The sequence below is a fragment of the Phyllostomus discolor genome, chromosome 12, assembly GCF_004126475.2.
Source record: "Phyllostomus discolor isolate MPI-MPIP mPhyDis1 chromosome 12, mPhyDis1.pri.v3, whole genome shotgun sequence".
Lineage (NCBI taxonomy): Eukaryota > Metazoa > Chordata > Mammalia > Chiroptera > Phyllostomidae > Phyllostomus > Phyllostomus discolor.
Window position 1 is genome coordinate 37,910,988 of NC_040914.2, and position 72,089 is coordinate 37,983,076.

Below are 72,089 nucleotides of genomic sequence, written 5' to 3' on the forward strand. Positions count from 1 at the left end.
CACAGTGCTTTGGAAAACTGACCTCATAAATCTTCAAAACACCCTGGAGAGGCAGAAGGCAGCAGTCTCAGCCCCATTGCGCAGGTGAGGAAACCGAGGTCTGCTGAGTGAGCTTTCGATACTGGAGCTCGGTAGAAGCTAACTTGACCATTTCTAATGCCAGTCTTTCTCATTAATGTGTCACACATGGGCCAATGCCCACAGGCTTAAAAATCTCATTTGGAAAGTTCCAGAAAATGTCTTCACTTTTTTTTTAAGTATATTATACTAACTACAGCTAAATGATTTAAAGAGTGGGCCAACAGATACATGGATATCAGTGTGTACACATGCATGCTGGCTCCACACGTGTCATGAACATTTTGAATGGGGGGGTGGAACCTTTGAAAACCATTTTCAATATGTTTTCACAGACAAGAACCTACTGACATCCATGGGCCTCAGGCCTGGGTGGAGCCTCTCCCCCTCACCGTGCGGTACAGCAGTCTGCAGGTGTGAGCCTGTTCACAGCCCCTAGTGACGGGACTGAGACTGAAGTGACCGATCCGTGGCTGTCTGCCCTAGGACTTGTCACCGTTTCCTTTCGCTCCAGCCCCCGCCACACTCAAACACCCACTGCAGAGAGGTGCAGGAATCATGGGCAAGCCAGTGCTCCCACAAGGAATGTCATGCGTTCCCTGACGTTAACCTCTCGTCTCGTGAAGGGTCGGCCTTTTCCGAGAGAGAGAACTTCACACACGGACGGGGGCTTCTCGTGGCCGGGCCCGAGGCACGGAAATTGTCTTGGACATTAATATAAACGATTAACTTATGACACTCCGTGATGCAATCTGTTCAGGGTCTTAAGGCAACAGAATGAATGACACGCTTCTTGCTGCTGGTGGCTTACTTGTCAGGAGACAGGTAGCTTAGGACGCCTTAGGTTAGTGACACCAGTGGCCATTAGGGAGAAGTTGAAGGACACTGGATAATAGAGGTGAACCCAGCCGGCGGAGATTCTGCAGGTGTGTGAGCGCTAAAGGCCGACCCTCTCTGTCGCGCCCAGCACTAGACCACTGCAAAGATACCAACCCACAGCAAATACTGCTTATCCCTTCAGGCATTCCTTTTTGTCTTTTCACCAGTTGGATACTAAAGAATCAATATTAACTTGGCCTTAACACAGTTCTTTAGGAGTAAAAGTCTCTGTCCTGTACAAGGAAGGAAGCTGGTCTGCCCCCTCCCCTCTAGGTCAGGGGGTTCCTGACCTTGGGGGAACCCTTAGCTTAGGAGCTGACTGCTTCATAAGGAGACCCAGCCCACTTCCACTGCGGATATTATTTCTTATCCGAGGGCTCAGATCTCCTTCCCTATCATTTCTACTCATGTATCAGTTGAATTTCCTGGATCAATACAAGCCTCTTCTCTCTTTCAAGAATTTAAAAGCAGCAGTGATTCCACCCGCCCCCCCCCAACCCCAATCACGTTTCAAATATTTCAACTGCCACCCTTTTATTACTTTTTCCTGAGTCAATTCTATGGTATGTTAAGCATTAATATAAGGAAAATAAAGGGCAGCCCTTTTTAATTAAATATAGACTTAACTCATCAGCTTGGACTCACACACTATCCTCAGGAAGATCACAGAGCAATACCATGGCTGCTGGAACAGGGCGCCTGAGCTCCGCAGCTGGGGGAGATGAAAGGGAGGTCTCCAGCAGGGTGGGGGCTGGCGGCGGCGCGGGCTCGGAAGCACGTGGGGCAACTGAGATGGAATTTAAACACGACTGAAGAATAAAACAATTCTTCTTCAAAAAAAGATAATCATGTCTTATAACAATTACCCTGGCTATGAAGCACAATTAGCCTAGTCCTTTCTCATTTAAACGCGTTGAAAGTGGCCGAGCGGACAGCAGAAAATGGCAAGGTTTACGGCGCAGGCTTTGGGTACAGTGGTGGCAATTGGATTAGTGTGGCTTTTCTTTGCTGCTGACAGCAACGATGATAAAGTTGCATATACATGTTAACCATGCCGCCCCGCAGGAGGTCTCAGTTTGGTGGCAAGCACAGAGTCATTCCACACTTCGGGTGGGTTTCATGTATCTTGTTTGTCCTTGTTTCCATTGTGATTAGTTATAACTTATCACTTACAGGTTCAATCCCTCTCTAGTGCCTGCCTTCCTTCCTTTCTTTCTTCCCTCTTCCTTTATTTCCTTCTTTTCACCCCTGAATCCAAGGAAAATGAGGAGGTCTTAGAGGTGGACTTTCTTACAGGAAGTTTTCAAATTTACCCACTTTCTCGTAGTAGGGATCTTATTCCAACCTCTCAGTTTCCAGTTCATTTCCACGCACAGGCTCGCCGAGCTGCACAGCCGTCTTTAGTTCCCTCTGTAGCACAGTTCCCTTCACTGCTGCGTCTGTTACACCGGCCTGTTTAATTACTTGGCACTTTCTCCTGTTTCTTCATGTGTCAGTTACTGAACTATCTCCACTTTCATGCCGGGGAACTCATTGGGACCACTGTTTTGCACAGCACCCACGTCCATCATCTGACCCCAAAAATACAGCATACCTTTATTTAGTAAACCTTACTTCATTATTTGAGAAGAATGACCGTTTCCAGTGTAGGTGAGGTCACCTGATCGGCTCACATTACCAAACACACATTGATGAAGAGTTAATGGTTAGGTGGGCTGTGGAGGCAACTTCATTAATAAAGATTTAACCCAGGGTTTCCTGACCTCAGTGCTGTTAACATTTGATCCAGATATTTCTTTGGCGTAGGGCTCTGTATATGCACAGTAAGACACTAGCAGCATGCCGGCCTCTGCCCACTGGATGCCAGTGTGAGTAACCCCCCGCCCCCAACTGTGACAACCTAATGTCTCCAGCAGTTGGCAGATGTGCTGGGGCGGGGGGGGGGTGCGCAAAATCACCCCTGATGGAGAACCACCGCTTTAACCCAATCAATAAAGGTCTCCAATTGTAGGGAAAAGAAATAACATTAGTCTTAATAGGATTAGCTTGACTGCTACATATGTCCAATTATTGGCAATAGGAATTTATAACCGTCTGAATCAATTAGAAAAGTTGTGTGGAGCTGCTAGTAATAGACACGGGAAACAGCACTACTGTAAATAAGACAGAAGGTTACTTTTCCGTTACACTGAAGAAGTCTGGGAGGAAGCCCTTCACCGCTGCTGGTCAGGGGGTGTCTATGACACTCGCAGGGCCTGGGTTCTGTATCTGTCTGTTTGCTTTATCATCCCTCAAGTCTGGCTTCCATAACACGACTCCCAGATGTTGGTGTAGTGCCAGCGGCGACTACCTGGAAGCTGGAAGAAAAGCTAAGACATGTATTTTTCAGCTGAACTGCTGCCTAGTGTTTTGATGGTAAGAAAAAAAAATAAAAGGAGAGTGTGTGTGGTGTTCGCAACTAGCCGAGTCTCCTATTATTCTTTTTTATATTAGGACCAACACTTCTTCAAAACTTACTATGTGCCGGGCACGGCTAGGCACTGGGGATAATAAGTAAAGAATGAACCTCTTGCCCTGGCTGGCGTAGCTCAGTGGATTGAGTGTGGGCTGCGAACCAGGCATCGCAAGTTCAATTCCCAGTCAGGGCACATGCCTAGGTTGCAGGCCATGGTCCCCAGCAACCACACATTTCTCTCTCTCTCTCTTTCTTTCTCTCTCTCTCTCTCTCTCTCTCTCTCTCTCCCCCTTCCCTCTCTAAAAATAAATAAGTAAAATCTTAAAAAAAGAATGAACCCCTCTATCTAGAAGCATATACTCTATAGGGATAGAAAAGCATTAATTGATTGTTTAAGTAATCAATGCATGAACCACAACTGTTATACATGCTGCAAAAACACGGAAGACGCTCTGAGCCTCTTAGAGGGAGAGTGGCTCTTTCTGTCTCCTCAGTAACGGTGTGTGGTTTGGTACATAGACTGAGCTCAGGAAGTGTTGGGGACAGACGTGATGTCTGATGTAGCACTCATCAGGCAGATATCAAACATTTACATACATTGTCCTCACATGAATTCCTGAAATCAAAATAATAGCATAGCTACACAAGTCAAAGCCAGTCCATTTCCATCCTATTTCAGTTTCACAGATCGCTACTCAAAGCCCTGGTTGCAAAACGTACTATCTTCAGTCCTGGAGAAATTCTATCCCCGTATTATGTGAATGCACCTCCACTGATGTTTACCCCAGAAAGGCCAACGGCTCCAATATTTTATTTATTACATTATTTCGGCAGTGAATTAATAGGAATTTTGCTCAACGACTTTAGCACTTGGGGGGCTCAGAAAATGGAGCTGAACTCAATTGCTCTTCCAGAACAGTATTTGTATAATCCTCTCATGCATTTATATCCTGCTTCCTATGTAAATACGCGCGGTGGCGGGTGTGCGATTTAAAGCTGTTTTAGAGGAACCTAGACATCCATGCATTGGGGGAGTAAATAAACTCACTTCAGCCGCGTTAACCTTAAATATGACTCCGGCTCGTGTGGCGCGGAGGCCTCCCCGCGCTCGCGTGCAGACCCATCTGGAGACACATAAATAAGGGACTGTCAGAAGTCCCCCCATTATTATCCAGTATCATCCAGTCAGTTCAGAAAACAATAACAATTGAAATATGTCTGCACTAGCAGATACCTTCTTTTTATTGCCTTAAAAGATATTTCTCTGTGGCTTTATTTCGCTACCCAGGAGCAGCGGGCAAACTCAGACAGTTCCTGGTTTTTTTTGTTTTTGTTTTTTTGTGTGTGTGTGTGTGAAACTAAACCAGCCAGCTCTCTTACAGGGGTTGTATGAGGAAAGCCCTACTTTGAGATTTTGTGTTTATACTGCCACTCCAATTTCATTAGGAAAAAAAGTCCTAAAGACTATAAGTTTTCTGACGTCATAGTCATTATATGTTTCCATTTTTAGATGTTGAATTAGCAACAGTGCTGCTTTCTCCCCGCAAACCCCAAACGGCCAACGACCTGGGCGTAGGTAGGAAATCCTATGTGCAGTGCATCAAAATGCATCCTTAGTCATTAAGCAAATGCAGCAACTGAAAGCTCATTATTAATGAAATGAGAACTAACTGGTCGAAGCTTGGAATGAAAGTCATGTATAACCCTGAATGGGTAAAAAAGCATTGGTATAAATCTTCACATCAACGGAGTCGAATATGTTTCTCCTGGCACTACTTGGATAATCGAGGCGAAGTCTGGAGGAATGTTTTATTTTTATGTTGTTTGCATTATCGGAGTGCTCTCCTGGAGTTACACAGTCTGTACTAGGAGTGCCAGGCCGGGGTAGGGCAAGCAGCCAGCACCGAACAGGCAAGGGTTCTATTCACATGAACGGTTTCTGCATGTCACAGGCCTGCCTTTCACACTGGAGTCCCATGGCGGCCACACTTAAGGCCCAGACCCAGAGTGGAAGTGAGAAGAGAATGTTAGTTCATGGGAGCACGGTGAGAATGGATCATGGGAGCTCGGATGGTCATTTTTTAAAGAAACGTAATCTGGCATTTGAGTGAGTTTGTCTAAGAGGAGATTTAAGAGTTCTGAGTTGATTTTTAAAAAAACTTTGTCATATTTCTTCTTTAAATTCTCATGTAAGCTCTTTAACCCTCCATTTTTCTTTCAAAAATATTAATAACCCATTTTACCCAGTACAATTTGAATATTTAGGTATTCTGAAAATAGTAAAAAAAAATTTAGATGTTTGACATGCCAAGTTATTTTTCAATATAGTAACTTAAGTGTTTGCTTAATACACTTTTTATCATAGGACAGCCTTCAATTTACAGGCTTATTATGAGGGCAATACAAAGAGTTCTCACGTATCCCACACTGAGTCTTACCGACCTGTTAGCAACCTCTTCCATCAGTATGGTGTGTTTGTTGCAATTAGTGAATAATGTTAAATACATTAATATTAATAGAAGTCTATTCTCTATTCAGATGCCCTCATTTCCCCCCAATGTCCTTGTTCCGTCTAGAACCCCACCCAGGACACCACAGCACATTTCCGAGTGTGGCGTCTACAGCCTCCCGTGGGTTGTGGCGGCTTCTCCGACCTTCCTTCCTTTTCACGGCCCGAAAGGTCTCGGGAGGCCCTAGTGAAGTGTGTGGCAGCACTTTGCCCTGTTGGGATTTGCTGGGGGCTTTCATGGGTACACTGGGATCATGCACTTTTGGTGGAAGGACACAGAAGTGCCCCTCCCATCACACCCTACCAGGGGTGCACACCATCCCTGTGGCTCACCACGGTCATTAGCCTCGAGTCACCTGGCCGAGGGAGTGTCTGTCAGCCTTCCCCACTGGAGAGGTGCTCATTTCCCCCTCTTCCCACGATGCGCTGCTGCGAGGGCGTCTCTGTGTACAGTCCACACTTAAGGATGAGGAGTTAGGGTTCCCCCCTTGAGGGCAAAGTGTCTATGTGCATTGCTTGAAGTATTTTCCCTGGGAGGTTTGCCTATTGTCTCCCATTTATTTATTCGTTCAATAAATTGTATCACTGTGGGCATGGAGATAATCATTTTATACTTTAAGTTCTAATCCAATATTACTCTGTTTTTTTTTGGCCAGATTGTTCCAGCTTTGGCCACTGGACGTTCTTCTGGCATATGCCTGTGACCTGCTGACATACCTGTGTTGATATGAGACTGCTTGGTGGGTACCTTCTAGCTCTACGGACTCACCTTGTATCTTCCCTAGTACTCGGACCACCCACTTCTCCAAGGAACCCTGGTCCCTTGATGAATGGTATTAAAAACCAAGACCTGGGTGCTAGCTCCCAGCGTTTTGAAATATTGCCTTGCACACTACTATAGAATCAATGCTCAACACAGCTGAATTACAGCAGACACTCTTAAAAGGAATTATTATTCATAACTGCCTTTTGCATCTTATCCTCACATTAGCTTAAAGCAACTAAATTATGTGAACTTGCCGTAGATTTTCCAGATAAGAGACCCCATGTGGCCTGCCCTTTCTGCTTTACTGTTAAAAAATAATTCTACTTTCATAAAAACAGTCAGGAGATGTTGGGGCAGGGGTGACGAAAACACCACAGTGCGGAAGCAGCCTCACAGAAACAGGCAGGGTTTCCTCACAAGGTCCTTACTCAGCTTCTATAGCAAATTCTTCAGAAGATGAGTGTTCGAGTGTCTCACACTGATTGCTTCTGAAGTGGGAAAATGACTACATTTTAAGAAGCATACAGACGTGACACCACATACTTCTCCTAAGAATACACACATATTCATTCGCATGTGAATATGCACTAATATATTCGGCCAATGACGATGTGCTTCCTACAGACAACGTGCCGACTGTGCGTGCCTGTGTGTGCACCGTGCTCGAGCACACCCAAGCACTCACATACGCACAGTCTGCAGAAGCGCCGGCCTCTGACCTGTGTGTTTCTCACCATCCGCTCGGTCACTGATTTTTATACCCGCGCTCATTTACGACGTTGCGGCGGAGGAATAAAAGCTGTGCATGAGAACAGATTATCTTTTCGAGCGCTCCAGGGCGAGCTTCATTTTCCCCTCTTCTTTTTAGGAAGCAAATGATAGGAAACATAAACCGGAGCCCTTAAAGCAGAAAACGCATGAAGGGATGCAAGGAAGCTTTCAGAAATCTTCAAAACACGACAGGCGGACCTCCAGCTTAGCGGGAGGGCCTGGCTAAAATATGCAACATGCGCACACGTGCCCAGGATATATCTTCAGCACTTAGAAAAAGATAAAAGTGGTCTTGAAAGTGAATGAAGTTGACTCTCAAAAAGTGGGTTTTAGATGTTGAATGCTTAATTCGCTGATAAAAGGGACCTGATTTCCTCCACACGGCGGCCATAAATAAAATAAAAAATAAAAAAAAGCACATCTTAAAAGAGAAGCAATGAGCAGAAACTGACCTTTCTGTGAGCAAGCAGATGAGAGAAGGTATTTGGCTAATCCCAGCTGTCTCTGATTGGCCAGGCGGCCCCGTGTTGAAAATGTCTCCATCTGCGCTAATCTGCTCTCAGTTGGATGAGCCGAGGCCTTCAGAGTTAACCTGACATTTAACAATAATTACCCTTTCGGATGACCCCGGCCCGATCGCCTGCTCTAGGAGAAATCTCTATTTTTGTGCATGCTCCCAAACCCCTCGACTTTTGTGTTAGAGATAGGGAGGGAAAAAAAAAAGATGAGATGATAAGGCATGTGTGTGTAAACACACAGAAGTGTGTGGTTGTGTGTGTTTATACATGTATACATTATACATAAATACTTATACAGACAGGGCTGGGCACAAATAACGCCCCTGATTTTATTTTTATTACAAACTCTTTTATTACAAAGTCATAAGCATGGAATTCTGTAACATAACCATATCACACTCAAGCACACCATGTGACATTTTAGGTGAAATGTTCAAATTAACACTGTAAGTGATTACACCTATGTGATTACCCTGCCCACCACACTCAAGCATGACTTCTGCCAGGCCCTGTGTATTATCATGCATGGTGACTGGGGGTCTCTAACAGGTAATGGGTCTTGTTTTAACGTCTCTCTTATATTGTCCTGAGCCTGTTTTTTATCAATACTGGGGGAGTATGGAATGTTATCACCAACTAAGGTGGGACAGAATTTGTTTACTGGCTGTTTTATCAAAGTCGAAATTCCAAGCTGGCCTTGCTCAAGCACGGGGGTGCCCCTTATCAGACACCAGGAGAGACGGTGCATGAATGAGGTTCAGAGAGAAAAGCCAAGTTCAGGGGTCATGGAGGCTAACCATTGATGAAATGTGGCCACTTCTATTCACCTGAGGCTGGCCTCATCTCTTCTCAGAAAGGTCATTGCAATAAAACAAACAAACAAACAAACAATACATCTTGGAAAGAAAACCCCATTCCAGGGTTTTATTTGCTTAAAAAGAATAAAATAAAAAGGCTTTCCCAGTTCAGACCTGCATTTGTCCAGAGCTTCCCTGTCCGGGGCCATGGTGAGGCATGGCCGTTTCTAACACTGATGTTTGGGAAGGAGCTTCCGTAGGGCTGAAGGTTGGAACTGCAGAGCCACCCAGAAGGTCAAGTGCTTGTCCTAACCTTGTCCACATTAGCAGGCCTGGCTAGCTTGGCAGAACTGGTCTGGAACTTCCGCGAGCACAATTCCTTTTTAAATGTGTCATTTTTGCATTGTGGTCAACTTTGAACACCAAGAGAATATAACGTTTTGGCACTATTTCCTCCTACCTGCTTTATTATAAACACAGGAAAAGCAGATATGGAAAGACACAGGGTTGACACACCCACGGGAGAAGCGCTGTCAGTGGCCCTGCCCCCACAGTGTGCTTAGATTGGAACTGGCCCTTCAGGCCCACGTGACAAGGCTGGGGGCAGCAAGCACAGCCTGGCCCAATGCACAGTTGCCAGCTCCATAGAGCCACCTTTTGTGGGTCTCAGCCCACTTGCTTGTCAGTTGGGGAATTCTTCCCTTGAAATAATCCCCAGACCCAACCATCACTCCGCCTACCTACTTCCCAGGGTTTGAACCAACTTGCTGGGTTTTTTCCCTTCATAACCCGGGCCCTAACCATGGTCCCTGCTGGCCAGCCTCAGAGGCTGTTGCCATGGCTTCAGCCTCATTAGGAACACCTCAAACTGGGCAAACGGGGGCTTCTGTCAGGACAGGCCACCCTAGGATGCACGGTTTGGGTGTTTATTATTTTGAACTGTAGGTACCTGAAAAACAGCAAATGCAGGGAGAGGCCTTCTCTGAACTCACCCTCTCTGACAAGATAAATCATCCAAAGCGAACTCGATCGTTACCAATCCCAGGGAGGTTTCCGCAGTTAGGGAGGAGTGACAGCTACCGCGGGGCAGGGGGCCAGACGTCCCCACCACGCCCAGCGGACTTTGTCACCAACCATCCGACCACCTGCTTGTCCTTCTGAGGGCCCAGTCATCTTTCCTGAAACTCATCTCCTCTCCCCCAAGAGGCTTGTGTCCATCCCTCCTCCCCCACAAGATGGTATTTAACCTGAATTCTAAAGCCTCTTCTTTGATTTACTCAATTTTCCTGAAACACACATGGACTATTTTATTACACGGGTCTTGGCTAAGGGTAGAGGGAAAATGAGTTTTTTCCCCCTACAATTCCATTCTTAACAGTAATTAGATTCTCTAGCACCAGGATCAAGAGGATGGCCAGGCTTTTCCTGTGTATCCCTTCCCTTGTCTGCCTTCAACAATAACAATAATAACTGCTACTTTGCTTTTATTCCACAGTCAACCCGTGAGAATATGCAAGCCCTGAATAAAGTAGATATTACCTTTTTTGGAAGCTTACCATTACTATTACCATTTTATTCCATTTTATTCCTATTACCATTACCACTACTATCGATTACTGATACTAGTACTATTATTACCATTGCTATTGCCATTACTATTCTTGTAGCAGGAACCCGATTGCATAAAGCGGTGCCTAGAACGGTCTCTGCCACGCTCAGAACCTTCATCACCCAGAGTGTACCTTGAAGATAAATCATTTCTCTGAGTGTGATACGCTGGCAGACTTCAGTGGCTCTGGTGTGACAGTTGGACGGCTTCCAAAATGAAAAAGATATTTGCAAAGCTGGCCTTGCCCTACAAGTCCTCAAATGTCCCGCGTCCTTAATAATAGTAAAAATTCGCATCGGGTCATTATGTTTACCAAAACAAGTCTTTTCCCTTTTAGGAAAAAGATTGAAAATATGTTGTCTGTTTTAAAATTAGCCATGCCTATTGGAGAAAGTTTGGGAAAACTCAAAAAGTTGAAGGATAAAGGTCATTTATTGGCTACCACTCCTTTTCCTGTCCCTAAGAACGGTAATCAATAGCAATAGATCTATCATATTAACCTTTGGAGGGAATTGACTAAGAGCCAGGCCAAATTTTCTAGATAAATCATTTCATTTAATTCCCAAAACAATCGTTGTTAGCAGGTACTGTTTCCCTGTTTAGATGTGAACCACAAGAAAAGACATCTGGAGAAGTTCTGGAATTCGTGTATGGCTGTTCCTCCACCTCAGGCCCGCTGGCGGGTTGAGACGCCTCACTCTTCGCTGGGGCCGCTGCCCCGCGCATTGCAGGGTGTTTTGCACTACCTGGGGTCTACCAGGTGCCGGGAGCATCCATCTACCATGTCTCCAGGCATTGCCGAATGTCCCCCGTGCAGCGAAACCACCCCCAGCTGAGAACCACTGACTCAAGGTCACCCTCCCAGTCCGTGACAGGAGCAGAAATAAAAACCAGTTCCATCTCTCTGCACAGGTGTGATCTTACTCCAAATACCGTTCACATTGTGTTTCCCCTATTTAACACGTGTCGGAATTGGCTTGCCCGTTTCTCTTTTATTCGCCACCCCCTTTTTTGGATAATATACATGATGCCTTAATGACTATCTTTCTACATCAGCTTGCTTTCTTCTCTATTTATGAGTTCCCTTATGCTGTGTTTCCCCAGCTGAAATTTCTGAGTCATGCTGTGTGTGTTTGGTAAGATGGTGTGTGTATATATTCACTGAGCCAACGTACAATCTAAGCAGCCTCCTGTGAGTCTCTCTGCTCTGCACCTGCCCTACCACGTGTAGGGAGGTTTGTTACTGGTGATCTTAAAATTGTGTGGCCCTTAAGCATCCAAGATGGTTTACAATTCCCCTTCAGAAATAAAGGTATGGGAGTCGCCATTAATGCCATCATGTAGTAAGTTTTCGGTAGAACACAGCAATTACTCCCAACTTTATTTAACTTACTAATACATATTGGAGTTCCCTGACTCTCTGAGTCTGACTGGCCACTCACAATTTCCCAGAGAAAGCCCAGCCCATGGAACAAGTTTATAAACATTTCCAAAATAGTCTCAATCTTCTTTATTGGAATCCACTAATATCAGTTTTTTCCAATAAACCCCGTCTCCTCCCCAAGAGCCCACCACCTGCAGTTCAACCAGAGAACAGATAACAAAGGAAGCTTATCTCATCATGATTTCATGGATTCAGGGTACTCTGCTTTATATATGCTATCTCATTCAATCTTCATGAGAACTATTATTATTTGCATTTTGTGGGAGAAGACATTGAAATTTAGCTAGTTATTTACCCGAGGTCACAAGCTAGGAAGTGGTAACACCGATACCTTAAACCAAACCCTACTGTTTGGACCCCAACCAGATTCACAAACCTCCAAGACCTTTACCCCGCCAAAAGCCTTAATGCTTAGCGACACCTCAAAGATACTTCCACATCCAGCACCATGGGTCCCGCCTTAGAATTTATTAGAAAGCAAATCTGAATCTCAGAGAGTGGGTTCCAGGAATCCCTGGAAGAAGCCCCCCAAGTAAATGTGATTCATGCTCAACTTTGAGAGCCCCTGCCTTCCCCGTCTCTGCAAGCCCCTCCCATCAGTCAGCACCAGCTGTACCTGAATATGTCTCTGGTAAGGACGGTTACATTTGCCATTGTGTGTGTATGTGTATCACACAAAAAGTATCAATGGTAAGAAAGATTTTCTGCTTTTACCTGAACTTAGAAAATATCTATATATTTTTTTATTTTTTTCAGTTTTCCCCTTTGCTTTTCTGTTCACCCTATTTAAAGCATATCTTCTGACTTCTTATACCTCTTTCTGTATTTCCCCCTGAGGGTAAGCCTGATTTCTACAAGACTTTCATCTGGCAGAAGCTGAAGAGAATGACGAAGTCCAGCCAATGATTCCAACACTACTACTTTAATTGATGCATTCATTCCTTGCATTGACATGATGGCCGTCAATCACGGTGACCAGCTGTTTCCTTTGCAAGGCTTTCTATAATGCTTCAGAACCACCACATGGTCTGACAGTGCCACTGGATTTGTTTCACTGGAGCTGACTACCTCTCCCAAGCTGCACTGCAGGTCCTTAAAGGAAATCTCTTCACACCACTGCATTCCCCACATTCCCAGTCAATCAGCAGAGTCTGCCGAGTCTGCACAGGGCGGGAGAATGGGAGCCCCGCCCTTGAGAAAGCGCCCTGGTCAGATCCAGCCACAGAAGCAAACGTCATCAGAGGGACTAAGATAACAGGCATTCTCAGTTCGGCCAAAGCACATGCGCCCTGATGTGAAAACTGCTCAGACATCCATAGCTTTACTGTGGACACTGGCAACCGGGTGAATGATAATGAAATAAACAGTAGAAGCCAGAAATATGTGAGATGAGGGCATTGATTCAGCATAGGTCATGACGTCAGCATGCCTAAGCCAGCTTGTTCCACCCTTGTCTCACAGTTCAGATGAGGTCTCCTAATCATTCATCACTAGTTGTCCATGAGGTTCATTGGCAGGTCAGAAGTGTAGCCTTTCTTTCACAGTGTTTTAGGGTCTTAACCAACTCCTGCTAGCTACTTAGAGAACCCCAATAGGCCAATAAGCAATTCTTTCTGCACAACACCCAGCCACAATCGATACAGCAAAAACATATGAGCGTCCGTGACTTACCTTGGTCCTGCAATTTTCTCTGTGGCATAATCAAAGGAGTTAATTAGATCACACTGGAATGCCTTTCAGGAAACCGCGGAGGTCGAAATGGCCCCCTTTAAAGCCACGGAGCATAGAGAAAGCTCCCGGTGAAATCCTTCTGAAATAAACATGTCCCCTATTCAGAAGAAACTTACCTGCATTCCTGCCTTTTATCTGCACAGCCCTACCCCTGCTTTATTTTTTAAGTCACCCAGACCTTGTCTTTCCGATAATGTCATAATCAGCAGGCGGAAAGCAAGGTGGCTGATAATTGTTCTTTATGTTGCTCTTTGTTTAGCAGCTGATTCAATACATCTAGGTGGGTCCCATTTCGTCACCTTCGTAGTCACAGAGGTGAGAAAAATCAATGGCAATCAGATTACCTTGTTAACAGAAAGGCTAAAGGGCCAGTGTGTTAAGTTCACAGGGCATCCCCTTTCATTTAAAACATTTCACTTTTTTTTTATTATTTATCTTTATTATTATTTATAGCAGCGAGCCCAGAGCGTTTCCTAACGCAGAGTGTGGCCTTGCATCTGTCTTCTGCAGAGCCAAGCACTCCTGCCACAGCACAGACCAGGTTGGGGACCCCTCATGCTGCCAAGTCTCACAAAGCGCTCGGACCAGTCCTGGAGGACTCCAGAGACAAGGCTGATTCTGTGATCCGCGTTGTCACACAATGTGGTGTGTCTACTGCCTTGTTTGTTCGTTACTGTTGGTCCTTATTAAGATCACTGGTACTGCTCACAGCAGCAACGAGCCCTGAGCTACGGGGTGTGATGATAATGTGCCCAGAGAACAAAGCTCTCAATGTGGAACTTCTTGATGAAAGACATGATACGGGGCAGCATAGGCCAAAACGATGGGGACGGATGGGTGGCAGCCCACACAGGGTGCTGCATGATTACCATGGAGGAAGAACGGGTGGGTGGGTATGAGGAGGTCTGTGAAAGTGGAGAAGGATGTTTTGTTCTTGCAAACATGTGTGTGTTGGGGCATAATGGATAATTCAACAACATTTTTTGAAAAGCCAAAGGCACTCTTCAGCTTACAGCTCACAGGTGAACTGAGAAATGTAAAAGGTGTGTCGGCCAGGGGACAGTTTCACTCCAACTGGTTTCAAGACCAAGCGTTACGGCGAGTGACCACTGCTCACCTTTCGTTATAAAGCCGGTGGCCAGGTGCCAGCTGCCTGAGCTCAGTGAGGAGACTTGCAAGTATCTCCATGGGTCTCTTGATCTTGAATTTTTGTGTCTGCGTTCTTGGGGGATTCAGGGGGCATCCATGGGGATGTGAACTTGGTCAGAGTTTCAGGAGGTGGGGCCCAGAATGAGCTCAGGTCAGGTGGCCCCAGAGGTCAGGACGGGTGCGCAGCTGCCTCTACCTTTGTCTGCACTGTTCATCTCCGGAAAACTGAGCCCCGCTCAGACCGTAACCTGAGCTCACGGTACCTGCTTGGGTTTCACCCTAGATCAACAACCAACGCCTCTCAGGCCTCACTGTAGCAACGGACATCACAAATATTTGCTGAGGACTCAGAGGCTTTGGCAGAGAGTATTTTTGAAGGTCTAGTCTAAGGAGAGAGTCGTGAATGCGGATCAAGTCCACACACACAATGCAACGGTACACGTTTCAAAAGCGAAAGTCACAAAAGTGATAAAAGCCAAAACAGAAGCCTATAGTTCTAAACCAACAAAACGGGATGAGTAAAGTGAGCATCAGGCAACATGGAAATATGCAATTAGGAGACGATTCAGCCTTCTGAAAAAGTACTTACCCTGCAATTAAAGGTCAAAAAGCTCAACGTGAAGTTGTATGTACACCATGATTATAATTATAAAATGCATCAGCTTATAATAAAATATTTCAGATAATAAACACAAAGGAATAATAATTGTGTTGGTGGACTCACGGCACAGAAAAAAAATTTCTTCGTTTCTCAAAGTTTCTGTAATGCTGTCACATTATTTTTATAATTAAAAAAATTACTTAAACCATTCAAAATGACCCCGATATCAAAACAGTTCAAATACACTGATGATCTCTTTAGTATCTGCTCATCGCCTCATTTTGTATAATCTGTGGCTATTATCTGAATTAAAAGATAAGAGCACTCTGAGCTCTTCCGGGAGCACTTTGCTGCTTTGCTTTGCGCTTTGGCTCTGCACCACCAGCTCCCTTCCACAGCCTCCTTTCCGCCCCACGCCCCACCCCCGAACCGCAACTCCTGCACCGCCCTGGGACTCCGCTTGTCCAGCACAACTGTTACGGAAACGCAAGTGCCACTATCGGCTTCAGCTTCTGTTCGTTCACTCAGTCCAGCTGCACACTGTTACGGAACACAGTCAGACTTCTCATCGACGCTTGTTAAACACACACAGACAGAGATGGATACTTGGGTAGATTTAAAACCCATTAGGACAATCCATCTTTGTATTCATGTCATCTTTCTAGGCAACTGAATCTCTGTCTCAAATCAAGATCTCGAGAATTATATAAATCCAGTCAGTCGGTGTGTGTATTTTGATGTAGGTCTCACATACCTTTGCTTCTGCTCCTCAGATACGGGATGTCAATGAGACGATGGCCACTCAGTCTTGCAACTCTGTAGCTGATGCTGTCCAATCCAATCTCTCCAGTCATACCTGCAGATGTGATAGGAAGATGCTAAGTTTCTGGCGGGAAGATTTGAGCTGGGAGCTGGTGGCATGTGCATGTATAAAGTTGGGTGGCCTTGATCACACCCCAAGTTCTCCAGTTCTTTATATAAAAAAGAGCAGAGGGTTGTGAAGCCCGTTTTGTGTACGCCTTTGAGGTCATAGTGAGAAAATCAAACTAAAATGAATGAGAGACAGATGTTAGAGTCACTTTTCTTACTGATCAAGAAGAATGTAATTGTGTCTTAACTTTTTTCACTGTTTTTTTCCTTATTGCTTTTTCTCCATTTTTCTCTTCTGTTATTTTTAGAACTACACCACTCTTTTAGGGTTTAAGGGTGTGGAAACGGGGATCCACAGGAATTCTATGACCTCAGCTTGCCCTCTAGATCCAGCAATATACTAACAATCAGTGGAGAACAGTTTCATGTTTATGAGTTTACAACCTATGATATCTCCTACGTGCTTGGAGTCCTATCCGCCTTTGTATCTGATATATGTACTTCCTAGGACCGCTTTCATTGATCCAGCAAAATGACCACAGCAGAGATTTTATTCGTGCTACCGCTGCCAAAATCTCATTTATTTGTCCCTTTTCTGCATTATGGCAGCAGGCCGCACACACCCCACCCACAGAACTCAGGACCCTGTGCTGCAACAGTCCACTGTTTGACTGCACTGCCCCTTTAAGTTCCTTGAAGGCAGGGACCTTTCTTTTTTTTTTCTTTTCCAAGTGTACAATTTCAGGATCCAGCTGTTTCCAGCTGAATTTAAGCAAGTGAGGAATATACATGCAAAGTCTTATGAGAATACAGTTGACCCAATTGATTGGAATAAGAACTGTCGGAAGCCCTGGCCAGGCAGCTCAGTTGGTTAGAGCATAATCTGGATATGTCAAGGTTGCAAGTTCGATTCCCAGTCAGGGCACATACAAGAATCCAGCAATGAGTGCATCAATTAAGTGGAACAATAAATCCATCAATAAGTGGAACAATAAATCAATGTTTCTCTCTCCTTTCCCCTCTCTCTAAAAAAACCTGTTGGATATGAATTAAAGATTGAGAAAGAAGAAAGAGGCCTGAAATAGATGGTAAAATTCTTCAGACTTTATCCCAAAGCCATACATATTTATTGAGGGTTGTATGAGGAGGGATTTAGGAAGATTAACCAGATGGAAGGCAGGACAAGCCCCGCATGAGGAGTGAAGTCAGGAGATACTGTGCGAATCAATGAGGGCCTCAACAGTGGTTGTGGATGTGGGAATGAAAATTCCCAAATAAATATCCAAGTGCCACCATGGGTCCATCTTTCCATGCCAGTCACATCCACTGGGCCTGGTCTGAGTTCTGGAGGTCTCGATGAACTAGGTGTAAATATGTGGTAAATGGATTTATTCTTTAGTAGATAGACGTTTTCTATAAGAATTTTGTATCAGTGATGTGGAAGCCCCTCTCTACAGGCATTTATCAGACTAGCTTGATGTTGATTCAAATGTCACCACTTTGATAAAATGAATTGCATGCTCACTTTTGTATTTCTTAACTAAAACAATATCATCTTATAACAAAGACTGAACAACATTTGGGACTTATAAAATGTCTACTAACCAGACCTGGCTGGTGTAGCTCAGTGGATTGAGCGTGGGCCTGTGAACTGAAGGGTCACTGGTTCGATTCCCAGTCAGGGCAAATGCCTGGGTTGCGGGCCACGTCCCCAGTAGGGGGCACATGAGAGGCAACCACACACTGATGCTTCTCGCCCTCTCTTTCTCCTTCCCTTCTCCTCTCTCTAAAAATAAATAAATAAAATCTTTTTAAAAAGTATACAAGAAAACCTACTTTATAAAAATGTCTACTAACCAAATGTATTTTGAATGTTCATTGGGCAATCAACCAATCAGTCAATCCCTTTGTAAAGTCCCAAAGGAAAACAAAGTGTAGGAGAGGAGAAAAAGAGGCAGACGATTGATTAAATTCAACAGAGTCTTCATTTTTCATCTATCTGTGTGTGTTTAAGTATCCTTCAGCTCTAACTGAGTTTCAGGTTGAATCACATGTAACGACTGGGAACCTCTTCACCACAGAATCCCACCACTGGAGCCGTTTCCATTAATTAAGAGTCGCAGAGGTTAGCAACACTTTTAGGCAGCAGAATGATATTATTTCATGAAGCGGCAAGTTCCTCACGTGTTTCTCACTTCCTCGGGATTATGGCAGGCAGAAATTGAATTGTGTCAATAGACGTTTTTAAAGAGCCTTATCCCTGGGATGACTTCAAACACAAATTCAGGGACTTGTGTAAAAATAAATAAGTACATACATACATAAACAAACATGTAGAATCAAAAGGAATTCACTCCTAGCTGAGAAGTTCTTGCAATGTGCAAAGCATGGCGAAGTTAAAAATGAAGAATTGTTGTAACTGTTTCCATCTTTCTTAAGCGTATAAAATATCGAGGAACGTCAGTTAAAATAAGAAAAAAGACTTCCAGATAATCAATAACTGCGTATTGAACTTGTGTTTGAAGCTCAGCAATACATGCATTGAAGCCAAGAATGGAAGGAAACCATGGCCTTGAATGCAGTTTCTAATCGTGCTCCTTCTCCAGGATGGGGCCCAGCCCAGGGTGTGGCCTCCTCTGGCCTCCGGGCCTTATGGGATGGAGCAGGCTCAAACACGTGTGAACATACATGAAGGCCTGGGGTAACATAAAGACTTGTTTGGGGGGTTATCTGTTAGACCGAATTAGAAAAGGAGTTTTTGAGGAGACTGTGTATTGTGTCAGTTAAACTGAGTACCTGGGACCCTACTAAAGACATGAACATTTTGAATGCCTTTTCCAAGAGCTCAGCATGATGCATTTTGAAAAGTGACATGTGTGTCTTGGTGACTGCCAGTAACGCCTCCGACGCTGAAGAGAGGGAGGAGTGTCCCGTCTCGGGCCTAGCACCCTGGAATTGCACAAATACATTTGTATCCATAAGGCATGTGTATCCACGGGCTGGTTAGCACTCAGCTGGAAAAAGAAATGAGCTATTGATACATGCAACAACATGGGTAGACCTCAAATCAATTGTGCTGATGAAATAATCCAGAGCAAAGGAGATGCAGAGTCGATGATTTTGTTAGCAAAAATCCTTGGAAAATGTAGATTAACCTATAGTGACAAAAGGCAAACCAGTCCTTGCCTGATGATGGGAGACGGGCGGGAAGGGACTGAAGTTCAAAGGGCACAAGTCAACCTTTGGGGGTGACAGGCAGATTTACTACCATGACCGTGGTGATAATTTCACAGGTGTCCACGTCTGTCAAAATGTATCAACTATGCATGTTAATTATGGGCACTTTGTACCTCCCTACAGTGATATTAAAAATGACAATTTTCAAGAGCTACATGAAGCAATAATTATCTTGGTGGTGGGATAAATCTAAAGCTTGACGATCACCCAAACAAACAAAGAGTGGAGAGACTATTGATTAAATGTTTTAGAAGTCAGAAATGTGCTGCTTTTGATAATAGATAGATAGATAGATAGATAGAGATGATAGACAGACAAGAGACTCTGGAGCTAAAACGAATGAACCATCCTCCCTCCAGCTCTCTAGCTATCACAGCCAACGCCGAAGCACGAAGGGTCTTCATTTTCACGGCAGGGCAGCGTGAAGGTGGAAAGGGTCAACGGTCCTGCCTGAGGCTGTGAGGCTGCAGGGAACCCCGCACCTGAGGCCCTTCCCATTCCTCCTCTGTCTGCAATCAAACTGGAAAGGGCCGGAAAGAGCGGAGAGCGAAGCCCTCCTCTCCCATCCCCTTCTGCCCAGAGCTCTGTCACTCTCAGAAGATACTTAGCAGCAGAGCCATATGTCTCATTTAACCCCTGGGCGGACTTGGCCATGGCTACCCAAGATCCTAACGTGAATTTGTGGGAAGTTCAGAATGTTCTCGGCATAGGAGGCACCAACTCTGCAGGGAGGTTTTAGTTCATGTTGTGGCACTTCTGCTGCTCTAGCAAGATATACAATAACACGGAACTACTCATCGGGTGACTTCCAGGAACAAAGCACTTTGCAGATCTATTAGGAAGCCACGGGGTCAATGCCTAATGCTTCTGTACGCCAGGGTTTGGGCCTCGCAGTCTCCCGCGCTGGCCGGGCTCCGAGGGAACGAATAAGGCTTTTAGTTTGGAAAAGAAGTGGGAAGCTGCAGTTATAAAATTTTATAATGAAAAATAGTGTTCCTTTTATCTTATTAAACTCCCCAAACTTTTATCGCTGCACATCACTCTTGAGTTTGAAAAGCGGGGCTAAAATAATTATCTGATGCTTCTTTTTAAAGTCAAAGATTAAATAAAAGAAAAAGTGTTGTCCAGCAGAGAAAAAGCCTTTGAAAATTTAAACTGTCAATACTACTAAATAGCAAACACTAAAATCTCCCTAGCAAACCTATGTGTTAACTGTGATTAATCATATTATTTTAGTGCATTTGAACAGAATAATTAATTGTAAGAAAGACCATTTGGAAGCTCAGGAAATATTTTTGGTTGAATCTCAATCTCTCTCTCTCTCTTTCTCTCTCTCTCTCCCTTCTTCCTTCCCCCAGCTTTTGTTCAGCTAAAATAATGACTCTTAGAGGTAATCTAGTGAAAAAAAAATGGTAGCCTAATATAAAATCCTAGAGGTGTTAGATGCAGGACAATAGAGAATTTGGATTATCTTTGATTTTTTAAAAGATTTTATTTATTTATTTTTTAGAGAGAGGGGAAGGGAAGGAGAAAGAAAGGGAGAGGAACATCAATGTGTGGTTGGCTTTTGCACACCCCCTACTGGGGACCTGACCCACAACCCAGGCATGTGCCCTGACTGGGAATTGAACCAATGACCCTTTGGTTTACAGGCCTGTGCTCAATCCATGGAGCCACACCAGCCAGGGCAGGTTAGCTTTGATATTTAATAAGCAGGATGTCACGCTATCAATAAATTTCACCCAGACACTCCTAGCACCGTCACATTGTCAAGCTAAAAGTCAGAGACGAATATTTCTGTCCATTTAAAATAAGGAGAGAGTTCTGGAGATACGTAAGAGTCTCAGTATGAAGGGTGGGAGGCAGCAAGAAGGCATTTTTCCCACATAAAGAAATTATATATTCATCCAATTCCAATTTTGATGAGTGAATCTTTCTGTGAGTATCAAAGACAGGTCTTCTGGACAGGATCAACGGGTCTTGAAATGCATGGTTCATCTTGGGCTGCAGCGACACAAAGTGTTCCCCCAGGGACTCTAGTGACTTTCATGATTTTATTATTAAAATCTAGAAAACACATTTTATATATGTATATATATGTATATCCTTGTCTCTATTCTAGTAAAACAATGGGGAGCCACCATTATCTATGATTTTATTTAAATCCCCTTGAATATTTATATATTCATTATCTTGGACCATTAGTATAGTCCCTAGAGTTCAAAAACTGTACTTGCTTATAAATGATTAAACTAATGTAAGCTCTTTAATTTAGGATCTCATTTAATTCTCACAATAACTCTGTGTGGTAAGTACTCTTACTGTTCTCTTTCTGTAGATAAAGCGGAGGTGCCGCCAGGATGGGTAAAATTTCCCAGGGTTACAGAGAGGTAGCGTGGATGCTAGAATTATGTCATGAATTCAGGTATCGTGATTTTAATAGTCTGAATGCTTCACTACTACCTTGTTTCAGAGATAATCTCTCAGTACTGGTTTCTGAGATTTGAAGAAAAGTTATATAATGATTATATATATATATACACACACACACACTATATATATATATATATATTATCATGATTTTATGGGAAAAAGATCTTCACTATAAATAATAAAAATACTTAAGGAATTGGTTTTACTAATAACTCTATTAATTTTTATACTTGAGTTTATCATGATTTGAAAAAATCCTATTCGTTTTTTTTTCTATTTTCACCCTCCATAAACATAATAATAAATGATCAGCAACAGTGGCAGCAGCAGCAGCATCACCATTATGGTTTTGTTTAGAATCTTTTTTATTTATTTATAACAGACACTGTGGAAGGAGTTCTAGCTGTGTACCTTTGACCTGTGTCAGGGTTCACATTTAAATAGAAGTTTAAGCAGAACAAATTTAAATATAACTGCTGATAAAATTAGAGTTGACTTCAAAGAAACAGTTGGAAGGTGTTATTGGCCAGAGTAACTTTGTTGATAACGATGATGCCATTATATGAATAAAAAAGACTTCCCTTTGTCCTTAGGTCTTATCTGTTCCTTGCTGCACAATGATATCTGGTGGAATGTCGAAAATCAGCAATGCTATGTGTGTGGTTTAACAGCTCCTAAAACTATTGACTTAAAGGGACAATACTTTCCACCGTGCATTGTAAATGAAGAACTGAAATGAATGTAGTACCACTGCATTTAATTGGAAGATTTAGTGAGGCGGGCAAGAAAATCCCCTAACCAGAAATAGCGACATGTGGGCTGGTGTTCTAGCCACTAGTAATTGCTTAATGGTACTCCGAATCCCAGCGAAAAGCCCGCGAGATAGTCTTTCTATTAGTGTAAACCAAATTCAAAGCTTTGGTTTGCTTGCTTGAGTATTATGTGCACTTATGAGATTAGATTAATAATAGCCCAAACGGGTTCTGTTATGGCAAGCACAATCTTAATGTTTCATGGCTTTAACCATATTATTTCAGCAATTGTCAGGTCTTAAACGAACCTCATTATTACAATCTGAGTGACTTTGAATGAATTCAATCCTGTCACGAAAAATGTCTAAGTCTCTCCTTCCATCCCCCCCTTTTTTGGTGACTTTCCTATAACCCTGCAGCCACCTTGAGAACCCTGAGTTACCCGGTATTCCCCTCTCCCGGTAAAGACCTAGGCACCTTCGGCCTCAGCATTCCTGCAGCTCCTTTGTGGCAACTCTTTTCTGCCTGTACCCACGGCTATGACCTTGCTGGGAGCCCAGTCGTCTCGCTCAGGGTGGGGGCTAGAAGCCTACAGCTAGACCTCTGATATTGCCAACCCTGAGCCCACTGGGGTCTCTTTGATCCCAATGGTCCTATTTGTTTTCCTTGGAGACTTAAAAATCTCACAGACTCAGTTGCCTCTTAATCAAATCGTGACTCATCAGCTTCTCGGAATAAGCCATTAACTTCCTGCTTGTCATTTCGCCCTTTGTTAAGTCCATTCCCCTTTCCTGTTTACCCGTCTCTGTCAAGATCATGTTATAAAGTTACCAGATCTGACATGCAGGGGTCCCCTTTGAACTTCACCTTCATATGCCATCCTTGAAGACCTAGCTAGCCAACCACTGAGCTCCACGTGGTGTTCCTTCACACCTATCGCTGCCTTCCCGTGCCCACAGCGTTCACACCACCTCAAGCCTGTACCACCAGACACCTGCAGTCCTTTCTGAAACGGTCGTTCACAATCAAGTCTCTTTCTAATTTCATACTGTTGCCAGTCCAAACTTCCTCAACAAACAAACACCACGAAGGTTTTAGAGGATTCAGGATCAGTGGCATTTACATTATTTTATAATGCAGGTATTCCCACCTGCGATGCAGATGTGAAACTCTGAGTAACACGGGGGAGCAGGTGTGTCTGGGACACCGTGGTACAGCGTGCGGACCGGCACCTGGGGCCTGCCGGCTCGGACTCTTCTGGGTCTACCGCATGGCCACCACTGTCTCCTTAGTCCCCTTCTCGGCCACATTAAGAAGGTACCCTGTGAGTCAGGTTTCTGTGAAGATCGTGTGTGAACCATAGCTAAGAAATGTCTCATGCATAGGAAAAGATCAAGCCCGAATAACTGTTCAGCAGCTGCAAGCCGTTCGGATGAGTTCGGCTGCATCACTAAATCACCTGCATCGTGCTGTCAGAGATGATCTGCTGCTTCAAGGAAATGTGCATGATGTCATGTGTTAAGAGTGATATTAACAGTCGTGTTCACATTGGCAGGGACCCTCGCTGAACGCTCAGCCCCTCCCCTCTAGGCCTTCCTTGAATGTTCACTGAAAAGCAAGATACGAAACTGGTTAAAACTGGACAGTGTTTGACTCGTGCATTTTTCTAAATTTTGTAAGCGGGCACTTTACTGGTTTATTAGTAAAAAAAAAGTATTATTTCCAAAAGTTAAATATTAATTCAGTGTAAACATGACTAGGCGTCTCATTTATACCTTGTCAGAGCAATCTTTCAGGTGTCCTTAAGGGAATGTGAATCACGCCCTGTTATTATCGCTTATACAGTTTACTGGAATGTATGCCCCTCCCTAAAATGTAAGTTCCTGGAGGGAAGAGGTGTGCTGGTGTTTAAAGCAGTGCGGGGCACAAGAAGCGTTCAAAGAACATCCACAGGAATGAATTATCTGGCCGTGTGACATTAGGGAGGCCTGTGTTTTCTGAATTTTTTTCCTGTGCAGATAACCCCATTGGTAGCAAGAACAAACGCTATCGCTTTAAAAACTCAATTTTGATTGTTTCTATTAAGAAACCTAAAAAAGAAAACACTCGAATAAGCCAAATGCCCCCATGGCTTATTATACTCATTAATACGTCGATATCAATTTATAATACCAAATACACATAAATGGTTTAAAAACGGAAAACAACCAAAGGGTGAAGTGAGAACCTCACAAAAACCCCACCAAACCCTACATGCAACAGTGCACATCCCGTCTCACGATTCCTTCTGGAAGACACGAGGGTCTTAGTTTCTGCCCTATGTGCACGTGCTGTCCTGAGACCTGCAGTCGGAGGGCTGGGTTTTCCGTAGCCCGAGGACTGGGGACGGGGCAGCTACGTAACCCTGGTTGTCAGACCACCAGGTGTCTGCCCTCTCCTCTTGTTACGTCAGCATCAAAGGGGGCCTCTCAGTGACAGGGACATGTCTCACTCCAGTGGAAGATGCCCAGTGTGGGACCCTGGTAACTTATTTGCATCAAAGACATCATGGACCGTCCATTTTCCTCTTCATCAGTATTCCTCATAAGTTCAACTTATGAAGACTGTGGCTCCTCACGTCGCAGTGAGCCACACTGGAGTGATCAGCCCCAGAGACTCCTGAAATGACTGCATGAAGCTCCGTGGGCCTCCTAGACTGGGGGACACAAAACAGCCTGGGAAACTTTGGAGCTTCCTGCAGGGTCCCCTGCCACCTGGGCTGAGGGATGGACATAGAGGGTTGGGAGCTTTGGCCACGAGCTTTTCCACAGTTCGAGTGCTGCCAACTCCGTTTTGTCCCTGAGTGTTTGTTTTCGTGATTCTCATGCGGTGACGCTGGAGGGTGGGAGTGGGAAGCTGGTTTGACTCCTCTATCTTAAATAACAGGAAGTTCAAACTATTGTAATCATTTTTAAATCATCCATGGCCATGGGAAAATGGCTAAAACAAATAGCCCATAGCCATTGCTTCTGTAAATAAATTGTGTCTCTTGAGAAGAGCTACTAGAATCCAAGGAAAAGTTCAAAAGCAAATTCCAATCAATATTATTAATTGATTCATACTAATATAAGAGAACCATTTCTTACTCACATCTTCTTTGGAAGGAACAAGTTATATCATATTCTTCTAAAGGGCCTTAAGCTTGAAAGAATATAACATTAATCCCGTTTGCTCCTGCTTCTTATAACCACAGAATATGGCAGAAACAACCCCCAAAATTATGAACCAAGAATGCTAAAATCACAATGGAATCCATGGATTTTTTCCCCCAACAGCTGTTCTGTGAGGACCAACACCTTTATCATGGAAAAAACACAGGGAATTATTCATTCTGAGCACACTTTTGATCGCTGCTTTACTTACGAGTTTTCAGTCTGAAATCAGATTTTAAATGCATGTGAACAGGCTTTTAATGAATGTCACAAAATCATATTATTCCAGGAATGATTGGACAACAGTGAGTAGGCAAGCCTTAAAAATTTTATAACACAATCACATTCACATAATCATCATTGAAATCCTATGCTTTCCCCACTTTTAAAAATCCTTCATTTTTCTTCACATTCAGAACAGTCGCATTTTCACAAAGCCGATGCGATCTGGTTCTTTTTTTGAAAAAAAAAAAAATAGACACATGAATCTGAGTCCAATGCTCGGGCTATGACTCACGTAAGCGCCATGTTTCACTCACGCAGGACCAATGAAAGATGCCCCCAGGACGAATTTCCTCCTGCACCTCCAAAGATGAAAGACTCCTACTAAAGCCATGAAATTTGCCTCCAGCTTTCAAAATGGGATCTCCAAGTTCATTACTTGTGTGCCATTCCCGTCAACTGGAGTTAAATCCAGCGAGCAGAATCACCACCCGCGACCCTGTCTGCCATTTAGAAAATGACTTTCCAACCACAGAGGGTTAATTCGGAGCACACCTCGCCATAGGAGGGTTTGTTTTTATCTCTGAAGAGTCACAGCTACGGCCATAACCAGGGCAATATCTGTCCGACACTGATATTTCTGCTGTCAGAAAAACTGTTTTGTTTTTTTTCCCCCCCCTAAACCTCCCATATAAGGTCCAAACTACAGCCCTGGGCCTGTGGCTTCCTCAGAAGCTACCAGATTGTGCCGCTATCACAGAATGTCATATTCGCGCCCTGCTACAGTCGCATCCAATAAGTAATCTGGCATGAAGAAAAGTTAACTGAATTAGTGGCCAATTGGGACGCTGGGTGACCTACTCTTTGGGAACTGAGTCCTCTGAACTTTTCCATTCCGCTTTGCCTTCATCCTTTAATAGGGACCGAATCCCCATTAACAATTGAGCGGCGACAATAAGTGCCATCAGGAAAAGGAAATTCAATTTTCGTGGGGGATGACAGCCTTACCTTTTCGCGCTTAATTGGCCGTATTGTCTCCAAAAGTTAATTGGTTACTTAGTCCAGGTAGTTAGTAAAATGTTTAGCTGCGTCAAAAAGCTCAGGCTCCCACTGTTAATGGGGCATGAAATGGAATGTTTGATACTGCAAATAAAATCAGTGATATTCAAGGATGTTATGGTAGGTAATGCGTTGAAACTGCCATTTAATGGGTCCTGGAAGATTAGGGTAGTGTCAGCCGGAACCGCCCGGTCTCTTCTCTGACATTGTTAGTTGCCTCTTCATTTACTTAACGGCTGTCTGCACTGATTACATAGGCATAAAACTCCCCACAAAAAAACAACAGAGACACGCTCTATTAGCAGTCCAATTAGAACTATTTGCATATTACAGTTCATTTCTGCTTAAGTGAATCCCTAATACAACTTTAGGAAAAAAAAATTCTATTGTGTCATTTGAAAGAAAGAGGAAAGAAAAAGACTTAAAGGTGATCTCTCTCCTCCTTTCTTTTTCTCACTTCATTCTCTCTCTCTCTCTACCCCCCCTCCCTCCCCCTCCATTTCTACCATTCCCCATCCACCTCAAATATTAGGGTAGAAAAGGAGAAACGACAAGCTCTAAGCCAGAGACAAGTGTGTGGACACGTGTGAAGACCAGGGCACCCTCGTGAGAGTTAGGTCCAGCACAGGGCAGCGTGGGGTCGCGTCACGGTGGTGCTTTTTATTTAGTGAGGGTGAATGTTTTTGAGATGCTTCCCATTTGCTCTAGATCAACTATTGCTTTGAACTTTAGAGCCAAGTGGCTAACATCTATAAGCGCCTCCCTGGTGAGTCCCAGCCCCTGATGGGATGCCTGTGCCACTTTCTGTCAGCGTCCCAACCAGAGGGAGCAGAGCAGGGTTCCAGCGTCTGCCTCTGTGCCTCTGAAGGCTCCAGCCATATACATCTGGTGACGTTCAGCTGTACACAGTGTTCACACGTGACACCGTTCTTTGCACACAGGCGAGGGGCGTGACGAGTGCGGTTAGACCGAGATGAGAGACCTCACTTTGTCAGCCCTCTCCCTCTTTCCAAAACTTAGTCCTTAGACATAATGTCTTGAGGCCTGTTGATTGGGTCACTGGAAATATTTTATTTACATTGTTATTGCTGTTAATAAGGGTGATAAGATAGAAATCAGAAGGCCTTTTGTTGAAGCGGGGAAGGGGGGGTCCACTGGCAGAGGCCCTGATAGACACCAATGAATGAAAAGCAGCTTTCTGAAGCTGAGGCTCTAAGAACGGACACAGGGTGTGAAGCTAGCGGGTGCAGTTTGCAGGGAAGGTTGCTAAGATGCTCGGCGGATGTCCCACCCACTCTGAGTCCTGGGAGCCCACAGGAGCCCCAGAGGCTGCAGGGAGAACTCTCAGGCAGCCCAGGAGGCCATCTGCGGGGAAGGGGGAGTGGGCCTCCTGCCCCGCGTATCTGATGAGTCCTGCTGCTGGGAGCAGGAGGACAGTGACTGGGGGAGGGTGTGGCAGACAGGACAACGCTTGTGTGGCCACCTGAATGGCAAGAAGAGGAAGTGTTAGGGAGTGTCAAAGCCTCACGAGTGTTCCATAGTCCCTACTGCTCACCCCCACTGGTGGCTTTTCTGCCTCAGGCTGCACATCTGATTTGGGACAGATACATCATTCCTTCCAGCAGATACAAGCAGGGAGCACAAGCAGGAAACTGTCCCCGAAGCCTCTGGACTCAACAGCAGCACAGTGAGGAGTGGGAGAGGACGGGGAGCTTTCGTTCGGGGATTACTGTGGCAGTGAACCCCATGGAGCTCTCGTGCCTACCCTTAGACCAAACCCTGGGTCCCCAGCCCTGGATTAAACCCGTGCCCTTGAGTTTCCCCAGGCCCGAGACCAAGGAAGGCCCCCACACCTCGCAAGTGACTGGTCCTCTCACGCTGACCAGATTCCAGCGTGACGTGTATGAATGCAGATGAACCGCAGCTTTGGTTGGGACAGGACGTCACTAGTTAGAAAAGCCCAGGGACATTCTTGATGTCACGAGTCCACGTAAATATCATCAGAGTGTTTCCCACGCTCGCCACTGCTTCCCTTTGTACCTACAGCCCTGACGTCACAGGTCAGCCTCCCACCCCCACAATGATCTGGACTGGCCAGGCCACGGGGCAGTTCTGGAGTTGTCCACAACCAACGGGGACCAGAAGGGAAATAGCGAAGGCTATGACACGCTCTTTGAGAAACACCAGCAATTCCTAAATGGCCCTCTTTCTTTGCTGTAACTAATCTGTCACTTTAAGGGTCACAGGCACACAACTGTAAGAAAACGCAGGGAGGGGAGATGCCACCGTCACCAATGGCCACGCAACCCCAGAGCAGTGGGGACAAACCAAAGGGGAAACCCTATCGGAGGGCAGAGTCGGATCCCCAATCTGTCACTTTCCATTCTTTTCACCACAGGCACGGACACGCGGCGTGACACGTGTGGGCTCTGCCTGACACAGGTTTTGTTCCGATGCCCCGCCAGGTCCTTTGTGCCCTCCCTCCGCTTTTCCCTGGCTCTCGTTACCGCCACCAGCAGCTGAGTGCCGTCAGGGGCAGAGGCTGACACGCCGGCCCGCTGCCTGGGTGCGGTGGCCCTGCCAGGGGCGGCGAGACAGTGCCAGGGACGGTAAGCAAACAGCACGGAGGCACACACTTTTGCCCCTGGAAGCAGGCTTTGCACCCTGCCAGGAAAACAGCTCTCTGGAACAGCACTGCCTGCTAGTAAAATGGACTAAATCAGTAAACAGTGATTAAGGCTCTGGCTCTGCTGACTGTTGTCACTGCCTCAGACACATGGCTTCTACACACACACACACACACACACACACACACACAGAAACCAAAGGGGGGATGGGGAACTCGGTATAGCCAAAGTGAAGACCTAGAGGAAGTGGGGTGAGAAGTCAGGGAGAGAGAAGGATGCACATTCCTTCACAGGGAGACACTCAGTTCTCCTAAAAAGTAAAATGAATATTTCAGCATATTCATTCACCTTGCATTTTTGGGGGCTTGTGATGAGAATTGCCTTCCTAAATAAAACATCAAGTGATGAATGCAAGCAGCAGTTGGCTCAGTTCAACACCGGCTCCTTACTTGTCTGGTTCCATAATAGGAATAACATAATCCCAATTTCTCCAATAGGCGGGGCAGACCGGAAGCAGCACGGCAAGCTGGAATGTGTACTGTGTGGGAGAAACACGTCGCTGCATCGAATTGCTTTCTGGAGTCAGAAGAATAAATTCCACGTGGACACGCATACATTCACATCAATGGATCTATTTATAGATCTATATGTACAGATATATCTGTATATGTGTATATATCCTGATTATACATTTATAAATATGTATATGTGTGTGAATGTATATGTGTGTATCCTTATTTTTAATCTTCTTGTAACGCTATAACCACACCAGTGGGAATTCTGTGTGGCTATCACTCTGAAGATGCCTTTACGCCACACTCATTGTACCCGTGCTTTGAGGCAGGCAGCCTTTCGGCTCCACCGTACCGTCTGCAGAGGTGCCCAATGCAAGTACGAGCAAGATGCTCGCTGTTGTAAACATGGCTTCAACAAGTCTCCTCCCAGTGCTTTCTGCTCTGATTCCCTTCCATATAGACATTTGGCCTGTATGTTACCACTGTGCTTTAACCCCATCAACAACTTCTAATGCTAAGAGTTGAAGTTGCTAATACAGATTCGAAAGGATACTAGGCCCCTTACTCAGCCTCCTTAATAACTCCACCCCCCCCCAATATCAGGCATTAATCAAAAGAACCAACTGTGATGATCCCTTTCCTAAACTACCCTTGAGCCTAAAAGTGGATCTTGCAGTTTAGCCAAGGGGATGGCCATTTCATATCAGCCTCTCTTCCCCCCACACAAATTAACTTAATCTGAGCTCTGCACTGCATTTAGGAGCCACCTGCAAAGGTTACCTGGTGGCTGCCAGCATAGTGAGGGAGACAGCACATCATAGGGGAAAGCACGTGAACACTGTGGTGATTCAAATGCCGATTCTCCCCCCTCTTAGCTGAGAGAATGTAGAGAAGTAGCTTGATTTCCCTGGGCCTCTGATTCTGTACCCGACTATAGAAGTGACAGCAAGAAACGAGATAACTTATGGCCATGCCTTGCAAATTACAGACTCACATGCACGTCTGATTACTACTTACAGACATGTGTAACATAAAAAGAAACAGTGCTAAGGTATTTCCTGGGATCAGAAATCCAAGGAAAGGGAGAAGAAGGCTGGGATATCGTGATCAGTTGAAGAGGTGACTTGGAGAAAGAAGAAGGCAGAGACACGCAGAGCGTCCCCCTTTAAGTTCTGGACAAGGAAGGTATAACCCGAGGGTGCCTTGATCTTGTAGAAGACAGAAGGTAAATAGAAATGGCAATGGGGAAAAAATGGCTTCCTCCCCAACTTGGCTAGTGCCAACCCCGTTCAACACACCTACCATACTTCACTAGACAGATTATCAAATGGGGCCCATGGCCCCCAGACGGGCAAAGTTCGTGCTGTTTGTACACAAAATGAATCATCTCCCCATTAGGGGACAGTGATCAGAAATGATTTCCTTTCCCGGGTGCGCCTCTGTTAATAAGAAGCTGTAATTCCTTGGAGAAAGCAATGGTGAGAGAAAATTCCACCCGTGTGGCCGTGGCCCTTAATCAGAACAGCGTTTGGAACCCGAGGCGTGTAGAGCGAAATGCAAATCCCATGCATGAATATACCCACCTAGATTCACAGGCTGCTTTCATCATTGATTAGCCAGCCACATGACCTTTTCAGGAGGAGAAATAATTGGCAGTTTTAAAAAACGAAGAATTGATCCCATTACTCAGATAGAATTTTCCACCTTTTTTCGAAAGAGATGCTTATTAAAGAGGTCAGTCCCTCTTTTCTTTTCTTTTTTTTTTTTAGGGTCATACATATGTAAGTAAGCATGGCCATTATGCGCCATCTAGGAGAGTGGACAGTGAGCCATAAACACCGGCGTTCAGACACAGTCGGGTCTCCGGCGTTCCTGTTCGCCAATTACAGTAATGCTGATGACATATCTAGTTTAATGCACGTGGCATTAAAGCAGTCCCCCCTTTTCCAGGGAAATCTAATTACACCAAACCCAAGCACTCAATCAAACCTGTTATTCTGTGGCTAAACAGCCTGGCGTTAATGCAATTTGAGGGGATCCAGGCCGTGACTGGAAACGTCATGTATTAACAATATCTAATGGGGGCTCCCGTAGGTAAATGAATATGCTAACAAGCGAGATCACTGCTAAATCTAATATCTTTAAGCTGTTTAATTCCAAACAGTCCCTTAATAAATCAATTGACCGGGAGAGCTGATGCCCCTATCAATTATTCAAGAGGGCAAATAAATATTTCAGATGATTTGATAGGAAGGCTAGTGCTGGTCTTATAGAAAGCTTTGCATTTCATTAGCCTCTTGCTAAAAGTTTTATAATGAGCAGAGCACAGGTGGCATCCCCGCTGCAGAGATGGGAAGGGGAGAAATGAGAGCCTGCAGATCAAGGGAGCCTCGTCCCGGCGTCATTCCATTACCCGTACTTTCCTTTTGTAACGTGAAAATTGGAGTCAAGTCCCCCAAAGAATTATCATCCTTTGCAATCACAAAGGAAATTAAAATGATCAAAAGTATGTCATATTGCAAGGGTCCTAATTGTAATTCCTATTGGAAATGCAATTATCAGATACTAATATCACAGATATAATTTATGCAGTTCCACATCCAAATAGCCCTTCACCAAATATTTAATATTATCAATTCCATTTTCCAGAAGAAAAAACTGAGTTTCTCTAGTCATTTATAAAGTGCTCACTAGGTCACCTGTATTTGAAAGCAAGGGGCTTCCCCCCACCCCACAGCTTTTGAGACGATTTTTCCTATTAAAACCATACTTTCCTGTTTAACGTGATATCTGTCTTAGGAATAATCTTCATTCAGGCTGCTGATCCTTTGTACCAGGAGGGGAAAAAAAAAGAATGAAAAGAAAAAGGCTTTAGAGGGATTGACATCATTTTCCTTAATGTGCATGGAAAGTTCTGTGCCTTTAAAATGATCTCGGCAAAGAAATATTAGGGAAAAAATGAATGAATCCCAGTTACCCTGGGACACGGGGCCCCTTGTTTCATTGTGTGGTGCTGGGGCGCCCCATGCTGCTGGAGACCCTTGAAAATGCTGGCGTCTCAAATAAGTATGTCCACATTCTCTGTGAAAGTAAAGACTTCGTCTACCTTTTCTTTGGAACTGCTCAAGCACCAACTTTATCAGATTTTACAGTTTCAGGCCATGAAGCTAAAATGGGGAGTCATCTCTTCACAGCATTTTACAGTTTACAAATGCAAAAATCCCCATCAAATTACTGGAAGCATTACTGGTATGCTAAGGCCTGCAAAGGAGAAAAAAGAATTCAGATGCTCTGAAAAATACAGCTTAATTGTCAGAAGGTTTGAATATGAAAACAGTTGAGGACTATTTTTCTAAATGGAGAGACCCACATAAAAATCACTGAATGAGGATTTTCTGTGCAGGCAGTTACACTCTACGAAATACTCAATGAGCTATGAAAGAGACATCTCAGCTACAGAAAATCATAATTTAAATGTTAGGTTTGTTCATTTTCAGCTTCATGAATTAATATAGTGAATTCTTTCTATTATCCTGTAAGTAAAATCTGATCATGTTTAGAATCAGATTTTGGTGCTGCCTCTTCTCACAAATATCTTTTGGGGGAACCATTTAATTATTTATTTGAATAATATTCCAAACCGCACAGAATGATAAAAGATTGGAACAAGATGGCGGACCTGAGATGTGAGCCCGTACCCCGATCCTGCCCTGCTCCGAATACCTAGGAATTACAGAAAATACATATTTTTTAAACAATTGCCTCCACTTGGAAAAAGAGGGGAAAATCATAATGCATCAGAAATTAAAAGGAAATCTCAAGATGAAGAACATGTGAAATTAGACAGAAGAAGGTGATGAGAACCAGAAATCTAACAGGAAAGAACTACTGTAAAAGGCGGAATTATCTCCAAAGAGAGCCGGCAGAAGGGGCACCCCGTGGAGTGACACTTGGGTTACCACATCCTGAGGATTTGAGGGACCGAGCCCACTTCAACTCCCAGCCTTTCTGCAGGCATCAAAGAATAGCACGGTGACACCGAGGCTGAAGTGTGGTGCTCGCCAGGGAGTGCGCACCGTCTGAGGACACCTCCGCTGGAGGGAGGCCTCCGTTAGGTACGTAAACGCATGCACACATCGAGCAACACACGCAGATGTGTAAATACAACCACAACATCGACCTCCACAAAGTGCGCTCTGGGGAAAAAGGAGACCTCATGGAGGAAACAGATCAACATTTTAAGACAAGCAGAGTTGAAATCCTAAAAGAGATGGAAGGAGCTGTATAATCCAACTAAAGAGCGATTCAAGATTTTGGAAATGAAAATTCTGATCATGAAAATACTATTATTTTTATTACTACAACTGCTAGTAGTAATATAAGTTTGATGCAATGAGCAAAGAGCTGACTAAGCACAACTGAGGAACACACTAGGTCATCTGGAAGACTGTCTTACCTAGGCCCCTGTCGGAACATTCAACCAGAAATTGATCTTCCACCAACTCCTGCCAGAGACCAGCTTGAGACATGTGCTGGTTCAGTGTCTTGGTTGGAGCACAAAGAAGCCACCCCTCACCTCTTCTAGGACCCCCAAGTTTGAGTCTCAGAGTAAAGGAGGCCGCCGGGCCATAATTACCAGGGCAAATGCCCCTGAGCTCCCCGGGACAATGCCTTTTCTGAGATCAGCAGTGTATGCTCCAGAGGACATTTCCTCTGCTGGCCTTCTGCTTCCTCAGCCCTCCCCTCAGCCCGCTGTGGATGGCCTGTTTTATCCACGGGTGTGAGGAGCTACATAACATTCTCACAGCCATATTCTAGAATGGATATTTGAAAAGAACCTGGTAAAACTTGGCTTATTAATAGGAAGAAAAGCCTGGAGCGAGACGCTAAAGAAACTTGGAAGTCAAAAGATCTATATCCACCTTCAACCCCCACAAGGAGAAAAATGATCGGAATCCAAGATGACTTTTCATAAAAGTGGGGAAAAAAGCATGTTACAAAACACCTTTTTTTGATGCATTTGAAACGGCAGCATTTCTAAAACCGTATATTTACACAATAGTATGGCATAGTACTAAAAGATACATTTTTTAGAGTTTACTTTTTGAAGCATTGTGTAAGTTGGTTTATGGACGGTCAACTTTCAAGCTTAACAAAAAGCTTGAAAACTGCCAATGTCTGCATATTGCTAACAGGGAGGCTCAATCCCAGGGAGGGTCACGAATTTCCCCGAGGTCACTGGGTCCTCCCTCTTTTTTAACTCAACAGAATTTTCCACCAGCCGCAAATTATCCCTGATCGTTCGGAAGGCTGCATCTGATGACACTTTCTAAAACCAACAATGGAAGCTGCGTGTACTTCAAAGAATCACTTTTTTGGGGTGGGGGGGAGTGTTGTCATCATATTTTGGAAGTTAGAAAAAAATCAAAGCAGTTTGATAGAATAGTCTAAAATCAAAGCACAGACAATATCCTAATCTAATTAAAAGTATCTATTACCCCAAGTTCAGTTTTCCACCTTTTACCGAGAAGTCTTTGACGGTGGGTGACGAGTGCCGTGGATCCTGCGAACACCGTAGGAAGTACGAAGCTGTTCTGGTGCGTGCATGACAGGCACGCTGTGCCCCACTGAATTGACTCAGAATAGTGTGATAGGCACCAAAGAGATATTATTTTATTAATATTTAGTACTCTATTTTAGAAATGATTTCCAAATCGCATGTGAAGGGGCCCAGGAAGGAGCTGCGTGGAAATTCATGCACTTGAACTGCTGTCTTATTTCAAACACGGGCTGAGCCTCCTAGGGGATGAGTCGGTTGTTTATGTCCCCATGCCTTTCCCCTGTTTTCATTAATTTAATTTAATTCCATTTATATGTAACCTGAGAGCAGCGTTCCCCTGCAGTATGCCCACTCCATTCGTAAGCCGAATTGAAGTCATCATCCCGCTTTAATGGCTGTGAAGGACTGAGAAATTAATAGCTCTCCCTTGAATTAGTAAATTATATTTTTCCAAAGAGAGCAAAGTAGCTCGTAAAAATAAGTGACTAGAGTCACTTTTACTTTATTTTTATAACGTGTCTTTTTATGCTACAGTTTTAAACTCCCTTTAACAATAACATCTCCCATTTATAGAGTGTTCCAGACTTTTTCGAAGCACCAGCATGCACATTATCCTATTTTATCTTCACCGCAACCTTCAGACTGAAGCCGAGCCTTGCTAAGAGGGCCCTGGGCCGCAGTCTGAGGAACTGAGGGGCTGACTGGCTTTTCACAGCGGGAGCGGGTGGGCCAGGCCCCCATCTCCTGGCTGCTAGTCTGGAATGTTCTATGGTATCCTTGCTGGCCAAGAATAGGCCAGCAGTGAAAGCACTAATGGGAAAAGAATTTCTTATTAGTAAAGATGTGTATACAATGATAAAAATTAATATACTGCCAAGTACACTGTGTTCATTATAAGAAAATAAGTCCTTAAGACCACTGTTACCTGAATTGAGGAATATCATGTATTCTTCACATGTTAAACCTTACCTCACACATACACACACAAATATGCATATTCATTAATAGAATGGCAAATAAATCCATCTTCTGATTGGAATGCATAAGTCTAGTTCTAAAAGTTACTCTTTTAAGCTGTGTGTTTCTATTAACATTTTAGTTTTAGAAGAAAAAAAGTATTAGCTTGCCTTGCAGCTTTTAAAAAATCTCATTTTAATGTATTTCTCCATTTTCATGAACCACTGTGTTATCGGATTGTCTGAAGTACCGCGCATTGTATAGAGTTCTCGTAATGTGTAATTATTCTAGTTTTGGATGGCATTCTTTGCCTCCAGAGCTCACACAGTCTCGCATGTCCTTAAAGAGACGTCCAGCGACGCCTGCCGAGCTCAGGCACCCACAAGCACACTGTGGCTCTTCTGAGCCCGGGTTATGCCCAGGCGCCACGCTAAGGGATGGGCCTCACAGGGGGAACACTGCCAGGCCCTTCGGTCTCTGCCGTTGGGAGGGAAAGGCTTCGGCCACTGATGAAAACAGAATACGCGAGAAGACAAATATAAAACACTGTGTGAATGCAAACGAGAAAATTAGTAATTCTTCCTGAATTATTCCGGAAGACATCACGGCGGAGGGAACATTCTGTAGGGTCTTCTGTGGGGCAGGAGGTTGCCCCGAAAACCCGGGGGCAAGGAAGGTGGCGGGTGAAAGGAGGAGCTCACCAGAGGCTGGAGCCCTGGAAAGAGGGCGGGAGAGGAGTTGGGAGCAGGGCGTGTTTGGGGGCCAGGCAGGAATGGACCTGAAAAAACATTAAGTTATAAAGATATCATCTCTTTAAAAGAAAATAGTATAATAATTCCTTTTGGCATCACTTTCCATTTAAGTGTTTTTTTTCCAATTCATGCATTTGTGGTTCCAGATGTATATTTCTGTGAAAAAGAGCCTTTAATTTACTCCTGGTAAACAACTTTGATAGTGAATGCTTCCTAAATTTTTCACTCATCAGCTGCAGAAGACAAGTTCACTGTCAAATCCTGGATCATGGTGAAAACATCTAGGCTAGTTTTATAATAGTATTTATCTTTATTGCTGAAACCCCAGCAGGTGAAGAAAAATGAAGACAATTTGGTAAATAATGGATGCAGAGATGACTTATTGTTTTTCTGCAATGAGAAATAAGTGCAGTTTATTATGTGACCTTTCTTCAAGTGCCTGTCAGGAACTCAGAAGTAATAAAGCTTTACTTGCAAAGAATGACTGATTTAAAAACATATACACTTAAAATGCGGTATCTCTTTATTAAAAGCTAATCTTCTATTGGCACTTCTGGAGAAATAATGATAGATGTAATTTCCCCCCAAAATACTCATGGCTGCCCCCCACATAAATGCACATCAATTCATCCGCTCTTTCTAATTACATTTTTGGATATACTTCAGTTTAAAATGCATTAGGAAATAAGATGTCCTGTAACATACTTTTTTTTTCCTCCTCTTATATTAAAGGTCATCTTGGATTCTAATCATTTTTCCCCTTGTGAGGATTGAAGGCAGAAAGATCTTTTGACTTTCAAGGTTTTCTGGTGTCTGGGTCCAGGTTTTTCTTTCTATTAATAGGCAAAGTTTTACCAGCTTCTTTTCAAATATCAAATCTAGGATTTTGCCTAATTTAAAATGAGGTTATTTGGGAAGGAACACGTCTATAACCTGTCTTAGAATGTGTATGTCATAAATATTGTTGTCGTGAAGCTTCAGTAATTCTGCATCAAACACTGTGGTATGTTGAAAAGATCTTGTCTCATTTAGTCTGCCTGGTATGCTGAATGTTTTAAGACTATTCACAAACGAAATGACTTTTTCTCTTTAAGGCCTAAACATTTAGTACATGTTCCCTTGGTCAGGCCAAGTTTGTATTAAGCTATTAAATAAAAGCTCACTTTACATGAAAAGTTCTTATTAAATATAAAAGCAGAAGTACTCTCTGAAATACAACATTAATAAAATTCATGAAAACACAGAGATTGTAACCCAAGTAGAGTTTACTTGTGAAGGTATATGGAAGTAAACAACTTTCAATCTCTATTTTATTTTCTATAAAGAAAACGAGAACCTATTTCTAGAATATGCTATTTAAAACGTGTCTTTTCTGTCTAGCCTCTGTGATCAGCAGAACACGGGATAATCGTTCTCCACCAGAAGGAATGCACTTGCGTTCCGTGACGCAGACTGACTGCTTGACCAAACGCACGCACACACAAAGAACACACAAATAGTAGTAAAATCTGACACGTTCTAAAGCTGTCAGAAAAGAGAGGCTGGCTTTGAATTTCATAAACAATGATCTCATAAGCTTTTAAGTTTACCTGTATAGCTCATCATCTAAGAAGAAAACTTAAGAAAATATGAGTAACCCTTTCATATGATCTATTCTATGTCAGGTACTTTTTTGTTCTGTTTTCGTATTTTGATGCAACTTGTTTGGCTTTGGGTTCTGAAAGGGTTTTTTAGAAACTGCATTTTACTTCCACTTGCTTGGCATGGTAGCTATAAGTCTGAATGAATCAGAAATACAAAATGTAGAAATAAAGAAAGAAAAAGGAGAGAAAGAATCCCAAATAACAAACCCTTCTGTGCATAAGTTATTGAGCTTTAAAAAAATTCAACACATATATATATATATATATATATATATATGTTCCATAGTTTTTTTTTCTTAAAATGATTAGAGTTTGGAAACTCTATTGAATTTCTGTAATAAGAGATAAATTGCCTTATTTTCACTCAGAAGCAGCCTTACATTGCCCTTTATTTGTAAACTAACTTAAAATATTTGAGATACATAATTCCTGCAGAAAATCCTACCAACTAAGACACAAAACAAAACAAAACAAAAATTTTTGTGTGCTTTTTGGTAGTACCCATTCGGAGCACAGCGCTCAGGACTTTATTTGATTGCTTCCAGAGAACAGAAACAAAAAGTGCGTGTGTGGCATGGGGTAGACGCACGTAGGTCTTGTGTTGGCTTTGCATACTGGTGACTGACTCAGGTAGTTGATGGCTGGGATACTGGAAAGTCGTCCAGACACAACCAGAGATCATACAGGAGTTACCAAAGCAAACTGGGAATCTGGGGTCCAATCTCATTCATTCTGCTGCCATCTCAATGGCCTTAGGGTACATTTTTAGACCAGAAATTTTAGGATACAAGAGATTCAAGGGTTGATAAGAAGTATGCATTTGTTTTGTAAGTCTCCAAAAGAGTATTGATCAGTAATTCTACCACATTTTGGGGGGGGGGGGGGAGAAGCTTCCCCAGTGCTAGTGAAGTGATGTAAAATTAGAATGATGTAAAAATTTTAAAATGTATTGTAAATTTATACTGTACCTGTCTGTATTGTCTTTAATCTGTTTTCTGTACCAATTTCTTAACACACACACACTCATTCTGACACCATAAAAATCCTGGGAACTCAAAGCCATACAGACTGTTCCTAAATCTTCATGTTTTTTAAATGTATATCTTTTTTTAAAGATTTTATTTATTTATTTTTAGAGAGGGAAGGGAGGAAGAGAGAGAGAGAAACATCAATGTGCGGTTGCTGGGGGTCATGACCTGCAACCCAGGCATGTACCCTGACTGGGAATTGAACCTGCGACATTTTGGTTTGCAGCCTGCGTTCAATCCACTGAGCTATGCCAGCCAGGGCTTTTCGCTTTATTTTATTCCAAATAAAAAGGAAATTATAGTGAATAAGACAGATATAAAATCACATTGGTGTCATTACCCATCAGTACCCTCCAACTACAATAAAAACTAATCTTTAAAATGCAGAACTTCAAATTTAGAAACTGATCAGTTTGATATGAGAGCATGTGACATGTGCCCTGTACCTTTAATATGGAAATCCCTTGAAACCCAGCTCCCCACACTGTGAGGGCCTCCCTGCTTATTACTTTATGACATTTCCAGACGGAAGGTACAGGAGGGGCTCACATCATCCGCTGTATGTTTGACGAGAGAGGCTCCCCTCATAACTGTGAGAGCCCGCTACGGGCTCACTTCACTTGAGGGTTGTTGTCAGTCATTTGAGAGTGATATGGCCAGCGGCCTGGGGAGAATAAACACATTGTGTATTAGGGAGAGCTTTGATGTATGGGAGCTGCCGAATGCCCACGCCTCCCCCCGAAGGTGGGGAAGAGCAGGAAGTGGGAATGAGATGCCGGGAGGAAGAGACATTGCAAAGACCAGGGTCCCGCCGGCTTGCCTGGAAGGTTCCAGCTCAGAATAAACTGAGTGGGCGAAGCAGAATCTGTTTCACGCTGGCCTTGCTGTGTTTCGTGGTGGTCGCTCTGGAGAGAGGAATGGGATAGGGCGCACATTGCTTGTCTCTCTTTCCAGCTATTAAACACTGAGATGAAACCAGGCATTTCGGGACTGATGTCACAAGTCAGTCCCTTTCACACGTTGTCAGGAATTGACTCATCTCTCGGAGTCAGCATTTGCCACACATTTAGCCTTTTCATACTTCTGAATACTCCATCTCACACATATTGGAAAGTAGATTTTCTTTTAATTAAAACTTGGTTTTAGAGAATGGGAAAGTGTTTTTGTTCTTGTTGTTGTTCTAGAAATTACAAATGCCTTTTTCTCCCTTGAGCTACAGAGTGACTTGGTAACACTGCATGTTCAAGTTGGGAAGTCAAGGAAGTACAGCATTGCTTAGGTAGAAGTTTCAAAGTTTCAGAGAAAAAGGTCGTTTCACCCAAAGGGATGTGTTTTATTTTCCTGCTCGTTCACCATCGACGTGTTCTAGCTTCTCTGCGCTTCCTCTGGAAGAGGCTGTAAGTCTGACTGGAACAGAGGCATCGCCCCCCGGGGTTGCAGCAGCTTCTCACACCAGGCCACGTGATTCACAGCGAAGACTAATCATTTCGTACAGGTTTGGTACCGCTCGGAGTCTGCAGCATCTCCGAGAATGACGACGGGTGTGCGTGACCTCATGGACTGTGCTGAGCAGACACCTCACGCTCTCATCGTCTGGCCGCTCAGGGTGCCTCCCTCGCCCACTGTCCCCTGCGCCCCGGAAGGGTGTCCCCTCCTGTGCCGTCTGTTATCTCGGTGAAGAGATCGTTGTGTGGCCTGCTTTCTGCCCCTTGTGGATGAACCGAGGGAGCGCCATTTGTTGAAAGGAGGACCTATTTATGAAATTACAAATTAAACCTCATGTTATTCTCCCTAAAACTACAAATCTGAGCCTTTGGAGGGAGTCAGCCCGCTGGACGGTTATCCCTGTCCTCTGTTGTTTGCCTTCAACAACCTAAGAGCACATTCTTATCTAGTTAAAGGAAGTGATTTAAAAAACAGAGTAAATTGGATTTAATAGAAATGGGCTTACGATGTATATATGTATATATACACATACATGTGTATATCAAGCTATGCATATATGTGTATATATCTATATCTATATACACATATACAAAGGGACTGTGTAAATGTTTCTGTGTATTTTAAATAACCCAAAATGATGGAAACTATTACTTACAGTGTCTGTCTTAGAAGAATGGGGGAAAATAAGATAGTTCACACCCCCACTTAAGTTGCAATTTTTTAACAGATGGACCAAGACCAAAGGTTGCTTTCCTAGAAGCTTATAATCTTGATTCGTGATGATTATCAGATACATATCAGTCTTAATTTTTTTCCCATGGACCTCTCCATGTTGGCTGATTAGAATTATCTTGAAATAACTGAAAGGGATGGGATTAAAAACTGTGCAGCTTCAAGTGCCTAGCAGGCACTGGTGTGTCCGTGGCATTTATAACAACGGGTAACACCGCCTTGCTGTTTGCATGACGCCGGCTGCGGCGCGAAAGGCTCTTCCTCCCCGTCGCGGTCCCACCGCACTGGACACACACGGTGGCTTCCAGCCGTGCCCATGGAGCCTCTCCACTCGGGAAGACGAGAAGAACAAAATAAGATGAAGATGGCCACGGACGGCTCTTCATACTGACATGGTCTTATCAACGTTGCCAATAAGGTTTTATCAGCTTCAGGCATGAGGCAAATCCATCTTATTAGTGTGAGAACTAATGAAAGATCATCCTGACAATGATAATTAATTGCCGTTGTTGACAAGGACTGAGATCCTTTGCGCTCCCCGTCCTGCGGCTCTCTCCCGGCCTCTCCCGGCCTCTCCGCTCTCCTCTCTCAATTAGACGCATGGAAAGCGCGAGGCCCTCCCCTTGGAGAAAGAAGCTTTTAGATTAATCATATTATCTTAAGGTTCCAAATCTCCGTGCCCGCGTGACCTTTCTTCCGTTAGAATCCATTATCTTAAACTATCACAATAATCCTGGCTTTAGGGAGGGAGCCAGGGAACAGGAATCAAACCTAATAGATGGCAAATAAGATTAATCTACGATCTAAGTGCCGATTACACTTGGCCCTGCCCTTGAACACCCAGGTGTAACCTTGAAATTCACAGCCTCTAAGACGCGGCAATTGGATTGAGTGCCCCTAAAGGCCTCAAGGGCAGCTGGCCAAACTTCGCCCGTTACTCCCCAGCCCAGATCCGGGGCTGTCTCAGCCTCCCCGGCTTGTTCTACTTGTGGAATTTGGCAGCTGTGCCTCTTCTTGTTTGTGTTGGGATAGTTCACATTTTTCAGATAAAATACTTATTTTGGGTCCTTGGTTTTTGTTTGTCAGAAGCACCCGGCCGTGGAGAGAATGAACTTTTACCTGGACCTCACAAGAGGAAAACAAATGATCCGGCCCCTCAAAATCTGATAGCTGCACCAAAATAAATTCAAGTCTCTGCCTCTTTCAAAACACTGACATTCTGATCCCGGAGACTACATATGTTTAAGAACCACCGAGAGGAGGGGGGGAAAAAATCCTCCTCGCAACATTTGTCTTCTGAACTTTGAGCTGATTATTTTTCTTCCGCGTGGCCGAAGGTCTTAGAAAGGACACCCTTTGGGGGAGACGCGACATGACATGGGGAAGTTCAAGCGACTGGTGACATGCACAGGAAAAGGGACTGAGCTCAGAGAAAACAGCTGCAGCCCAAGAGCCACTTCGCTGGGTCACACAGAGAGAAGGGACGCTAAACCATAACGCGTTCTCGTTAAAAGCTGGCCCTGTCTCTTAAAATTCGAAGTTGGCCAGAGAGAACGTTCTCTCAGCAGGGACCGGTGCAGTCCGGACCTCGGGAAGCGCTGACACTGTGCAAGACAAGACACGAATAAAGCCGAAGTAAGAGTGAGAAGGAAGTGAGGTCCAAACAAAGACAGACGAGTAGTCTTCACAGAGATGAGAGGCAAAACTCTCTTTGTAGTATGACCATTTCATCTGAAAAATAAAAATAAAATGAAAAAGAGCTAGGGATGCCTGCTAGGGGGCTCAGTCCTAGGTGGTCCTGTTAGTTTAAGTTCATCGCAAAATTATCTCTCCATCGTAGTGAGAAGGACAAGTTTTCTCTCAAAACAGAACAACTTTGGCAGGGCACATTTCGTGAGGCTTTCTTGACTATTTGAACAAAAAGGAATACATATTTATTTGTAGTTTATATTAAGACTTGTAGAACAAGGACTTCAGCTCTACAGTTCCTGAGTGGTTGGTTATTCTGTAATTTTCTTGTAATTTCATAACTTTACTCCTAAAATATTCAAAACAAATACAATCTGATAAGCAGTCTGTTTCATTTTTATCTTTCAAAATTAAATTACTGGATTATAATTGTTTTTTGTTCTTAATGGGTTTAATAAAACAGGTTTGGAAATAAAATTTTTCAGGGACCACCTTTGGAAAATGCAATTTTGAGGCTTGATTCTTTGGAAGACATGGCCGAAAGGCGATGCTGGACACAGAAGAGCTACATGAACTTGGGCTCTCCCAGGACCTCTGAGTCTCAGTTTGCACACGTGGAAACACAGAGAAGGAGCATTTCTGTGTCTATCCAGGGCGGAGGACCTCCTAACTGTGTGAATGGGAGGGTGCAATGTCGGCTGGCTGGCTGAGCTACAGCCCATCGTGCGGCTTATGAGTTATCCGACCCTGGGTAAATTGCCTAACCACTCTGCACTTTAATTTCAGTTATTTAATAAGGGCTATAGAACTGTTTGCATTGTTATTGACCTTGATGTAGCCGTTATTAAGGTCTCAGTCAATAATACATATACTTAGTTTAAATTTTTTTTTTTTACCGTGAACCTGAAAGTGCTAAAAAAAATAAACACTATTGGTTTCTCAGATTTTTGGAGGGGCCATAGCTGAAAACATACCAAAGAAATAAAGGATGCTGGGCGCGCTGGGGAGAACACAAAGGGTTCTCCGAGGCCTCCCTTCTCGGGCGTTAGGACGGTGGCATTTGACTGAACGTAGAAGCCCTTGTCAGGTGTCCGGGGAGGGTTCGCTCCCGCCCCTCGGCGGGAGTCTCATGCCATTAAGTCAGGGAGAGTAATGAAATTTCATTTAATTTGTCAGGAAGAAAGTGCTAATGTTAAAAGGCATTTAATAAAAAAGGGAGAGATTCTTTGAAAGGGAGTCCTTAAGTAATTACTTCAAGTGTCTTAGCCCTACTCACCAGAATATTTACATTAGTGTCTTACAGAGCCCGTGTGTAATTAAATTAGTGCAGCATTTACATTCCCTGTCTTTTTTTTTGAGGAAGTATAATTTTATTAATAATCCCCCTTAAAAAGAGAGACACCCAGAGACAGAATGACTTGATCTAATCAAACGAGCTGTTTGTATTTCTCTGAGATGTTCTCACCAAGAGGCTCGCCGCAGGACAGGTGTGTGTGCATGCACATGCGTGTGTTCTGAGGAGACGGGCGGGTCCCCGAGTGGGGTGACTGTGCTCCTTTCTCATTTCCACTTGGAAGGATGCCATCTTTTATCGTCTCAGACCTCACGTGGAGAGGCAGGTCAGCGAGCACCGACGGCCAGCATATTGCACGCCCTTGTCTGACCCCAGTTCGCTCTCGCACTCGCCTGGGAGCAGAGGATGGGTACGGACGTGCGTGTGGAAGGGAGGCCTCTCGAAGCAGGGCGAGGCAGGCTCACCCCTCATCACCCCTCTCGTGCGCACCGAGAGGCTCAACGCTGTCGCCACCAGTGACGAGGGGGGGCAACTAACAACCTGGCACTGGTGGGAAGCCCACAGAACCGTGATGACAGGATGTGGACCTCCAAAGGCAGGAGGCCACTTTAGGAAAAAGGTTCCTAAGCATTTCTCAGGAAGCAACGTGCCACTGCTTTTCCAACTTGATTTATAAAACTTCTCCTATGGGACTTGGTGCACAAATACGGGGTGAATGTTTTAGTTGGATCAGGTTTGTCTTCTGTGAGGCTGCAGGGTCCGACCTTTTGGCAACCCTGGGCCACACTGGAAGAAGGAGAGTTGTCTGGGCCACACAGTAAATACACAAACAGCAACGAAAACTGATGAGCAAAAAAAAAGTTTTAAGTAAAGTTACGATTTTGTGTTGGGCCACATCCATAGCCCTCCTGGGCCATGTGTGGCCCACAGGCTGCGGGTTGGACACCGCTGATGGAGTGCTGTGAACACAGGTTGCTGAGTCGCATACAAAGGCCTAGAGACATATAAGAGGAGATGTATCTCATTCGGTTGATTAGAAGATTAAATGAGGCCAGGTTATTAGAAATGTTTGTAAACCACACAGTGTTGATAATGCTAGCTACTCTTATCACCACAGCTGGAGTGACTTCGCTAAAACACAAATCTGATCATGGCGCTTCCCTTCTCCCGTTCAAGGGCTTTTCGTGGCCCTCGGTACAAAGCCCGAACGTTTCAGCAAGCCACGCACGGCCTCCGCGCATTTCCACAAGGCTCATCCTTCGTGAGCCGGCTCTTCAGAACTCAGATGTCCCATCTGTAAGAACTCCCCCGCCGCCAGGCCTGCCCGCATCTCCCTCCCTCCCCTGGAGCCACGCTGTGTACCGTATTAGCCCCTGTGCTCCTGTGGCTACTTACACCTAAATTTACAGATTAAATCACACTCAAACTTAGTTTGTCATCTACCCCCACCACATTTCGAGCACTCGATTGTTGTATGGGGACACTGGCCACCCTAGATCCATGATGATTGGAAGATTGCGACCATCTGACTTAGCCACGAACGTTTAAGCTTGGATATCACTTCCATAAGGAAGTCTTTCCCACCTCGCCCCGTGCCTTGAAGAAGAGCTAGACTGTCCCCTTCAATGCCCCACCACGTGGAAGCTGCCTGCGGGCTCAGTGGAACGTCCTGCCCCACCCTGAGCCCAGGAAGCTCAGGGACTCCTCCTCACTAGTGGTCGGCACAGGGGGCGAATCACAGGAAGAGTATCCACTGAGCCATGACTAGGCACCATTCTAGGGGCTTGACGTGCATGACCTCATGAGAGAGCACTGTTTATCTTCACTCAGTGCCGAAGGGGGCACCGTCTGTTACCTCAGCACAGCAAGGAAGAGCCTGAGGCACAGGGAAGTCAGTCTGTCAGCAGCTGGGGGTTCAGGGGTGTCAAATGGGACAACGGGTGCAAGGCCACGCAGCCCCAGAGCAGCGGCTCGTGGTCTGAACCTCCCTGTGGGGAGCCCTGCACAGTTTTGTTTTGCAAGCGTGCGGAGGGGCAGGCGTTCCAGTAGACAGCGATTCCTCTTTCCTAACATCATTGTGTGTTAGAAACTAGACCAGCTTTCCCGCCAGCCTGACTATATAAAGTCTGGTTTTCTCTCAACACGTCTTTCCGACTTCTCCCTTCCGCTCTCAGCTGTAGTGTGAATGAAGAATAGTGTATACCCGCTCCACGGCGAGGAGACTTAAAGTTCAGACGGAAAAGGCAAGCGGAAAGGCAATGGGCAGACCCGGAGAAGTCAAAAGTTAGGCTGTCGTGACAAGTATTCAAGTGGCATGAGGCATGCGAGCAAGGAATCTGAGGTGTCGCCTTTGGTTTTCTTTGGCTCGAACATCTTAGCTCTCTGACTGCCCAAGTCGTGTTAATTAGCAGTAGCGCTTCTTTCTCACAGCTGTGTGTTGTTGATGTTAACTGTTGCTAATGCAATAACTAGACAGTGTTTTCAACATATTAAGACGGCGTCTATAAATAGGTCCCTACCCTGGCATTAAGCTCCCTTCATGACTGCTGTGCCACTACAGCTATTAATAAATCGATACCGTGGTTGTCTGCATAACTATTATTGTTATTGTTACTTAAGGCTGATATTGTGAAAGAAGGGGATTTCTGAAAAACATATTTAATACAAAATTTCAGTTAAGTGAGTGTTTCATTAAGACTGAAACTTAAGACTGTTTTTCTGCAGTGTCTAAATACATGAGTAAATATAGAAATGAAGAATTCATTAAATTCCCAATGAGACTATGTTCCATTTTGTTTAACAAAAAAATCTTAAGTACCAAAGTGGGAAACTTTATGTTCTGGATCTTACATACCTAAAGGTAATAGGTAAGTAACACTTTGATGATTTAACATCAGGCAAACAATAGTCTATGAACTTGACACATATTGACCCATTTGTTCTTGGTCAGAAACGTATAAGATTATTATGCTCATTATAAGAAGGAGAAAATTGTGGTATAGGACTAGAACAACTCGCCCACATGATACAAGCAGGGAAGGGTGGAGCTGGGGTTTGAAATCTACAGTGGTTCTAGGACCCCTTCCTCCACCCCCATCCTTGGCCGCCTCCCCGTCAACAGGCCCAGGCATGCACGCAGGAGGAGTCGAGAATGTCTCTTGCAGAGAAGCAGGGGGTGTGGCAGAAACCTCTCCATGTTTGTATTTGAGGACAGCATTGGACAGTCCAAGTGCAGCTCGGACTATTAACACGCCTAAATAGGAAACTACAAGAAGAGATTTCCAGTAAAATGGAGCTCTCCAAGTTGACCAATTTACCCGGTTCCGTGAAGAAATACCAGGAAACAAATATTTTATAATCCATTTTTATGCTTTTTCTTGTTCTGCAATGGCATCGCTTCTGTTCAGTGGGAACAAAAGCTTCTATTGATGTTTAGAGAATTTTTCTAAGTCGGTGTCACTCAGTGATTTCTGACTTTTAAATAACCATGTGTGTCTGGCTCCATTCTAATACTGGCCCACGGAAAGCTAAATTTACAGTCCCTTTTCCCAAACATCAAGAAAAAAAAAAAAAGAGTAAAACCAAGGCAGTTTAAAAATACGTTTCACAATTTCCTATTAGCAACACCTTCAATCAAAGCCCAGATGTAATTTTTCCTCCCCATCGCAAAGTGTCGCCAATGACATTTTACAAATATATGGACTGCATTCTTTCTTCGGGGCTATTTATAAAGACAGCACAATGGTTCAGCCTGGCATCTGGCCATCTTGGTTACACAGCGGCGCTGACCGCGGCCCGATCTGATCGGGTCTGCTGTAATCTCTCCTCGAGACGAGAAGAATTCAGAAAACCGGGAGCTACGACGGAAAAAGTCAATTCAAGTGAATGGAAAACGCGTCCCTGCCTTTGAAAACCTTGTAGTCGTTTTTTTTAAAAAATAAAAAGGTGATTGGTGTTTTTGACCCCAAAGCCCCTTCCGAGGCAGGGGTGGGCGGGTGTGGGGAGAAAAGACCAGCAGATGACTTGGCTTTCCCAAAGAACGCTTTTTTGAAAAAAAAGTAGCATTCCACGGGAAGGACATAAAACAGCTAACCCTTTTAAATGCAATTAAAACAATTGCTGACATTATTTAGAGTGAAACTCCCAGCAAGGAAAACATCAAATACCCAAAAATCATGTTTGCGGCATTTAAAAAAAAACCCAACATATTGAAATGGGGGAAACAGACTCAGAAGTAATGACTTGTAAGGATGTGGTTAAAACTATTTATATATCGGGTTCTATTTGTTTTATAGCTAGTGGTGCACGGACAGCCGGAAAGGTTATCTTTGACAAGGTTTTAGCTATTATTTTCTTCCAGTGAAATGGTATTTCTTGAGAAAAAAAGGTCTTTGGAACAAAATAACAATAAATCCTGATTTAGATACATAAACCTGCCATTGATATCACATAATATCAGTGTTCTTTCTCACTCGATACAGGCGTTTTAAAGATAAATGGTAAAACCGAACTGGAAATCCATCTGGCCAGCTGCCTGCTCTAATGAATAACCCCACTTTGGCTTGTGCAATGTAAGCAGAAAGTTCTCTCCCGGCCTTTTTCGTCCGTCATGAATCTACGAGACGGCCGACATAATATCTGGGCGACAACGCCGTGCTAACAGTGCAGGGACTTCCATTTTCTTTGCTTTCTATTGATTTTCACTTAATAACTGGCGAAATACTAAACGTCCGCCCTGAGTACCTAATAAATCCTGCCTGAGCTTTTTATTGAGGAGAATTTAATAAAAACAACCATTGCGGCTGAGGGATTTTTCTTCTGGACAGAACATAGGGGTAGGGGACAGCGGGGTTGGGGCAAGAGGAAGCCATTTGATTTTTTTTTTTTTTTTTTTTTTTAGCGGGGACTTTCTCCCCTTTGGAAAAGCGGACCGTGTCCAAGATGCCTGTGTGACTGAGCCGGGTTCCTCCGAGAAGTCACGGTGAGTTCTGCCTGTGGCCTCTCCGGCCAGCATGAGGGAGGAAGGATTCAAGGACTGGCAGAAACCAGCTTTCTGGCCCCTCAGTGTCCTCTGATACCTGACGTCAGCTTTGGCCAAGGACCTTCTCATTGTTAACAGTGGCTGTCAAAAAATCTATAAGGACATGCCTTTCGTGATACCACGTAATCCTTATTTGGGATCGGATACTAGAAACGCAAGCACGACTTGCCTGCTAGGAGTCCTTGGCTAGCTTTAACAGAATGCTAGGTGTCCAAAGAAGGGGTGAGCATCTGAAGGTGCATACACACTATCCCAGTCAATGCCCGTCTGAGGCTCAGAAATCCACTTTTTGAGCAAAGATCTGTTTTCATGGTTCTTAAACGCCCCCTGCCCGAAAAAAAATGGACAGCATGAGCTTTGCGTCCCTCACTGGTTTTTCTTTTTCTATAAACTTCTAGACCAATTTTCATCGTTGATGCCTCAGCAAAACCTCTTTCCTCTGCTGCGTGGTCTTTAGAAGCACGTCTCAGCTTAGGACTTGCCTTACCCTTCGAATTTTAGTTGATCTTGAGACCATTTTCAAATCACTGGGCTTTGTGAACAAGTATATTAGAGTTTCTTCCAATATCTTCAGCCATCCCATCCCATTCTCAATAAAATTTCCAACAAAGAATTCCCACATGTAGAAAAATGAAGAATAGACATCTTTCCTTAAAGTGAAGGCTTTTGGGAACAGAATCCACAGATTTCACATCTGAGCATCAATGTTATAAAACCACAGTCACTCAGCCAAACCTACGTGGGACCCAACTTCTCACTGAAGGTCCCACGGCAGCTTGGCCTGCAGGACATGGTGACAGCGCAGGCTTCCTGCCAAAGGACCTTCAGTGAGACCTTGCCTTTTCCTCCTCTGAGGTTTGGTTATTTTGTCTACAAAACAAGGATACGGCTGCTGAACAAGCACAGTTGACATCGCCTTGGCAAAACCAATAAATGTACGTGTGTTCCATAAGTGATGCCAGTTTAGTCCACTGAGGCACCTCAATACTGAGTAGTGTTTCATCAACCTGGTTAGACTTTACCATTGGTCAGATACCCCAAATCACCTCTTTTTTCTCCAGTTTACACCTGTCTCACTGAACTATTCTGTGCCTGGTTTTCCTCATTTCCAAAATGGAACAGACACGAACGTTTTCTGACACTGTGAAAGAAACTGACGCCTGTGAAGTGCTAAAAAAAGAGTTCCTGATGTAAACGCCGCACTTTGGGTGACAATGACGTGTCAGTGCGGGTTCATCAGTTGTAACAAAGGTGTTGCTCTGCGGGGACAGGTAGATAATGGGGAGGTAAGGGTGTCAGGGGTGTGGAAACCTTGTACACCGCTCCCAGTTTTTCTATGAGCTTAACAACGCTCTAAAAACAAAGTCTATTAAAAAGAAACAATAACAGCAATAACAAAACCCCACGAATTGCAGGACATAGACACACTCGAAGATGCTTGCTTTTATTACACATATTGCTCAAGAACAATTGAAGCAAGTTGCGAGTCTTTACAAAGCAGAGCCTGACCCCTGTGCTGATGAGGAGACCTGCACTGGATGTACATCCCAGTGCCTTTTTGGGAGCCCCGATTTTTCTATTTTGGGCATCGTAGTACCCTTTCTTTCTCCAGTTCTCAGTAAGAAGAAAGAGGATTTGGTGAAACCTTGGACATTGTTCTTTCGTCATTTTGCTTTGCTACTTTTTCAGAGGAGGTTTTTTTTTTGTTTTTTTTTGGTGGTGGTGGTGTTTTGTTGTTGTGATGGTGGTAGCTTGTGAAACCTAGTCTATTCTGTCCTCGGCAAAACGTGCTAGTTCCATCCAATAAGATAGCCAACACCGCGGAAAAACCAGCAGGGCACAGAGCACACCCCCGATCTGAGATTTTGGCGAGGGCACGTCAGACTCGGACGCTCAGGTGTGCGCTGGGCTGACGGATGGCAGCGCCCTCTAATCGGTTTGCATGAAGGTGTATTGCTGTTCAGATAATGCCTTCCACTGCTCAACAAAAGGTTGTCGTACCGAGCTGTGATTGTGACAAATGATTTACTATTAGGAACATTCTGTAATTATTGTTCAGTGGGACTGCAGACCGATACATCATTAACATGATAGACGGCCTTTTATATCAGCAAAAATAACTAAATTAATAAAAATGGCTTCATTCCAAACCCTGTCAGAAAGCCAATACTCAGAACAATCAAGTTGCAGTGATACCTGAGAAAGCCATAGTTTATATCCCTCAACAAATCATGTTTTATGCATAAGTAATAAAATATTTGTATATATAATCTCTATAATATGGATCTGTGTAATATACCAGATTTTTATAGATATCAGCTCCAAACAAAAATATAGGGTATTTAAATATTTGCTCTCAAATGGTCTAGATTTAAATTTATGTTTTTATGCAATTGGATTGCAGTTTTACAATATTAGGATCTGCCTATGTCATTTTTTTTCTTTCAATTCTCAAGCCTTGGGAAATATTTTAATGAGGATCTTGCAGACTAGCTTTCCTTCTCTTCTTTCTTTCCTTCCCTCTTTTCTCTTGATCAACAAAGTCCTAATTTATGCTTTCAGTCCTTAGCCTCACATTTCTCTTTTTCACACAGAATAAAAAAGTAAAACTTTCTTAGGACGAAAGTAATTTACTTACCCCCAAACACCTCAAAGCCTCCAACAATATTTATCTCTAAAACACCTCACTCCCAACCTGCCAAACCTCAGGTAGATCCTCTGAAAAAACTGACCAATAAGCAGTGGCACAGGCAGTGAGGGGGGCAGGACAATTAGACCAAAAAGTTCCTTCTCAGGCATAGAGGGCTATGTGATGACTGGGCATGTGAGAGTGGAGTTCTCGTGATGATTGGCAATGTGAGTCCTAGCCCTGCCTACAGAAGTTCTGGGCTGATGGCCTTCATTTTAAGTCCCAGTCAATCTTTTTCAATGTGGAAAATCTTGATACACGGAAGTTATCACTGGAGAACAGGGCTCCCTCTCAGTTTGGCCATCTCAACCAAACATGACCCCCTAGAAGTAAAATCTACCCCTGCATCTTTTAATATCTTTGCTCCATGTTGCTGTGATTCTTATATAAAAAATAATTTAAAAGAAATTATTAACCATAATATTCATTATGATTATGTAAATTTTTTAAAAAATGAGTTTCTTTTAAAAATCTAGGTTCTCTGGTAAAAAATCTAATATTTTTAAAAATATTATGTACTTTTTTCCAGTATGGCTTTAAATGCTAAGTACCCTTCATCGTGCATTGGGTAAGCATTGGGTAATTAAGACACCTGCCTCATTCTGAAGCATTGTTGAAAGTGTATGAAGTGTATGCTAAGTACGTAGAAGAATCCAACAGCTTGGCGAATAGACTACAGGAGATATTTAAATGAAAGACTAGGATGAAGGAACTGAAAGGAAGGGAAAAAAAGCTATTTCCAAAACTTCAATGATTATAAAGTAAAAAGTAAAGGACTATATCTAGGACTTTATTTCAGTGTTAAAGGTGTAGTTAAGTTACTTGGACCTCCATCTGCTAGCCGGCAGTATTGCTTGGAAACCTTCAACAGAAACCATTAACTGTCTTGCTTCTTTATTTTAATGGGACCTTAAAACGTTGAGGTAAATGCTTAGGATCATAAGTGTAATGCTTAAAATTTCATCCCATAAAATACAATTAGTCAGACTATTTTCTTGGACCTAAGTTTGGGGAAAAAATTGAATACCTGCTTGGCTTTCCAATATATTTGCTGTCCTATTATTCTAAAGCAATGAATTATACAATTATGATCATCAGTGGTTTAAAGGGATGAAAAAATGTTTCTGGGTGTGCTCTTGGAATAGACTTACAGAACCATGATGTGGGCTATAGGCATTCACATAAAAACTTTAAGATATATCCTAGTGGGAATCACGATTACGTTACTAGGCTTTTGCACTTTACTGCTGACAGTAAATTTCAATAAAAAGTGACCATTATAATAATGGGATCTACATGGCCATCTAGGACTAGAGTCTCTCCCATCAGGGAAGAAATAATACAGAACTCATCTGTTTCCTCTGATATTCTTATCAGCCTTTTCTGTTTTCTATCTTTCCATGTATTGGGTCCACAATCCCTGGTCTAAAACTCTTAGGGGAAGATGTGTTAGGATTTTGGAAAGTGACATTGCACTATAACCATATAACCCACCATCACCAGTGGGGTCTGGGGTGGCACATTGCTACAACAACGCACATGACCTTCACACATGGCCCAAATAAGGACTACATGCACCTTACGTCATTGTGGGTCATACTTTCCTCCCTATGAGTTCGAGTCAGCTCAGGTTGCCCCACTCGTGGATCCCTGCCATCCCCCGCCCCCAAATATTAATTTTCTAGAGTCTTTTAGGTTAAGGAATCACAAACAATGGGTTACAAATCTATAGAAAATCAACTCTGAGCCTTCTGTTAATTTAACTAGAATCTAAATATACTTTTACACGTTTTAAGATCTTTTTCTAGTACAGCTTCAGGTTCACGGCAAAACTGAGTAGAAGGCACAGAGATTTTCTGTCACCTTGGCCCTTCACATATGTCTAGCCTCCCTCATCATCACAAGACCCACTCGGGTGGTCCATCTGTCATAACTGATGGACTTGGACGTGGCCTTATCACCCAGATCCGCAGTTCACCAGAGGGTTCACACAGGTATTCCTTGTCATTACCCATCTGTCCTTTTGCACATTTCTGCAGGACTTTCCCACTCTTAGTAGTAGCTTAAAGAAAAGTAGAACCCTCCATTTAGCACATGCTCAAAAAATACACTTTACTCATTGCATAATTGACATTGCAATATAATAGACCTGAAATGCCTGTTAAACTCCACCCACTGCCCAAACTATTTTCAGAAGCATCCGCACCTTTGTGGAAAAGATGCAAATATAGTCTACAACTGCCTATACACAAGACACTTCACTAAATATTGACATGGTTTTAAAGGCAAGATTTTCATCTAAAAGATTTGGGGAAAAATTTATTATGGTAGTTCAGCTTTTCAGGTTTTTCCAGCTTCCCTAAAATCGGTCTCAGAGGCTGGTTGTGGTTTTCAACGCGATTGAGACCTGTAGCTCAGAGTCATTTAGATGCTATTAGAAATCACCTTAATTTTGAAAGCAAAGAAAGTCAAGAAGTAATCCTGTCAAGTATGGTTAAAGGTGAGAGGGGAGACACAGGTAAGGGACCTCCTCTGGGTAGACGGGGAGAGAATCACGCAACTGTCCCTACCTACAGCCACAGCTTGAGGGAGGCCTATTTTAATCCGTGTCTTGTCTGCTTTGGCCTTTTCCTAAAGGAAGACAAATGCCCTTGAAAAGGAGTCTTAAAAGTATGATTCACGGACGTGGGAAGAATTACCGGATGCAGACTGGCCTGGAGTGGTGCCTCCCCCAGAGGAGTTCGCATTTCCTTCCTCTTAATCTGAGCGAGCCATTAACAAGTTAGTCAGCCCCCGGGAGGCCCTTCCCGAAGAATCTCCTGAAAGGAAACGCGGTGCGCTGGAAAGGTAATCTACCTCGACAGGGTTTAAAAAGCCAGGTTCCCGTTCGGAGGTAACTGATGCCTGCACAGGGGCTGCTGTACTGTGCCTTTTAAGAATCGCCCTTCAAATTGATTAACACATCAGAGGTGAGCGAAACAGAACAAACATACAAAAAGCCCCCAAACACGGAGAACAACCACTCTTGCACACCTTATTCACTCATTACTCTCAGCAATTAAATACCAGCTAGGACAGCTACACAGCCGCTGGAGTAGCACACGGTCAAGTAGGCAGTAAATCGATGATTCTTCAAAACAGGCTTGTGGTCAAGCCGTGCATGCGCTGTTTTCCATCCTGGGAATGTTTTTAATTATTGGATGTAGTGGGAAATCTCTTCCAGGGACAGGGGTGTGGGAGGGGAGCAGGAATCCGGCTCGGAGCCCCAGGGAGCGAGGTGGTAGCTCAGTGTCTGAGGGCTTCAAGGAGCCGGACTCCAGAGCTCATGCCCTTTTATGGCAAACTGACTTCTGAAGTTGCCTTTTTCACGGAACACGGCTACAGAAAGCGGCAGCTGTGAATATTTGTAAAGCAGGGAGGTGTCCCATCTCTGGAGATTAATTCCCTCTCCCCCTGCCCCCCTCCACAACCAGTTTCAGAGTCAGCGGGAGTACAGGGAAGAGTGAAGGAGGGCTTCGGAGCACCACGACTCCTAGCAAGGAGCTAAGTTCTATTGTGTTGTAGGCAACAGGTAAGGTGGCCACCGCGCGCCATTGATTAAGAGTTTTTGTGTTTCCTAAGGGCAGGCTCACATTAGAAGCTAAACTGACAGTCGTGAGGACTCGGCCACAGTTCTGCGGCTCAAACAGTATCAGGACGTGCTTTGAACGTTTGCACAGTCTCTCGGCTGATTACTTAAAAGGGCTCTCGGCGGAAAATGGAGAGGAACCCCAAACAGAGAAATGGAGAGAAATTAAAACACCACAGCTGGCCCATGGAAGGAAAACTCTACATACTGAAACACACTATTGGAGCAGACCAGCTGGGCAGAAGGAGGAAGGCACATTCTTCTCCTTATCTTTTACTGGGCATTGTCTAGTTCTGGATGGACTGGAGTCTGAAATGCTGGTGGGTTTAAACAAATAAACAAACAAAAAAGAAAACCAAGGACCCCCTTTCCTCAAGGAACTTAATGTCTTTTGACTACAAGGCAGAATCTTGATACTAAATTTCACTGCAAACCAAAATCCACCAAGAAAGAAGTTTGGGGGATATTAGGATTTGCATATGTTTAATAAATACAAAATCTTTAGCACATGCAATAAAAGGCAAATTGTGGGGAAAAGGTGTGTTTCTATATATTTATCAAAGAGTCAAATTTAAATTATCTGATTATAAGACAAAAATTGAGAGAGACATTCTAAAGCTGCCAGTGTAGTACCTAACTTGCCGTTAAAAATGGTAAAATTATTCACATTTTGATCAGCAATTTGTCCCATGTTTCCCCTGTCCTCTGAACTACAAAAAAAGAGCTCAGAAAAATTCCCCTCCTTTTTTTTTCTTTTCATAAAACTCAACCCACAGGCCTGCATATTATATTCCCATTTTTCTTGTGTGCTTTGCTTCCTTCTGTGTATTTTGGCCGCACTGGTGGAATGTTCTCTGATAAGAAGACCACCAAGTCCAGTGTGCGTGGTGTGGGGTTGGCCCGAGGAGTGGGCCTCTCTGGGCCTCCGAGGAAGAGGGCCAGGAATCCCAGGGCTTGTTCGCTGCCTGGGCTTTTTCTGCTTTTCAGTTAACCACGCTCTTCCTGGTAAGCCCATGCCTGGGCCTTGGAGGTTTAACAGCTAGCTCAGTGACCGGGCAGAAACTCCCGAGACGTGTGGGTGACGTTTCCCCAAGCGTGCTACAGAGTGACAGGACTAGCCCAGGGGTCGAGGGGGTCAGGGTGTGAGCTGCTATCAGATCCTTGAAAAACTGCAAACCCACTTCCGTCGTGCGATGTGTGACTGCAAATATTTTCCTGAAGAACATTGCATGTTCAAAGCTTTTCATTTTCTGACTATAACGCACCAACCCACCCTGCGTATATTTTTAAAAGCATTAAAAATAAAGGTATCGGGAGTCTTCCGACTCCGCTCGTTTGCCACGTGTGGTTGACTCTAATTTGGTGCACATTTCTGGCTCACAAAGGCTGCTCAGTTGCTGGGCCGTGTGGATGGATGACAGGAGGGTAAAGAAGATGAAATTGGAGTTTGGTCAAGTGGCTCTAATGGTTAGCAACCAATTTTCTATTTTTATCTTAATACAGTTATCAGTATTTCCTTCCTGATCGGTTTGGTTTCAGTACCGACTGTTTTCCACCATCTCCTTTTATTGATGACCTTTGATATGTGTCTTTGTCACATGACTAAAGGGGGACTGTGTTATTTACTTTTCCTTTGACTTAGGGTTAGGCATGGGGCTTGCTGTGGCCAATAGAATGAGGCGGAAAGGACTATATGCCTTAAAAGGCTTTGGGAGTTTCTGCTCCCCGTCCTCCACCTCTGCCGTGGCCTTGAGGAGCACAGGCCTGGGCAGAGCTGGGGTCCAAGAGGAAGACGAAACCACAGAGACACGCAGAGCAGAGTCCCAGCTGAGCCATCCCAGCCAAGTTCGGCTTTGATCCACCCAAGCCTGGCTGACCGCGGATGCGAACACGATAATGAACCATAGCTGTGTCTAAAGGCGCCGCCCTTCTGAGTGGTTGGTTGTGCACTTAGTTAACTGACACAATAAGCTTCACTTGTCCTTTCATTTCTACACATTCATCCTCCAACATCAGCTGGACACCTAATAAGCCCCAGGTCTGTGGCAACAGCCTGAGATACTAAGTGCTAAGATCCAGGGGCAAGAGATCCACTGAGCAGTAAAGAAAATCCACAAGGAAAGCGCTGGAACAAAAACACACATCAGCTGCTAGGGCGAATCCTTAATAGGGTGCTACAAAGGCATTCCGGAGGAGGAGCGATGAAGCCAAGGAGAATGTTAAAGAGTAAGTCGGGGTTGGGAAGGCACACCGGTTGGCTTTTATAGGGAAGGAGGACAGAAGGGCATTCCAGGCGGAGAAAGTGCGTAACATTTGCAAAGATCCCATTGCTGAGAAAAAGCCTGGTGCTTTCGAGGGCAGAGCAAGGAACCTGGCACGGGCAGGAAACATGCCTCCCATTTTCTCAGGCTCCACGTGGTTCTTAACATAGCAAAGTCAGGTGTGGTTCAATTATTGGCCGTATTATTGGTCACTGTCTCGAGCAGAAGCTGGAGGCGATATTTAAGGAAGGTCACCTCCAACTCGCCCAGCTCGCTATTTAAATTCCCGACCTAACGTCTTGAGAATGTCAGACGAAGGCAGGAAGTCTTTTGATTATTGGTGGTGTTTTCTCTTCGCTTCCTGCTTTGGTCATATAGCGCGGGGACCGGGCTCTTCTAAGGGGAGCTACTTCCTTGGTATTTTTGGCATGTCTCTTACCAGGAAACTGGTGGACGTGTCAGGGGTGCCATTTTCAAGAGACTTCCACTTAAGCCAAGGAGGGTTGCATCCACTTCCTAACCATTCAAGGCTTCGGCCATTCGCGGTTCGCTCTCCTGAAGCCTTGTTGAGAAAGAGCCAGGAAGTTCTAAAAAGGCCCACCACCACCACATGTTCTTAGCTGCCAAGCGGTAATGCTGCCATTTTTATACAAAACAGTTGTTCAAGGAGAAAGACCTGGAAAATCAGTATGTTCCAATTGGAAGGATTCTCTGAGGTCATCGGGCCAGGCTTGTTCATTTACCAGTTTGGAAAGTCCTGCTCTGGAAGCCACAGAGGAAATGACTGGTTCAAGGTCTCATTGATTAAGTGCAAAGTCGGGAGTGGACACTCCGGTTCCCACCACATGCTTAGTATCCCGCCCCTTGCATTCCTGACTTTCTATACTGTTCACAGTGTCTAGAATCTGCAACCCGAGCCATGGGCGAAACTTAGAAAGAGAGAAAAACAAAATGTTTCCAGTGTCTTAAAACAAGAGAAAGCAAGCCAAAAGAGCAAACAGGACCCAGAATTGTACACAGAACTGAGGGAACACGTTTCCCCAGGCACGGTGATTCTTTTGCGATGGTAAAGCTCAGTCAGTTTGGGATGTTAGGTGTATGAAGTAGGGAAGTGGACGAGAAAGGAGGAAGAGGGAAGAAGACATGACTTCTTCTGTTGAATTGAATGTTCTGTGACTTTAAATGAAAGCTCTTGTGTTGTTGGGCAAATAAATTTAAACCACTTAACATGGCAGAGAAGGTCAGGCAAGCTTATTATAGTGATCATAGCGTTACAGCTATTGCGATTGACCGCTGCTCTCTGGAATCACCAATAATCAGAGACCGCAAGCTGTGTTTGCAGAGAAAGGTCATCATTCATTTTTTTCAAAGCATTAATATCTTTTGTTTGTTTGGCTCAACATGAAACAGGAATCGATAGAGGTAATTCACAGAGCAATTAGCCCCTCATCTGTCAAACGGCATCTGGGTGTATTTAACAAAAAGACCTTTGGAAAGGTTTAAAAAGGAAGAAAGTGCCTGTACGATCAACAATTTATATTTTCTACATGACATGTTGTGTATGTATCTGCGAAAAGGGGGGCCTTGGGACTAGGAAAATATACATGGAGCATGCTATAAATCTACACTTCAATGTTATGATGTCGCTGCGGAGAGACAGACCCAAAAGGGCTCAGATTACATTTTCGCCTGGTTCCCATGAAGGCAAGTAAGTGGCTTTGGGGATCTTTGTATCCCGGACGAAGGCAGCCATAGTCCCTAGCTTTCTCGGAGAAGGAGACCTCGAGGAAAAACTTGTGGGCTGTGTGACAAATTAGAGAGGATCAAACAAACATCAGGTACCAGTGCCCCCTTTGGCCATGAGGGCCTATGACTTCTGTGCTGGGCTACACCGACCGGCCACAGCTGTGTCGTGTGACCCATCCCACGGAGACAGCTCCCTCCCACCTCAACACCAGTCACGCCACACTGTATCGCCACGGTCTCCACATCTAACGTGCCCGTGTTCAAATAAGAGATGAAAAAGCGACATGCAAAGTCAAGTGAAAAGACTTTCGTATTTTAAATAATGAATTCTGTTCTGGGTGTCTTTTTCTTTAATGAATTTCAACTGAGTGTAGTCATGCAGTAGGTATCGTGGGGGTAGCTTCCTTAAAAACCTGGCTTAGGGACTTGTCTACATGTTTACACAAACGCTAGTTCTCTCAGCAGGACCAGATGTATTTCGGGAATGCGGTATTTTCTTTGCAATTCTCTGGCTCTTCTTTCTCATTTTTTTCTTGACTATTTTTTTCTTTTTCATTTTCCTTCCCCACTCTCTCCCCACTTTTTTTAAATTTAGATCTTCACCCAGACCATGAGATCATGGCCAAATAAGAAGTCATAAGATTAAAAAAAAAAAGAAGTTCCAAAAGTTTTGCTCATTCTGTGACTTGACATAATGTGGTTTTGAATTTTGTTTTATTCTTAATATCCAAATATTTTAACAGGTTGTCTATTCTTGTCTAAGGCATTTTTCAAGATAATTGTGAATGTCTTATCTAGAAATTATATTATACAGTTAAACAAAAAAGCCAGAGATATTATTAAGCTTTGAGTATGATTACAACTGTACAAAGAAATCACAGCAAAAGAATGAAAGGAAATAGTTCTTAATGTCTTAGGGTGGAGGGATTATTAAGGTAATTTTTGTTTCATTTGAAAATTCTGCATTTTCAAAAGTTTCTATAATAAACATATTGCTTAGTAATTCAAAAAACTGAAACACTTAAATTGAATGCATTAACACAAACAAGGCAATCATTTCTTTGCAAAGTCATTGTATTTCATACTAACCTCAGATAACCAGAATTTTACTTTTTTGTAAGCACTGTCAAATACTCTTAGGGCATTTATTCTCATGGCTAAACTAAAATCAGTTCTTGAAGCCCCATAAAATTGCATAGAGCATGTGAAAATTGAGTCCGACTGCAAGGTTAATTTGGGGGCCGTGGGGTACCAGGAAGCAGCTCATAGGACACTTAGATCTCTGAAATAATGAACTCCTGTGATAAGAAAATGTCATTGTCTAATATGTGGGTTCGTCTTATTTTTCTGAACGTGGAATTTAATCCTGGAAGCATTTTGACCCAATGTTCCCTTCCTCCTAACTTCCCAAATATTTTGTTATTTTGTTTCTGTTTATGTGAATGGTGTTAGACATTTTCAGGCATTCAATACAATGCTTCCTTCAATTAGAAAAGCTTCTCTGTAACCCAGAGACACTGGCTAGTAATTATTTTCCAAACTCCCAGTTACTAAAGCAAACATCACTGTCAGCAGTTGCCTAGGCTCTAGTTTGTTTTCCTGAAAATACCACTATGTACTTCAACAATGATCCCACCATCCTACCTTTCAAATGGTTTTTCACAAGCAAGGGGCCATTATTTCCTCACTCGACTATCTTAGGGGTGGGTCTGTCTTCCACGGGCTTCGCGCATTCCTCTGATTTGTAAATCAAACCTGAGTTAGAAAGATGGACTGCCACCTCCTCCCGGCTCTGCTTAGTGTCACCGGGGTACAGTTCATCAGACAAACACCTCATAAGCATCAGCTCTGGCTGCCTTCCAAGGGAAAGCCATGTCATGCCATTGAATAACACTTAGGACCCAATCTTTCATCCTCCTCCTCCATAACTAAATAAATTGGGGAAAGGTCTTGCCCTGTCTCAAGATAACAAGAAGTTTAAAGAACTTACCAGTGTTTCATGTTGCAGACACTAAGCCTTAGCGAAGTGAACAAAAACAAGATGGCGGCCTTCCTGAAGTTCAAAGGCGGCTCTGATAGTAAATGAATACTGACAAGGCTTGTTTCCCGGATGGGCACAAATGCCACTGCTAAAAACAGCTAAAACCAGGGAGAGGGCTTGGAGTGAGGGATAAAAGAAAATGAAAATGGGTTTTTTCCTAATGCTACCTAACTACTACTAATACTCACAACCTAACCACCTAGAACAGGAGTCTGCAGACCTTTTCTGTAAGACATCAGGGAGCGTTTTCTGGAAAACACCAGAATTAAGTAGCCTATGCCTAGTGGACTACACACGCTTTGTAGCTTAGTTCAGCTCTGCTGCTAGAGCTGAAATAGCCACTGGAATATGTAAACAAGTGAGTGTCCACTGTGTTCCGATAAAGCTTTACTCATATTCAATATATGAATTTCATATATTTTTCATGTGCCACAAAGTACCACTCTTCTTTAGATTTTTTTCAAATGTTTGCAAATATAAAAACCACCCCTAGCTCACAAGTGACACAAAAGCAGCCAATGGGCTCGGTCTGGCCCTTGGGCTGCAGTTTGCCCGCCTCTGTGCAAGAGTTCAGAAGTTCTAGTTCAAGTTGTGTACCAGGTCTTGTAGAACGACAGGCCCTTCTCGGCCACCTCTTAGATTAGCGGCATCTGTTTACCACTTAACTATTATTTTATGCGAATAAAGGTGTTTTTCTTTAATTTGAATCTTTTGTTTTTTCAGATAAGTCTCGTGAAACATTTTTAACTCATTGCATTCGTAAAAGAATTATAATTATGTGTGACTCGGGTGTGGGGAAAGGCAGAACTTGCATTACCAGACCAAAGTCAACTGCACAAATTCATGTCTTTCTCTGTCAAAAATAGTTTCTTAAGGTAAAAACCTGAAAGAGTACAAAATCTGATATCAATTTAAATTACAATCTATCCAGGCAATGACTATATAAATAATTACTAAATAAATCTGAAAAATCTTGAGTGACAAAAATAGAAGTGGAAAGAGATCAGAGTGCAAACTTTTACCTGTGTGCCTATATACATGAAAATGTCATCAATATTTATGCAGATGATGGGGGTTAATGATTTCTCAATGCTTTTTCCCATATTCCAGATATTTCGTAGGGTGTGCACTGGTTTTATAATTAAGAAAATACAACGAACGCTATAAGAATACCCTTTGCTCCTGACTTTGAGAAGCATTGCTACGGGCGGACCTGTGCCTCCGGAGCGGCCCCGGGTGAGGAATCACGGAGCGTTCTGCGTGATTTACTGGCCGCCAGAAGGGTTTGTGATACCGTTGCAGATAACCTCCAGTGAGCTCATCAAAATGACTCCCCGAACATTATACAAATTCAGCGTTTTATGACATGCAAATAGAGAAAAGGAAGGAAGAAACATGAGATAACCCAAATAAGAGCTCATAAAAGCGACAGTGATGACTGTATGGACAAAGAAATAATGGATGTTACTAAGTCTTGTAAAATTTTGGCAGGTCAATAGAACTGGACGAAAGCGAGCCAAGGCGCCGCCCTCGCTCGCTATTCAGAGGAGGAACAAAGCACTAATTAATCTCCGGCATCGAAATCTTATTTGTATTTACGAACAAAGCTTTCTTAAGAGCTTGCCTTCCTCTTCATTTGTACGTTTCCTACAAACTTGGCTGAGGCCAAATAATGGAACTTTCATTCACGGGGACAATGTCATAAAAAGGGAATTTTCTGTGAATTGCTCCGTGCATTTTTATTTCAACTTTATGAAGAAAGCAGATCTCAATCCACAGCCCAACACATGAGTTCTGCCTATGGTACAATGTTCTATACACCATTGGGAAGAAGTAAATGTAATGTATTGTCTCTTTAATTTAAAAAAAGAGATCTTGAAAAGAATGTCATATTAAAAATATAGTATTAAGTGACTGCTTTTAAATTATCAAGCATCAAAATAAGAGAAGAGAACTAGTGGTTTCTTAGAAGTAAAATAAAGGCATCTCAAGCATTTGATATCTTTTAGCCTACCAGCTTAGGACTTCATCGTTAAATTTGGCATGCCAATAATTTTAGACTGATAATACTCATGGAAATATACCTGAGAGAAATATCATTGAGTGCTTCTGCTCTTCTCTCTCTCTCTCTCTCTCTCTCTCTCGCGCTCTCTCTCTCTCTCTCTCTCATGCGCACACACTTTCTTTTTTCTTCTCCTGCTTTCACTGCGTAGAAACCTAGTTCCCAAGTAATCTACTTGACTGACGGACTTGTAGGAGAAGAAATTACGGCTGTAGGACCCAACTACTTTATTTCACCTTATCAAATGCACTCACCAATTTATGTTCTTAGCACTGTTCCACCGTCTGACAAAAGTCAGGGCTATTCTGGGGCTTTTTGAGCCCTCCTGTCTCCAGGGATGGTGACAGTCTATCTTGATGACTCAGATCCAGCCAGCGGGTACCACCCGCAGGCCACTGATTGATTTCAGTGTGTTCTGGGTGAACGGAGAGGAAACAAGACTACGGACTTGACTTTTCTCCTGTGCAATACTGTAACTCTTAAGTTTTCTTTAACACTTAAAACTCATCTCGAAAAAGGTTCAGCTCTCGACCCTAAGCTGCTGATTGAAAGTTTATAATAAATTATAGTCATGGATGCTATGGGTGGGGGTGCTGTTGCTATGCTGGTTGGGTTCTGCCAAGCACCCGCTAACTGCATAAAGCTGTGTACGAGGTGCTAACTGAATGGTACAGAAAACACACTTAGAGACAGACATTGTGGCTGCTCACAGTTCTGGAAGACGTTGCACTGGAACTAGCATATGAGTAGGACCCTCATCTAAGGATCAGTAAGTCTGAATGGGTACACAGAGAAGAAGAGGACACAGAAAGTACTGACCTGTGTTAATGACAAACATACTGTGTCACAGGGACTATATCGGTTCCTACACACACGTTATCTCATTCATTCCTAATCAGAGGAGACAGCAGGAGCTCAGAGAAGGCAGCGTTTTCTAAAGATTGCACAGCTAAGAAACATGGGGAAACGGGCGTGAGCTCAGATCCGCCTCGTTGTGATGCCTCTGTGCTTTCCAGTGCACTGAACCGTATCGAGGCTGTTTTCCAAAAGGCAGGCTGATGGGAGCGAGGGTGAGAAGGTGTGAATAAATGAGCTTCAGGATGACAGCGCTTCCTTCCTGCACACAGTGGTCGAATACAGCAACAACTGAGAAAAAAAATTTTTCTAGGGAGAGTTCCAAGATGAGATGCCACCAGTTGACAAGAACTTGTCAACCCTGAATTAATTTTCTGATTGCAAAAGCATTCCATGTTCATAGTGGAAAATTGGGAAACTATAGAAAGAAACACCAGCTGCAGAATCATCCAGTTCTACCTCCTCATAACTTGCCAGTATGTTGCTTTCTAATTTTTAATCTTTCCTCCAACTACATACACACGTATAGTTTTTACAAAATTAAAATTTTGCTTTTAATCCAATATTTGATTTAATAACACGTCACAACTTATTTCATCTCTTATGTACTCTTTGAAGACATTTTAAATGTACAGAGATTACTCCAGGTGCGTGGATTACCATAACTTATTAAACCCCATCAATGAGCACTGAATTGGTGTCTAGTTTTTCTAGTTTTTGATTATAAATGGTGGCCAATTTTTCATGGAAATCATTTTGCTCATTTCTGAATTTTCCTCGAAAAGTATTTTTACACAAAAATTCAGCTTGTCTTATTTCCTATGAGAGAGAAAATGGAAATCTAAATTTCAATCTTGTCCCATCCTATATATTGAAGCCCAAGGCAGACCCTTGAGGAATAAGCCAACATCCTTAGCAGGAGCCTAGCTGCCAAATCATCATCATCATCATCATCACCACCACCACCACCACCACCACCACCACCAGCATTTCAAGGATCTAATCATCTTCTACCGCAGGAAGAGGAAGAGAAAGAGACCGAGAGACAGAGATTGAGGTCGATGAAGGGGTTAATGAAGTGGGCAGAAAGAAAGGGAGAAAGGGAAATACTGCTTTTCTTTTGTCGGGAACAGATGAATTGCCTGCAGGTACCACTCTTTTTTAAACATCAAACCCCCTGGTGGTCCGGGGGCTGGTGGGACACACCCATTTCAGATTTTGTACAAGCGGGCATTGGCCTTTTAACCTCCAGTAACATTCAGAGGTAGACGATCCCCATCACTCTACCAATGCATTTCCTTATTCGGGAAAATCACACAGTGAAGGCAGCCACCTGGGTTGGAATCCTAGCTACTCGGTTTAATGCTCTGTGACTTTGGACAGGTCCTTTAATTTCTCTGAGCCTCAATTTCCACAGCTGTCCACGGAGATAATAAAACCACCTGGGTATGTTTGCATCAAGGCAATTAAATGAGACCCTGGATCCGTAGGCAATCACACACAATCACAGAAGCAAGGGAACATCTTCATTTCCTTCATTTCAAGAAAGCAGAGTTCATTCCTTCCATGAGGTTTTGAATCCCTGGGCACTGAGGATTTGAAGGCATTCCCCAGCCCCTTTGGGGGATCACAGTCCCATGTAAAAGGCAGGGAAGTCAGCACAGTAACATAGCAATGAGCTAAAATGTCAAAGGGACAGAAGGTGGTACAAAATAGTGTGTGTGCCCAAAAGGGGAAGGGCCACCCCTTTGGGGGAGAGGGCTTAGACAGAGCAGCCCTCCAGGTGAGTCTCGCAAGACGAGGATATGCTTGTGGGGCAGGGGATATGCTTCAGGGGGTGTCCCGGGCACAGGTTAGCGCTGGGTCCCGTGCTGGTGGGGAGGCGGTCAGTGGTTGGCATGAGAGTCCTTACGGAGCTAGAAGTTATTCAAATGCCACTTCCTCCACAGAGCCCTGTCTGGTCCCTTATACAGGAAACCCTCCCGACCGCCTTCACACTTTAATTGCACCACATCTGTGGATTTCTCTGACATTTACTACTTCCTGCTCTGCATTACCGTTATTTGTGTGCTTACTTTACTTTCATTGCGCACTAGAGGAACCAGAGCCTGTTTTGCCCTGGTATTCCCCACGGTACCTTCAACTTAAACCTTACACATATATATACACACATGCACATATATACATACGCAGTTATATAGATACATATACACATATATGCACCTAATATATTACATAATGTGTGTGTGTATATACATACACATATAAGAATGAAAACCAATGTATTTCACCCTCACTGTCTGCATTGTGGTAGGGTTCTTGTTATTTTATTTATGGACCTCATGTTGGTGAAAAGAGACATCTTCACTGTCATACAGCTTGTCACAAATTAAGCGTTGATGTAGACACGCGGCACTGTCCCCTTTGCCCATGAAAACTGACCGAGTAGGTTTTGCTCCTGCTCTCAGGGAAACGGCTTTCTCCCAACACGATTGATTGTTCTAGCACAGACAGATAGAGCTGCGTCTTCTCTCCACTCAACTTAGCGCCAGCTTCTCAGGCACGGGATGGGGCCTGACAAGGAGCCCCTGGAAGATGGTGATTTGCTGAGCTCCCAGCAGAGATGGAGACAGGCTGGGGGCCTGGGTGGCCATGCGGCCAATTCACAGACGCTGTGTCTCTCGATGTTTTGGGTGTAGACCCGCTTCAGTCGACTCATGGGCTATGAATGGCTCCAAGGCAAACTTGCTGAGTACACTGTTAATATGCACCTCATTGCCTTATTACAGGTAGTAGTAGAATAATATTGTAGTACAATACTATCACTCATACGTTTATCGAGCATTAACCATGGCCAGGCACTTCCTAAACCCTTTGTCAGTACTAGCTCAGTTCACACACAGAGCGACTCAGGGACTCGCTTGCCATCAGCATCCCTATCTAGCAGGTGATGAGACTGCGGCCCAGTGAACTTGCTCACTACGTGCCCATGGACCACACCTGGTAAGTGGTGACCCGGGGTTAAGTCAAGACCAAATTGATATGGAGCCTGGGCTTCTCGACTTTTATTCATCCACCCAGTGAAGTCAAGGGTATGGTCCCCATTTCACAAATGAGTTGCAGAGACTTGAAGCTTAAGTCCACGCACTGGAAAACAGCAGAGCCAGAATCCGGAGCCCAGTCAGTCCAACTCTAAGTCCTGAGTCAAGTTTGAGGATGCCCTGGTCGTCACTGCACGGCACCGTTTCCTCACTTACGGGCTCTACACGGGATGGCTTCCTAGGGAGAAGGGAAGTACATAGGGTGGCTTCCTGACACTGGTACAGCAGTCACTGATGTCAACGGAGGTGGGGTTTGGTGACTCTGTGAGTGAATCGATTTCAGGGTGTTTGAAGGATTGGGAACATTTCCTGCAGGAGTGGCTGAGGATGACTGGCCCAGGTATACTTGGCAGCAAAAACCACAGCCACTTCGCTGCATTTTGTGACGCTCAGCCTTGAGGCTCTGGTTCAGGGCAGGATGGGCCAAGGATCCTAGTCAAAGAGCTTAAGACGAAAACACCCCAAAACAGGAAGGACACGGGGCACAGTAGTACGCCACCATCGCGATCCCCTTTTGAACACCGAGGTGACACAAGGAAGAGGGCAGGGGGCCAGGTGTGCCTTCACGCACAGACTCGAGGCTGGGCTGGTCCTGGCGGCGGGCCAGGCCAAGCAGACGGCTGCGGCAGCTTTGGCAGGGAAGCAGGGGGGCAGGCTGCCCCAGACTGTGAGCTCAGGGTTTTCAGCGCAGTAGGAAATGTGATAAATAAAAGTAATTGGCCGATGGATACCATTGACACTTACTATTTATGGAACCTCAAACGGACAGCCCCCTGTTCTGTCATCAGAGTGGTTGTGTTTATATATTCCACCAAATCCGTGGAATCTTAAAAATAGATAAAAATCGATCGCCACAGCAGACGTTGCTAATTAACCTAACGGATCTATCTTACGGGTCTTTTTCCTTCGATGAAATAGATGATGACACTGTCAAGGGTGTCATTTCATTCCCTGAGGTTCCAAAGTGATCCAGGGCAGTTCGTAGAACAAGGTCTGATGTCTTATCTGTTTTGAGGGTAAAATCAGTGATGTGTGTTTATTTATAGAGGGTGCCTGCCAGTGTCCCTCTCAAATGAAATCTGACAATTGGAAGTGGCTACCAGAAATAAAATACGGTTGTGTGGAAGCAAAGGACTTCCTTCCCACCCGACTAACTAAATTAGACAAAGTGGTCATGGTTTCCTTCCCAACCATCCACAACCCACTATGTCACAATAACCCCCTAACAATCTCTTTCAACCTCTCTATTGCTGGCATCAGATTATTAAACAGGTTGGAAGGGGATTACCAGTCAGATAGACAGATAGTAGAATTAACATCTTAGCAGTATAACCGGTTTCTTAAGGACCCTTAACAAATCGAGTGAGAAACCAGATAGGGTTCTTGACATTCTCGTGTTACTTCGTTTTCCTGCCGTGGCCTTGCTGACTCAAAATCCCCCTTTCACGTTCTTTAAACAAAACTTGGGAAGGTCCTATGACTTTCCAGTCTTTCTCAGATTTTAAAACTCAGTTTAGCCTATTTTGAAACTACAATCTCACATTGGATTCGTATTTCTTCTCCTCCATTTCTCCACCGTCCCCAGGAAAGACTCGGTCCTGGCAGCCTGGGTTGGAGAAGGAGGCCTAGGTTTTCCTTCACGGTCTCGTCCCTCTTCCTCTTCTTCTTCTTCTTCTTGGTCAAGCTCTTCCGGCCTTCCTGACCTGACTCCAACCTGGAAGAATAAACGGCACGTCTGGATTCTTCAGTCCTTGACTGACCTTCCGGTGTTGGAAGGAAAATGCTAGGGGAAGAGGGAAAACAGGGAAGATGCATCTAAATTGCTAGAAAGTTAGGTTGAGGCAGGGTCCTTGGCTTTACTGACTCCCTTTGCAGCTGGGCATCTTCTGGAAGATTCTGCCTTGATGTCTGTAGAGGTCCTTGTCCCTTCCCCCCTGGCCTGGCAGCCTCCTGGGCAGCTTTGGTCTCCTGACCCCTCTTTGATCTTTGTTACTCCTCACCTGGAGAAGAAACCCTGAGTCCTGTCTGCACACTCTGAGGGCACCCCAAGGTGCTACAAGTTATTCTCCTGAAGGCCCCATTCTGCTCCCAGTTGTCTGCAGAGTGGGAAGGCAATGCCCTCTCCCCGTGTACTTGCACACCGCAAAGAGCTGTGAGATTTTCCCCACGATGCTCTCTGTAGGCAGCCTGGGAATGAGGGGAGAGGCTGAGGGAATGAGGCATAGTCAGCGGCAGGCAGCAGACTCCCCTTGTGTCACTGGAAAGGGTCTGGCTCGTTGGTACTTGGAGAGTGTGAGGTACCTACACTTCTCATTTGCAGTTGTAGCCCCCGATTTTGACTTCAGGGAAACACAAAAATGGTCCAACACACACACACACACACACACACACACACACCCAGGAAGGGCTTTGTTTCTGGGTCCAATGGGTACCATGTCTACTCCGCCTCTCTTTCCTCCTGCATCCTCCAGCACCTGGAGAGCCAACGCATTCAGCACCTAAGCCAGCGCGCGAGTCCTGGAGGGGAGCTGCCAGGTATTCTTCCCCTGAGCAGTGAAACCAGTCCACGTAGCTCCCTTCTCTTGTTTTGAGTTCTTTCCAGATGCAGTCATGCGTTTGGTCACCATGTCCGCTTGTGGTTCTTGATTTTGTCCTTGTTTCTACTCCTTGGGAAGCGAAGGGATGAGAGGAGCATGCGTGGTAAGCAGGGCAGATGTCCGCGAGGGGCAGACGGGCGCCGTGCTGCTGCCACTCACCCCGTCCGCTGTGCCCCATCCACTGCACCCCATCCGCTGCGCCCCAGCTGCTGCACCCCTGCTTCCTGCAGAGCCCACGCACTTCCCGTCCAGTGTCCTTTAGAGCCGTCCACCCGGCTTCTCAATAAGCACAACTCTGTGCCTCGCGCCTTACTGGAAATAGGCTCGATGCTGACAGATCTGACCTCTTGGTGGGTGGAGGGGAACGAGGGGTCAAAGCTGCATTTGACCCTTTGTTCCACAGACTTACTTCATAGCTGAGCGGTCACATTTTGATTTAAACTTCTTTTTTTGTTGTTCCCCTCTAGGCCCTAGACCAGCTCCTTACCTTGGAGCATGTTCCCTTTGCTGATCTCATACATTTTTATTTGATTTGATACTTGATGTTATGCTTGGATTATAGAACTTCCATTCGGTAAAGGTTCTGTAACAAATTGTTCTTTTGTCCGATTGCCAAGTATCTCAGACTGAAAACATATTGGGGGGAAAAGCCAGATAAAAAAATAAATGGAGTCAAAAATTAGGCGCCGGCTAATAAAATCAGATTTTCTTGACACTTTTAGTCAATGCAAAAATAATTGTGGGAATATAAAAG